Raw genomic sequence first — 69,846 nt, 5'->3', positions numbered from 1 at the left:
ATAACAGAGGGCCAATAGGGACATAGAAGGAGCTTCAACCTCACTAGTTATCAGGAACAAGCCAATTAAAACACCAGAGATGCCATGTTTCATTCATCAGAAAGGTAAAAATAAAAAACCTATAATACAAACTCTCAGCTGACGGAACTGTAACTGGGACAGCCACTTAGAAGAGTGAGGAGTTCTGCCTAATAGAAATGAAAACGCACATAAGCTATCATTTAGCAGTTTCCCCTCCAGATATGTAGGCAAGACAAAACACTGCCCAATGGGAGCCTAATAGCTGTATTAGGATGTTTCTTATAACATTGTTCCAAAGACTCAGAAACTAAAACCAACTTAAAGGGCCCTCGTTGGTGAAATGGTTCAATTTTCATACCTTGATATGCTATAGAAAAATTAAAATAAATGTATATCAATCAACATGATGACATTTCACACACAAAAATAATTTGTTGGGAAAAGCAGATTGCTGATATAAATATGTAATATGTAGTATTCATCTATGTTTAAAAATCACATAAAACAGCAAGCTGTTTATGGGCGTACACCAAAGGACACGCACCAGAGGCAGGATGATGGTTTCAATACCTCTGAAGAAGAGGCGTTGAAACTAGGACTAGAGGACTGATGGTTTATCTCCAAGATTCATTACTGGAAAATCAAACAAATATATATAATACCCTCATTAGGCACTTCTAGTATCAATCGTCAGGGTAAGACAAGTCTTTCTGGTCTTCTCTTCTTCCTAAAGCTGCGCACGGAGAGCAAGAAGCAGAAACTCAAAGCCCATCTTGATGAAACTAGAAATCAGCCGTACCCACTGGCTACAGTAGAGACCTGGAAATCGAATCTTCAAGTAGAAGAAATGCTAAAGCTCATGGTTTGCAGCCGGGGATATTTATGCTAGAAAATCAGTTCAGTTCCGGAAAACTCTGGGAACAAGGAATGTGGCTAAGAAAGCATAGATCTGGCCTGTAGAGAAAAATAATAAAGTGGGTCTGAAGCCGGGAGGGGAGACCCTGCAGTGAGAGAGGGAGGGACCTGATGGTAATTAAGGTGACCAACTTTTTTACAATGACAAGGAGGACAAAAATAAATTGAAGAAAACAATATCATAAATAAAAGAAACATTTTCTTCATTGCAACAATAATACACTATAATATGATAAATGCAGAATAAAAACATTGGTAATGTTTTATATTGTAATGATGCTTACCTGTCTATTAATTTTTAATAATAATTGTAAGAAAAATAATATTATCCAAATGAGTACTTTTCCATTGAATGAATATTTTTTGTCAATGTATCATCTTGTAACAATATATTGGAAATATCTGAACAAGAAATATCCTTCATATTGAATTTTACGTGAATTGTGCTTACCTGTCTATGATTGAATATTCACTGAGAAAGAAATAATCGTGAGTCTACAATGTTGGATGTGCCTTGTAGTGTTTCAGTAAAAAGTATACAAAGCCATTTGCATGCTCGGTATATCACGCGCTCTCTCAAGGTCTCCTGTGCAGAGCGCATGCATCTCATAATCGCTTCTCTCGGTTGCCTGACCTGTGGTGGTGCAGTGGATAGAGCGTCGACCTGGAAATGCTGAGGTCGCCGGTTCAAAACCCTGGGCTTGCCTGGTCAAGGCACATATGGGAGTGATGCTTCCAGCTCCTCCCCCCTTCTCTCTCACTGTCTCTCTCTCCTCTCTCTCCCTCTCTGTCTCTCTCTCCTCTCTAAAAATGAATAAATAAAATTTAAAAAAAATTTAATAATCGCTTCTCTCGGCACTGCACTGATCCTTGACAAATTGTCATGTCAAATACAAATACGTCACATCACACGCAGTGGATCGACTCTGCATTGATCGAATATGGACATTTACAGATTAGTCTTCCAATATCAAAAAGGAGGACACTTTTCGAGGGAGGACGGAACTTACAAAAGAAGGACTGTCCTTCCTAAAGGAGGACAATTGGTCACCTTATGATAATGAGCCCTGGCGTTCCCCAGTAGCCACGCCCTCGGCATTTTGCTGGGCACGCAGCTAGACTGAGTTTCCCAGGGCAGTTGCGCCTTGCTTAAGCCTGGGCTCTGGCCAATGACGTGTGAGTGGGAGGGACGTGTGTCAGTTCTGAACCTTGGCCATAAAACTTCTCTCTCACTACCTGCCTTGTATGGAGAAGACTTGGAGGACCCAGAGGAAGGTGCAAACAGAATGAGCCCGGGATCCCGAGTCTCTGTGTGGACCGCAGCTTCTCCTCCCCACTTGCGTAGGACTCTTGACAGGAGCAAGACATAAATTGTTATTGTGTTCGTAGGAATAAACCTACTGAGACTTGGAGTTTGTTTATTACACGACTAACACAGCCCTGACCACCGTTTGGGGTCCACTGTCCAGCCTGGCTTTGGTTCCTGCCCTTGAATTCTATGCGATGTCTCTTTCATCATGGAGCCCACACGGACGCGTTTGTCTCTAGTCCATTTTAAGGTGGGGTTGGGGGGATGGGAAACAAAAGTAGAAGAATCAGAAACCTCACTACAGGGGCCTGACCAGACGGTGGCTCAGTGGATAGAGCATTGGACTGGGATGCAGAGGACCCAGGTTCGAGACCCCGAGGTCGCCAGTTTGAGCGCAGGCTCATCTGGTTTGAGCAAAGCTCACCAGCTTGGACCCAAGGTCGCTGGCTCAAGCAAGGGGTTACTCGGTCTGCTGAAGGCCCGCGGTCAAGGCACATATGAGAAGCAATCAATGAACAACTAAGGTGTTGCAACGCGCAATGAAAAACTAATGATTGATGCTTCTCATCTCTCTCCGTTCCTGTCTGTCTGTCCCTGTCTATCCCTCTCTCTCTCTGAAAACACACACACACACACACACACACACACACACACACACAAAACAAAAAAGAAACCTCACTACAAGGGTGCCGTGTGTATAGAAATTATCGCCACTCTCCAGGGCCACTGAGTATCAAGCGATTTTCTCTTACATGCGCTTCTGGTGTTGGTGGGGACGGGCGAACTCAACCTTCAGCGTGTGTGGATTCTGTGCGGTGGATTGGCTGGGGGGCGGGGGAGAAGTCCGTCTTTTTTGGCGGAGCAAATGGAAAAAAACTGCCGCCTTCCACTCTGGCTCCAGCACCCCGCTAGCATATCTAAAATCAAATATTTGAACCACAAGATTATTTTTCCCTGAAAGCCTCCCACAGGCTAGGTGAAGGAATCTGATCTTATCGCAGCGATCCCTTCATTCTAACCTTGCTGTGCTGAGCGAGCATCTGCCCTTCCAATACTCCGGATACATTTTAAACGGGGCCTGGGCTGACTGCCGAGTTCGGTGCTCAAACCACTTCTTTCTGGTCTCTTGTTTTTAAAAAGAGGGTGAGGGAAATGTTCCTTCCTCCTGACCCTTTGCAAATAGGTCTCCTATCATGGAAGTTAGCTTGAGGCGGGGTCTCTTTATTCCAACCAGAACAAACCCTGATTCACCACTGACTTATTGTATGACCTGGAGCACATCTCTCTGGGCCTCAGTTTCCCCATCTATACACTAAGACGGTGTCACTAGACAGCCTATCTTTGACTTCCTAGTTGTAGCTAACTGGGGCACCCATAAGTCACATCGCCAGGTAGGCAGGTGCCCCGGGAGATACAGGCGACGTGGGGGGTATTGAGAAATCACTTGGCCAGGCTTCAAGGAGGAGGCTGATTCCTCGAGTCTGCTGTTGACTCAGCCTATGACACTGGCCATGCTCCTTGACTCCTCGTTTGTCTAATGAAGAGATGATTCAGGTCCCACTTTGTTCTGCTGTTTTACAAACTGATGATTTGTAGAAACACCTTGTGGGAAAGTCCCAGAAGGATGGGCCACCCCATTTAGTTCTATGAATTCCCAGGGATGATAGCTTCCCTCCAATCTTCTGGACTCCCTCTGCCTCATCTTCCCTGGTTGCTGTGGTCAGCTTCCAGGCATCTGCTTACCTGGTGATTGTGACTTATAGGTGTCCCAATTAACTACAACTAGGAAATCAAAGATAGGCTGTCTAGTAACACCTTCTTACTGTACAGATAGATAAACTGAGGCTCAAAGAGAAGTCCAAGCTCATCCAGTAAGTCAGTGGTGAAGCGGAAGACCTTCCAACTCTAAGCCACGTTCTTCTTCATTTTCAAGTTTACTTATTATCAATGCTATGGTATGCTGTGCAGATTCCCCTTTAAGATGGAGGCTCTCGGCCTGACCTGTGGTAGCGCAGTGGATAAAGTGTCGACCTGGAAATGCTGAGGTCGCCGGTTCGAAACCCTGGGCTTGCCTGGTCAAGGCACATATGGGAGTTGATGCTTCCTGCTCCTCCCCCTTCTCTCTCTCTCTCTCCCTCTCTCTCTCCTTTCTAAAATGAATAAATAAATTTTAAAAAGAAGTTAAATATTAAAAAAAAAAAGATGGAGGCTCTCGTGCCCTCAGTTGCTGAGTGTGTTGGCTGCTGACACTCACAGCTCAGTCTCAGTCCGTCCCTGGGATTTTCCCTGGGCCAAAGGGAGCTGCTTCGTCCAAGGTGACACCCCATTCCTAGGGCAACCTACATCCACTGACTGGTTGATGTCAGGTGCAAAGGCTTAGCTCCCTTGTTTGATTTGGGACATCTCTGAAGGGCCCCGGAGCACAAAGGGGAACCCATGACAATGGTGAGACTGTTGCAACTGCATGGCTGTCCCACTTCTCCCTCCCTCCAGCCCACTTCTTTTACTTCTCAATGGTGTCACTCCTCAGAACAGCCCCCAGGAAACCTCCTGCCTATAAATATCTGCCCCGAGACCGTTTCCCAGAGAACCTGACCTAAGGACAATGATAAAGGTGACCATTACCCAAAAATATACTAAAATGAAAAAGCGCTCTATGAAAGGCAGTATCAAGGGAATAAGAAGACAAGCCCCAGGTTGGGAGGAAATTTTTGCAGAAAAGACATCTGATGAAGGACCATTATCCAAAATTTGCACAGGACTCTTGCAACACAACAATGAGAAAACAAGCAACCAGATTTTAAAATGGACTTTCCCATCCACCTCACCAGAGAAGACGTGCAGGTGGTGAATAAGCGTAGGAAGAGATGTTTCACGTCCTAGGTCATCAGGAACATGCGAATAAAAACAATGAGATACCACTACACACCTATCGGCATGGCCGAAGTCGAGAGCACTGACAATGGGAATGCTGACCAGGATGCAGAGCAACAGGGACTCTCATTCATTGCTGGTGGGAACGTAAAATGGTGCGGCCACTTTGGAAAACAATATGGCAGTTTCTTACAAAGCTAAACATACCCTTACTATTCAATTCAGCAATCACACTCCTTGTGTGTAATTACCTAAAGGAATTGAAAACTTATGCACACACACACACAACTGCACACAGATGTTTATAGCAACTTTATTCATAATTGCTAAAATTTGGAAGGGAAGCAACCAAGATAGATGTCCTGCAATAGGTGAATGAATAATAAATGGTAGTACATCCGGACAATGCAATATTCAGCACTAAAAACAAATGAGCTGTCAAGTCGTGGAAGGACACGGAGGAATCTTAAATGCACATTGCCAAGTGAAAGAAGCCAATCTGAAAAGGCTACATATTGTAAGACTTCAACTCTAGGACACTCTGGAAAAGGCAAAATTACGCAGACAGTAAAAAGTTCAGTTGTTTCCAGGAACTGGGGAAGGAGGGATGAACTGGTGGAGGACAGAGGATCTTTAGGGCAGTGAGCCCACTCTCTGTGGTGCTACTGTTGATAAGGAAGAGGCTACGCCTGTGTAGGAGTGGGGAGTATGTGGGAAATCTCTGTACTTTCTTCTTAATTTTGCTGTGAACCTAAAACTGCCCAGGGCTTCGAACTGGAGACCTCAGCGTTCCAGGTGAGCACTCTACCCTCTGCGCCACCACAGGTCAGGCATAGATATCTTGATCGTGAGAGGAGGGGCCGTGTTCATCGCGTGCATTGGGCTCATCAGTCTTCTGCACAGAATGAACTTGGCGTGGAGGGGCCACCCAGGAAATAATGTTTAGCTGAACTCAGCTAATAGCCATATTGTCATTCACATCAAAGCTACATCGTCATTTCTGTAACTCAACTGGACAAACCAGTTGTCACCAGTTCTTGGTTTCTGTTGGAAAATCTGTGTATGTGTGAATCCTGTGCATGAATCACTTTTTCTTTATTTCCAATTTTTCTACCGGAACTGATGCCTAGAAGAAAAATGTACCGGGTCACAGGGTTTGGATATTTTTAAAGCTTTCAACAAAATCAACTGCATTCTTTGCTCTTCCCAAGGCCTTTATGAAAATCAACTGAGGCAAGATGACGTCAGAGTAATGGCGGGGTAGGAAGCGATACCGATAAATCTCCCCCAAAACTCAACAAGATCTTCAACCAGAAACAGAAAAACCTATACTTGGAGCTTCCAGATGCTTCGCAATACACCCAAAGGTATGATTGAGTGAAAAATTGGCTAAATATATAACCAAACCCCGAAGGAAATAGGGAGTAAGAAATGCTCCGCCTTCCTCACTAACCTAAACAGGGCGGCTTTCTCTGGTAACTGTGAATATAGAAACTGAGGCGGGCAAAGGGGGTGAATACATCCAGGCCGCGAAACAAACGGCCGAACCAGGCTGTGGCACGGAGATCCAAGCCGAGGAAAATCTGATCCTGTGGCAACCCGGGCAATACAAGCTAACACTCGCGCCAAACCCAAACAAAGAAAGACAAGCGGCGCGGCCATTTTACCCGGTCTCCTGGCTGGTGCGCAGTTAGTGGGCGAGAGATTTCTTCCTAGGCCCCGGGAGTCAGTGCCCGTGTTGCCCCACGGAGAGGCAGGGTCAGAGGCCTTTCTGTGGGCCGAGGGCAGAGTCTCTGGGCAGCCCCAGTGCCCTGGGAAAGCCACGCATGGGAGGGAGTGAGAACTAATTCCAACGGTGGAGATTTTCCTTGCCGAGGGTGTTTCACTCAGAGGGAAAGCGGCCGGCCTCATATCCTGGTTTGCGCGCGCAGATAAGGAGTGAGCGATTCCTCCGAGTGCCTCGGCAGTGCGCACCCGTGTTATCGCACAGAGGAGCAGAGTCAGGGGCCTTTGTGTGGGCCAAAGCGGAATCTCGGGCCGCCCCAGCGCCTTGCAAAAGCCGCGCACGGGGACGGAGCGAGACTCAATTCCAGCGCTGCAACTTTTCCCTGCGGTTGGGGGTTTCACTCAGAGCGTGAGACTGCTGGCCGGATATCCTGGTCTGCGCGCGCAGCCAGTGAGTGAGAGTTTCATCCAAGCGCCCCAGAAGTGGGCACCCGCTTGTGTTACCGGACAGAGTGGCAGAGCCAGAGGTCTTTGAATGGCCGGAAAGCCCGCCTGATTATGCTAGCAGCTCTGACTGACTGAGCCTTACCCAGAGCCCTGTGCTGAGTGGAAATAGAGTGGGGAGTTGCCAGCTCTTTGAGCCTCTTACTATCCAGGCAGAGGCAGCAGCAACCCCACAGCTGGATTATCAGGCTACTAATTGAGGAAGGAAAGACTAGGAGAAAGGCTCTAGGAACACGGACTCTCTCACTGTCGGAGCCTATAAATGCTAATAGCCTAGACTGCCAACGAGACTAAAGCACAATACATGACATTGCCATAGAGACTTATCAACTGCAAACCTCCACCTGAGCGTGGCAAAGGGGCAAAACCCGGGGTACAGAGTCACCGACCAGGAAGAGGGAGAGAAAAGAAAAAGCAAGAAGATAACCTCTCAAAATCAAGAATAATCTGCAGACTTTATAACCTATCCCATTTTATTATATTTGTTCGTTTGTTTCTCTTATCTTCATTCTTGATACTTTTTTTTTCCTCCTCCAATTTGGCCGATTAACTCTCTACCGGTCTTACTCTCTCCTCTCCTTGAACTACACTACCCATAAGTGTTACATCTCCCATTATCTTTTCTCTTCTCTTCCTTTCTCTCTATGAGGGTTGCACTCCAAAACCCTTAACTCTCTCTCTCTCTCTCCCCTTTCTTTTTTCTTCTTTTAGTGGTTCCCTCTTTTTTTTCTCTCTCTCTCTCTTTCTTTTCTCCCTCTATATTAGTTTCTTCCTTTCTCCTTTACATCTCCTCTCACTCAAACCTCAATAACAAACAAATTATCTTATCTGGGACTCAAACTTATGTTTGTGGCATTCTGGGGTTTTTTTACTTCACCTTTTTAACTCACGAGCAGTGCTCCCATCCCTGGCTCTCCATATTATCTAGTTCTTGTTCCACTAAATACAATAGTAATTTTTTAATTTGTCCCCCCATTTTTCCGTTTTCCTCTTAATCCTCTCATCATAACTCTTAGACAACCAACACCTAAAAGCAAATCATTTTATTCTTGACCCAAATTTTTTCCTTATTTGCTTTTTGTGGGTCCATACGCTCTTTTTTGTTTTGTTTTTTTTGTTTTTTTTGTTTTGTTTTGTTTGCCCCTTTATTACTTTTCCCCAATTCAGGCCCTCCATCACAGGCATTGTTTGTTATAATTCACAGTCAACCACAAGATTTTAACAAGAAAGAGGGGAGAGGAGAGGAGAGGAAAAAAGGAGGGGGGGAATAATTTCCTTTTTTTTTTTTTTTTTAATTTTAATTTTATTTTATTTTTCTTTATTTCATTCTTAATTTTTTTTTAAAAAAAACAATTTTTTTCGATTTTTTTTATTATTTTTTTTAAACTTTTTATTCTTTATTAAATCTCATTAATACTATCAACAAAACTACCCTCAGATGCCATTAAGGAAGAGAAAATCGAATATCATGGATACAAAAGAAAGAGAGGTAACACAGCTAGATGAGGAAAAATCTATGGAGAAAAAATTTAATATATTGGAAACCTTGGAGCTAAATGACAGAGAATTCAAGATAGAAATCCTAAAAATCCTCCGAGATATACAAGAAAACACAGAAAGGCAATTTAGGGAGCTCAGAAAACAACTCAATGAACACAAAGAATATATGTCCAAGGAAATTGAAACTATAAAAACAAATCAAACAGAGATGAAAAACTCAATTCACGAGCTGAAAAACGAAGTAACAAGCTTAGCTAATAGAACAGGTCAGATAGAAGAGAGGATTAGTGAAATAGAAGACAAGCAACTTGAGGCACAACAGAGAGAAGAAGAAAGAGACTCAAAAATTAAAAAAAATGAGATAGCCCTACAAGAATTATCTGACTCCATCAAAAAGAATAACATAAGAATAATAGGTATATCAGAGGGAGAAGAGAGAGAAAATGGAATGGAGAACATACTCAAACAAATAATAGATGAGAACTTCCCAAGCCTGTGGAAAGAACTAAAGCCTCAAGTTCAAGAAGCAAACAGAACTCCAAGTTTTCTTAACCCCAACAAACCTACTCCAAGGCATATCATAATGAAATTGACACAAACCAACAGCAAAGAAAAAATTCTCAAGGCAGCCAGGGAAAAGAAGAATACAACATATAAAGGAAGGCCCATTAGATTATCATCAGATTTCTCAGCAGAAACTCTACAAGCTAGAAGAGAATGGACCCCAATATTTAAAGTCCTGAAAGAGAGGAACTTTCAGCCACGAATACTATACCCATCAAAGCTATCCTTCAAATATGAAGGAGAAATAAAAACATTCACAGATACAGAAAAGATGAGGGAATTTATCATCAGAAAACCCCCACTCCAGGAATTACTAAAGGGGGTTCTCCAATCAGATACAAAGAACAAAAAAAAAACAGAGCCACAAGTAAAAGCTCCAAGAAGAACACAATAAAACCAAATTTAAACTGTGACAACAACAAAAAGAAAGAGGGGGAGAAGATGGAGATTAACAGTAGCAAAGGACGATGGAGTGCAAAAGTACTCACAAAATAGTTCGCTACAATGAACAGGGTAGGGACCCTTTTCATTATTCAAAGGTAACCACCATTGAAAAAACCACCACAGAAGCACATGAGATAAAAAAGATAGCAACAGTGGAAAGATGTATGGAATACAACCAAATAAAAACAAAAGATAGAAAAACAAAAGAGAAGGATCAAACAAGACACAAAACTAACAGAAAGCAAGATATAAAATGGCAATAGGGAACCCACAAGTATCAATAATTACACTAAATGTAAACGGATTAAACTCACCAATAAAAAGGCACAGAGTAGCAGAATGGATTAAAAAAGAAAATCCAACTGTATGCTGCCTACAGGAAACTCATCTAAGTAACAAGGATAAAAACAAATTCAAAGTGAAAGGCTGGAAAACAATACTCCAAGCAAATAACATCCAAAAAAAAGCAGGTGTAGCAATACTCATATCGGATAATGCTGACTACAAGGCAGGAAAAGTACTCAGAGACAAAAATGGCCATTTCATAATGGCTAAGGGGACACTGAATCAAGAAGACATAACAATTCTTAATATATATGCACCAAACCAAGGAGCACCAAAATATATAAGACAGCTACTTATTGATCTTAAAACAAAAACTGACAAAAACACAATCATACTTGGAGACCTCAATACACCGCTGACGGCTCTAGATCGGTCATCCAAACAGAGAATCAACAAAGACATAGTGGCCTTAAACAAAACACTAGAGCACCTGGATATGATAGACATCTACAGGACATTTCATCCCAAAGTGACTGAGTATACATTTTTCTCCAGTGTACATGGATCATTCTCAAGAATTGACCATATGTTGGGCCACAAAAACAACATCAGCAAATTCAGAAAAATTGAAGTTGTACCAAGCATATTTTCTGATCATAAAGCCTTGAAACTAGAATTCAACTGCAAAAAAGAGGAAAAAAATCCCACAAAAATGTGGAAACTAAACAACATACTTTTAAAAAATGAATGGGTCAAAGAAGAAATAAGTACAGAGATCAAAAGATATATACAGACTAATGAAAATGACAATACGACATATCAGAATCTATGGGATGCAGCAAAAGCAGTGATAAGAGGGAAGTTCATATCACTTCAGGCATATATGAACAAACAAGAGAGAGCCCAAGTGAACCACTTAACTTCCCACCTTAAGGAACTAGAAAAAGAAGAACAAAGACAACCCAAAACCAGCCGAAGAAAGGAGATAATAAAAATCAGAGCAGAAATAAATGAATTAGAGAACAGAAAAACTATAGAAAAAATTAATAGAACAAGGAGCTGGTTCTTTGAAAAGATAAACAAAATTGACAAACCCTTGGCAAGACTTACCAAGGAAAAAAGAGAAAGAACTCATATAAACAAAATCCAAAATGAAAGAGGAGAAATCACCACGGACACCGTAGATATACAAAGAATTATTGTAGAATACTATGAAAAACTTTATGCCACTAAATTCAACAACCTAGAAGAAATGGATATATTCCTAGAAAAATACAACCTTCCTAGACTGAGTCAAGAAGAAGCAGAAAGCCTAAACAGACCTATCAGTAGAGAAGAAATAGAAAAAACCATTAAAAACCTCCCCAAAAATAAAAGTCCAGGCCCAGACGGCTATACCAGCGAATTTTATCAAACATTCAAAGAAGACTTGGTTCCTATTCTACTCAAAGTCTTCCAAAAAATTGAAGAAGAAGCAATACTTCCAAACACATTTTACGAAGCCAACATAACCCTCATACCAAAACCAGGCAAGGATGGCACAAAAAATGAAAACTACAGACCAATATCTCTAATGAATACAGATGCTAAAATACTAAACAAAATACTAGCAAATCGAATACAACAACATATTAAAAAAATAATACATCATGATCAAGTGGGATTCATCCCAGAATCTCAAGGATGGTTCAACATACGTAAAACGGTTAATGTAATACACCATATCAACAAAACAAAGAACAAAAACCACATGATCTTATCAATAGACGCAGAAAAGGCTTTTGATAAAATACAACACAATTTTATGTTTAAGACTCTCAACAAAATGGGTATAGAAGGAAAATATCTCAACATGATAAAGGCCATATATGATAAACCATCAGCTAACATCATATTAAATGGCACTAAACTGAAGGCTTTCCCCCTTAAATCAGGAACAAGACAGGGTTGTCCACTCTCTCCACTCTTATTTAATGTGGTACTAGAGGTTCTAGCCAGAGCAATCAGACAAGACAAAGAAATAAAAGGCATCCATATCGGAAAAGAAGAAGTAAAGGTATCACTTTTTGCAGATGATATGATACTATACATCGAAAACCCCAAAGAATCCACAAAAAGACTACTAGAAACAATAAGCCAATACAGTAAGGTCGCAGGATACAAAATTAACATACAGAAGTCAATAGCCTTTCTATATGCCAACAATGAAACAACTGAGAAGGAACTCAAAAGAACAATCCCCTTCACGATTGCAACAAAAAAAATAAAATACTTAGGAATAAACATAACAAAGAATGTAAAGGACTTATATAATGAAAACTATAAACCATTGTTAAGGGAAATCGAAAAAGATATAATGAGATGGAAGAATATACCTTGTTCTTGGCTAGGAAGAATAAATATAATCAAGATGGCTATATTACCCAAAGCAATATACAAATTTAATGCAATTCCCATCAAACTTCCAATGACATTTTTTAAAGAAATAGAGCAAAAAATCATCAGATTTATATGGAACTATAAAAAACCCCGAATAGCCAAAGCAATCCTAAAGAAAAAGAATGAAGCTGGGGGCATTTCAATACCTGACTTCAAACTCTATTATAGGGTCACGACAATCAAAACAGCATGGTATTGGCAGAAAAATAGACACTCAGACCAATGGAACAGAATAGAAAGTCCAGAAATAAAACCACATATATATAGTCAAATAATTTTTGATAAAGGGGCCAACAACACACAATGGAGAAAAGAAAGCCTCTTCAATAAATGGTGCTGGGAAAACTGGAAAGCCACATGCAAAAGAATGAAACTGGACTACAGTCTCTCCCCCTGTACAAAAATTAACTCAAAATGGATCAAAGATCTAAACATAAGACCTGAAACAATTAAGTACATAGAAGAAGACATAGGTACTCAACTCAGGGACCTGGGTTTTAAAGAGCATTTTATGAATTTGACTCCAATGGCAAGAGAAGTGAAGGCAAAAATTAATGAATGGGACTACATCAGACTAAGAAGTTTTTGCTCAGCAAGAGAAACTGATAACAAAATAAACAGAAAGCCAACTAAATGGGAAATGATTTTTTCAAACGACAGCTCAGATAAGGGCCTAATATCCAAAATATACAAAGAACTCATAAAACTCAACAACAAACAAACAAACAATCCAATAAAAAAATGGGAAGAGGATATGAATAGACACTTCTCCCAGGAAGAAATACAAATGGCCAACAGATATATGAAAAGATGCTCATCTTCTTTAGCTATTAGAGAAATGCAAATCAAAACGGCAATGAGATACCACCTCACACCTGTTCGATTAGCTGTTATTAGCAAGTCAGGTAACAGCAAATGTTGGAGAGGCTGTGGAGAAAAAGGAACCCTCATACACTGTTGGTGGGAATGTAAAGTAGTACAACCATTATGGAAGAAAGTATGGTGGTTCCTCAAAAAACTGAAAATAGAACTACCTTATGACCCAGCAATCCCTCTACTGGGTATATATCCCAAAAACTCAGAAACATTGATACGTAAAGACACATGCAGCCCCATGTTTATTGCAGCATTGTTCACAGTGGCCAGGACATGGAAACAACCAAAAAGCCCATCAATAGATGACTGGATAAAGAAGATGTGGCACATATACACTATGGAATACTACTCAGCCATAAGAAATGATGACATCGGAACATTTACAGCAAAATGGTGGGATCTTGATAACATGATACGAAGCGAAATAAGTAAATCAGAAAAAAACAGGAACTGTATTATTCCATACGTAGGTGAGACATAATAGTGAAACTAAGAGACATTTATAAGAGTGTGGTGGTTACGGGGGGGGGGAGGGGGGAATGGGAGAGGGATAGGGGGTGGGGAGGGGCACAAAGAAAACAAGATAGAAGGTGACAGAGGACAATCTGACCTTGGGTGGTGGGTATGCAACATAATTGAACGACAAGATAACCTGGACTTGTTATCTTTGAATATATGTATCCTGATTTATTGATGTCACCCCATTAAAAAAATAAAATTATATAAAAAAAAAAAAAAATCAACTGAGGCAGAGGATATACCATATTTTTCGTTCCATAAGATGCACTTTCCCCCCAAAGAGTGGAGGGGAAAATGCCCATATGTCTTATGGAGTGAAAAATATGGTATTTTATTAAATATTTTAACACACCATTTGGTTCAGAATATTTTTTTTCTTATTTGCCTCCTTAAAACCCTAGGTGTGTCTTATGGTCAGGTGCATCTTATGGAGCGAAAAATACGGTAAATGATTGTGTTAAGAACTTTCAGGGTGTCTGGCATATAGTCAGCTCCTGGGACATGCTCTCCTCTTTGAACAAGTGACGCATCACACTTGCATACAGAGTCACGGACAGGTGTGCCTTTAAATGTCCAGATATGCCAGGCTTGTCAAACTTCCATGGGCATGAGAACCATGAAGTGCAGCTTCTAAGTCAGTATGTCTGGGGTGGGGCCAGAGTCTCTGCATTTCTCAAGCTCTTGGGTCTGCCCATCCTGCTGGTGGACTCCAGTCCACACCGTGAGTAGCAAACAGGTAGGTAGAAACCCACTTGCAGGCGTAAGTAAAAACCCACACACGCACACGAATTTACAAGTTATTAGGAATATACTGTACTAAGAAATAGCAGTGAATTATCCTCACTGAATTTACAAGTTATTAGGAATATACTGTACTAAGAAATAGCAGTGAATTATCCTCACTGAATTTACAAGTTATTAGGAATATACTGTACTAAGAAATAGCAGTGAATTATCCTCACTCAAGTTCCTCTAATAATACCACTGTTAGTTAAGACGCTTAGACTATTTCAATATTTGCAGTATCTTTGGATGTGCATGTGTGCCTACTTTATTTATTTATTTATTTATTTTTACAGAGACAGAGAGAGAGAGTGTCAGAGAGAGGGATAGACAGGGACAGACAGACAGGAACGAAGAGATGAGAAGCATCAATCATTAGTTTTTCGTTGCGCATTGCAACACCTTAGTTGTTCATTGATTGCTTTCTCATATGTGCCTTGACCGCGGGCCTTCAGCAGACCGAATAACCCCTTGCTGGAGCCAGCGACCTTGGGTCCAAGCTGGTGAGCTTTGCTCAAACCAGATGAGCCCACGCTCAAGCTGGTGACCTTGGGGTCTCGAAACTGGGTCCTCGGCATCCCAGTCCGACGCTCTATCCACTGCGCCACCGCCTGGTCAGGCATGTGTGCCTACTTTAAACTAGAGTATTTAAGATTTACTTCTGGTCAGTTTTTTATTATCTGATGTAACTTCATATGAATATTTTTGTTTCCAATGTACAGACCTTGATATATAATTTGCCAGTATGTTCATTGAGATATATTTTAGAATTGTTTTGTTGTTTTTTTTTTATTTTTTTACAGGGACAGAGAGAGCCAGATAGAGAGATAGACAGGGACAGACAGACAGGAACGGAGAGAGATGAGAAGCATCAATCATCAGTTTTTCGTTGTGACACCGAAGTTGTTCATTGATTGCATTCTCATATGTGCCATGACCGCGGGCCTTCAGCAGACTGAGTAACCCTTTGCTCGAGCCAATGACCCTGGGTCCATGCTAGTGAGCTTTTTTCCTCAAGCCAGATGAGCCCGCACTCAAGCTGGCAACCCCAGGGTCTTGAACCTGGGTCCTTCTGCATCCCAGTCCGACACTCTATCCACCGCGCCACCGCCTGGTCAGGCGAGGTATATTTTAATTAATCTATTCACAAATATAACATGGTGAGAAAAGTGCCTAAAACCTAAATGTGCAATGTAATAAATTATTATGAAGCAAATCCCACACAACTATCACTCAGAATGAGATTTTTTCTTTTTATTATTATTTTTTATTTAGAAATTAAATTTAATGGGGTGACATTGGTCCAATAAGAACGCATGGGTTTCAGGTAAACATCTCTATAGCATTTGAACTGTTCATTGCATTGTGTGCCCATCACCTAAAGTCAAATCATTCTTTGTTACCATATATTTGACCCTCTTTACTCTTCTTACCCCCTCCACCCCTCCTTCTGGTAACCACTTAAAAAAATGTTTTTATGCGCTGGCCAGTGGCTCAGTGGTAGAGTGTTGTCCCACAGCACCTAACAAGTGTCAGTGCCTTGCGTGACTCAAAATGTGCCAGTGATCTGAATTGTGCTGCTATGAACATTCGTGGACAAGAATTTTTTTTTTTTTTTTTTTTTTTTTTCTTTTTCATTTTTCTGAAGCTGGAAACAGGGAGAGACAGTCAGACAGACTCCCGCATGCGCCCGACCGGGATCCACCCGGCACACCCACCAGGGGCGGTGCTCTGCCCCCCAGGGGGCGATGCTCTGCCGATCCTGGGCATCGCCATATTGCGACCAGAGCCACTCTAGCGCCTGAGGCAGAGGCCACAGAGCCATGCCCAGCGCCCGGGCCATCTTTGCTCCAATGGAGCCTTGGCTGCGGGAGGGGAAGAGAGAGACAGAGAGGAAAGTGCGGCGGAGGGGTGGAGAAGCAAATGGGCGCTTCTCCTATGTGCCCTGGCCGGGAATCGAACCCGGGTCCTCCGCACGCTAGGCCGACGCTCTACCGCTGAGCCAACCGGCCAGGGCGTGGACAAGAATTTGACTGAAGACATGTTTTCAATTCTTTGGGGTGTATACCTCACAGCAGAATTGCAGAGTCACACGGTAATTCTATGCTTAACTTTTTCAGGCAGCACAGAACCGTTTTTCCACAGCTGTGATCTATCCACATGATGGAGCATTACTGAACCATAGAAAGGTGCATGTGACAGTGTGGATGAGCCTCAAACACAGCACGCTCAGCGAAAGAACCAGACACAAAATGTCATCTATTGTATGGACCCACTTAGATGAAACATCCAGAGTAGGTAAGTCTATAGGGACCAAAGGCAAACTGGTAGCTCCCAGAAGCTTCGAAAGAAGGGGAATGAGGGTGGCTCTAAAAGGGTAAAGGTTTTCTCTTAACCAGCGGTGGCACAGTGGATAGAGCATCGACCTGGGATTCTGAGGTCCCAGGTTTGAAACCCCGGGGTTGCCAGCTTGAGTGTGTGATCATCGACATGACTTCATGGTCGCTGGCTTGAAGTCCAATGGTTGCTGGCTTGAATCCAGGGTCGCTAGTTTGAGGAAGGAGTTACTGGCTCAATTGGAGCTCCCTGGTCAAGGCACGTATCAGAAGCAATCAGTGAACAACCAAAGTGATACAACTACAAGTTGATGCTTCTCATCTCTCTCCCTCCCCCCTCTCTCTTTCTCTAAAAATAAAAAGGGTAAAGGTTTCCATTTGTGGGGATGACAATGTCTTGAAACTAGATAGAGATGATGATTGCACCTCACTGGGGATGTACTATGTGCCACTGAATTGTATACCTCAAAGTCGTTAATAGTTAAGTTTATGTTATATGGATTTCACTTTAATTTTTAAATAGTTTTAAATGTCTTGTTAGACATTTTGAAAATGAAACCTGTTTATCTGAACCTTGCACAAAACTCATTTTGTATATACAGAAAGTACTGTTTTCCCAGTTATAATACCCACTGGGATTTCTTTTTTTTCAGGAATGCAACTATGATGTAAATTCAGGGAACATTTCTTTTTTTGTTCAAAACTTTATCAAGAGCTATTGACTACTTTACAACACGATACCCGTAATAGGGACGTTTTCATGATTTGCATTTGTATATGTCACACTCACATGGAATATGATGAGCTCTTGGCAGCTTCATGACATCGTTACAGACCTTATCAGCAGGAACAGAGTGGAGAGGGGAAGCTGAGGTCAGGACATTCCAGGACTCCCCTGATCTTACCCAATGTCCAGGCGACACATGATATGGAGTCTTTTTTTGAGATCTTGCATCACAGTTCTTTGCACAAAAGTGGAGATAGAAATTCCAGGCAGAGCCTCCCCCTGCAGAGCAAACAGGCTCTTATCCACAGCCCAGGGCACCAAAGGCTGGGGTCCTGAGTGGGTTACATGAGGTCAGCCTCCTCAGGATCTGCCACAGCGAGAACACGTGTCTTCCATACACACCCTTGCAGGACTAAAAGTCACCTTTCTTCTCACGGTTGTTTGGGGGTCGAGCATCTGGATTACTCCCAGGCCTTAATCACATTGGGAGACAGCACGGCCATGGACCAACCCCATCATTATGCCTCTTGCCCCACCACTCCTGATGATGCTTGTCTTTGGAATAAACAATCCCCCAGTTGGCCAATGTTGGACTTTCCCTGCCAGTACAACCCGTAACTTATTCAGCTTCTGGTCCATTCTCTTCCATTCAGGGCCATGAACTTTTAACCAAAGCCAAGCACGTTGTCAGATAGACGTTAACTTACTCATCCTGCTCCACGCATGATGTATGCTTTTGATCTGAACACTCATCGTCCTTTGATTCTGGGAAAGCCTCTCTTGTTACATCTTTGAATATTTCTTCTGACTTTCTCACCCACCCCTCCCATTCCTGAACTTGAGCTGTCTGTATGTCACACCCTCTTATTTTCTCCACGTCCATCTGCTCTTGTTTTATATCTACCTATTTTTTTTTATAACCTCCTCTTCTCTTTTTATGAATATTATTCTTTTTATCCTCTCAAGGGGCAAAAATTCTTCTTTCCGAGTTATTTTGGGAATTAGGCTGTTATTTGCATTTCTGGCTTTCATGAATGCATCTCCTAATTAACTTTGTTGGCTATCCTTTCAAGAGATCCTTAATCAAAATGCTTTTATAAGTCTGTGACTCTTTTACACTCTCAATAATATTATTTTTCTCTCTGTTGGTTTAAAAACAAATTTATAGGCTATAATGATATAGCAATTATACCAAGACTCATGGGCACTTCTCAGAAACATAAATGTTACATGTTGCAAGAAATAGAACATGAAATGATTACAAGGTATGCATGGCGAGTTTCTCTCTGTGCAAACATGGTACCAGCTGGCTGTTTGGCTTAATGTTATAGAGCAGGGAAGGGTATGCCCATGGGACCTGCCTTAAGGGTACTAGTGGAATTTAGACCGGTCTCATCACAGCCAGTCATTTATTCTCTGAGGCTGAGGGCAACTGACCCCTTAGAAACTTAGTTTTCCCTTCCATAGGTGGCGTTTAAACAGGACAATGCAGGTGCCAGGCATGGCACAGCTGGAGGTGTGTTGTAATGTAACTGATGGTTTGCTTCTGTCCTTTCTCACTATTCTGAGTCCAAAGAACCAGAAGAGTCAATAACCCTTGGAGACAGCCGCTGTGCCGGTTGGAGGAACTGAGACGGGCTACAATAGAAGGACAGAAAGGCCAAAAGTCAGGAAGAAACAGAGAGCCAGAGGAGACAGAGAGAGAGAGAGAGAGAGAGAGAAAGAGCTGAGATTCAGAAGGGGAGGCGGGTGACTGGCTGAGGCTGCAGACCCTCCCCGCTCTTGGTTTTCCCATCCGGGGCCTCCTCTAGTGCGCATTACCAGGTAGAAGAAACAGCTCCATGAGTGATATCTCGGCAACCACTGTGGAAGACACTGGCCTTTTAAATATTCAAATCTCCAGGCTACTGAGAGGGCTGAGGACGCTCCTTCCTTCCAGGAGACCTGGGCTCACGAGTCCCCAAAATGTAAGTGCTTCGTGCCCGGGTTATCATGAGGCCCAGACCCCATGTCTGTTAAGACTGTGTGCCTCCTTTTGACCTAAACTTTCTTGGTACTGTCACTTTCCTTCCCCCACCCCCACCCCCACTGTCACTTGCATTCTTTCTGTTTTGGGTTAGTGGATGTTTGTTTTACTGAACTGATGAGTCCTTTGTAAGTCTGAGATCCTTTGAAGTAGGAGGGGTGTAAACAAAAGAGCAAGGGCTGGCTACCCTGTGTGGGACATTCTTTCCCATCCAACAGGCAAAAGGGGGCAAGAGGAAAGGGAAATGCGAGAGAGGGAACTGGGAGATGAGAAAGGAAACCAGCATCTGTCAACACGACACAGCTGGTGAGCAGCAGGGCCAGTCTGCAAATCCAGGTATGTGCAATACCTATCGAACAGAAGCAGCTTCTAGCCTGGGGTGGTGGGGTCTGCCAGAGGGGCGGAGGGGTCTGAACAAGGAAGAGGGGCTGATGGAGAAGGGCCGGCCTGGTTCCTTACAGTGCCAGATGCCAAGTGCTTGATTTGGGATTCAACTTCAAATCAGAGCTTCAGGCGCCATCAAGTGGCTATTGAGGATATTGCAGGATAAAAGAGCCTGATGAGAAAAGAAACTCCCGAGAAGGCAGTATATGGAGTCCAGTCACTCTTAACCACACATGATCATGCTTCATTCACTTATAAAATCCCCTATGGCCATCTGCGGAAATTCTAGCCATGGGTTAAGGCTTTGCTGGAAGATCTTATAACATGGGGATGATAAAGGCAATACTTCCTACCTCACAAGTTTGTTGTAAAAATAAAATAAAAATACCTGCAAATCACTTAGAATAACGCTCGCGACTAAATATGTTAACTATTATTATAAGAGTAATTAATAGTTACCATTAATCAAGAGCCCAAGATGTGCCAGGCACAATGTCAGATGCCTTAGAATAACTTCCTCAATTCTCACCGTCACTCTTGGGGGTGACAGTTTCAATCCCCATTTTACAGATACAGAAACAAACTCGGAGTAATTGCCCACAATCCCTCTAGGTCTGGAAGCATTTTAATCTTTGCATTTTCTTACATGCACTTGAGGAATGGTACTGGCTTGTGTTCTTTACCACAGAGGCTGGTTTTAGAGGGTGTTTTGTTTTGTTTCGTTTTGGGGAGCGAAGGCACGGAGCGTGGGGCACAGGCTGTGCAGGCAGAGGCCTGCTTGCCAGAGGTCCTGGCTGATACCTCCTCCTCTTCCTACCTAGTGCAAGAGGGAGATAAAAGCCAGGCGAAACTCACCTATCTACCCCCCACCCGGTCCATCTCGGGGCTCAATTACTGCCTCCCGCTTCCTCACCAACTTCCTCGCCCAGTTCTAGCAGCTTTTCAGCCAGGTGGGGGGCATGATGAGATAAGCATGGCCAGAGAGCGAAGTATTCCATCTGCGGGGATGAAGGGGCGCAGACTTCGCAGACCCCAAGGGTTCCCGTGGACCCTCCTCCCTCCTCGCAGCCTGCAGAAGGAGCCGTCTGTTCTCGGCTGAATAAACAAGGAGGGGGAAGCAGTGCCCGGTCTCCTGCCCCCCAGCCCGACCCCCGCACAATGCGCCTTTCTCCGAGGAGACGCCGCCCGGGCGCCGCCGGAGCGCGCTCCGTCTGGCCTCCCCTCCCCCTGGCGGCACAGCAAGACCCACAAACCGACCCCATGGAAACCAGATTTTTTTTTTTTTTTTAAAGAAAACAAAAAAAGAAATCTAACAAAGAACTGAGCACAAGAGCACGCGGCGAGGGCGTGCAGACAAGCACGTGCCCCCTTGTCCCCCGCAGTCAGTCACGATCCAGGCTGGGAGCCCACGAGCCCCTGATCCTCGACAGCCCGGGCCCGAGGGGCTCAGGTTCAGCCCGGCCCCGGCACCCCGAGGGTGCACGAGGGAGCACAGTCCTCCAGGTCACGCCCCTGCCCGGGTACTGGCCACCGCGGTCCTCACATTTGGGTGGCCAGCTGGTTCTCCAGATCCTCCAGGCGCGCCGTCAGCTGGGCGAGTGAGAGGTTAAGGAAGCCGTTGGGCGTCGCGGGGGTCCCGTCCCCTTCCCTCCAGCCGGGGATCCCATCCTCAAAGGATATGGTTCTGAGTAAGACTCTCGAGCGCCTCCAGCGTGCGGCCCTGGAACTCCACGAGGCTTTCGCATTCACAGGGACTCCGAAGCTCTGTTCCCGCGCTGATGCCCTCCTCTGCCAGGCGGGCACAGAGAGTCGGGAGTCGGGGGAATGAGAATCTGCAGGAGGACCAGCCAGCACTGGCCGAGGCCCTCTGATATACTTCCACCCAGCCTGTGGTTGAGTGTATGGGCTTTGGGTTCAAACAAAACTACATAACAGTTCACCCAAATTGTTTTGAACACCCACTAATTTAGGGGACAGGTAGCCTAGTTCAGTGCTTGAACATACATACGAACGTCCTGAAGGTCTTATGCAAAATCTGATTCATTAGGTCTGGAGAGAGCTGGAAATGCTGCAGTTCTAACAAGCTACAGCCCTGCTGCGGGTCTGCGGACCACGCTTTGAATAACAAGGCTCTGTCCTGTGAGCCCATGCTCTGCGATAGCGCCACGAAGTGGGTGGGGGGTGAACAGTACCGGGAGATACCAGAGGCTGGGCAGTGAGGGAGGGGAGGGGTCCCGAGCCCACTGTGCTCACCCGGACAGATGCTGCCTTTGAGGTTCTCCAGGAGGTGCGTCATGGTGTTGAAGTCAGGGGAGTAGGACACGTGCAGCTCGGCTGGCTCCGAAGCGATCTCGCGCAGCTCCTCCTCCACTGCCTTGCCCACGCCCACGGCATACATGACGATGCCTATAGGAGACCCAGGGGGAGCTCTAGACCGCAGGAAAGCTACGTCTCTGAGTCTAATCCGATCCCAGGCCAGTGCGTCCCGCAGGAAGCCCACCTTCCTCCTTGGCACGTGCTGCCCACACTGAGATATCATCCTGGGAACGGCCGTCGGTGAAGACCAGGCCCACGCGAGGCACATTTAGGACACGGGGCCGCGCGCCCTGAGCCTCAGAGAAGCTGTGCTCCACCATGTGGCGCAGCGCCAGCCCGGTCATAGTACCGCGCTCCATGTACTCCACGGCCAGGACAGCCTGCTTCACCTCGGCTGCAGTGCCGTAGCGGCCCAGTGGGAACTCCGTGCGCACGCGGCTGGAGAACTGCACCAGCCCCACGCGCGTGCCCTCGGGAGACACGTCCAGGAAGTCCACAATCTGGTTCACAAAGCGCTTCACCAGCTCGAAGTTCTGTGGGCGCACGCTCTTGGAGCCATCAACCAACAGAACCAGGTCCACGTGGCCTTCCCGGCACCCTAGGCAGTGAGGAGAAGGACTTGGAGGGAGGGACCGGAACCTTGGCTGGCAGCGGCCATCTACCCATCTGGTCATTCATTCACAAACACTTATTATATAACAGGTACCATGTGTGAAGGCTGTCCTGTGCCAGGCACTGCCACGACGTATTTTTTTTTTCATTGAATTTATTAGGGTGATATTGGTCAACAAAATTATACAGGTTTATGATGTATTTTTATTATTATTATCAGCATCATTTTAACCTTTGCCATTTATTGACTGCTGAACACAAGCCAGGCAATCTACTAAAAGCATCGTTTTAATAATAATAATAATAATATAATAATAATAATAATACCCACAACCACAATAGTTACCATTTATTGATCATCTACTATGTATCAGACAGAATTTTAAACACTTTACAAATATTAACAATACTAAATAAAAACAAAAACATTATCTGACAGTTTACCATGTGCCACGCACTGGGATAGATACTTTATGTATATATTTTTTCAATCCTCCCAATAACCTTGGGGATTATCCCCATTTTCTGTAACCCGAGGTTCTGAAGGATCAAGTGCTTTGCCCTGAATTCCGTAGCCAGTGGTGGATGAGTCAGGATTTGAAACCAGGTCTGTCTGGCTCCCAAAGCCATGCTCCTAACCGCTCTGCAATGTTGATGCCCCCGTGCTGAGCCAGTGACTTTGCTAGCCCTGACGGGGGTTCAACAATACGTGCAGCATAAGCCTGACCCATAAGGGAATCAGGGTGGAGCAGAACAGTCAGACATGCCATATCTTATAGTTAAGGCAAGTGCTAGAATAGAGGGTCACGCAGAGAGCTCAAGGCAAAAATAATTTGTTCTTCCTGGAGTTGGTGAGGAAGGCTATACAGTGTGAGGGTGGTGACATCTGACTTGATCTTCAAGGATGAGTAGGAGTTCTCCAAGGCAGGAAGGGATATTCTAGAATCTAGATGGTGGAAGCAGGATGTGCAGAGGCATGGGAGTTCTCAGCACATTCGGGAATGAGCAGGCCAGTATGGCTGAAACGTGCAAGTGTGGCGGGAGACAGGCTTGGGGTTGGCTAAAGCTAGACTGCGATGAGCTAAGGTGGTGGTTTCAAAAATCTGACCACGCCTGACCAGGCAGTGGCGCAGTGGATAGAGCGTCGAACTGGGATGCGGAAGACCCAGGTTCGAGACCCCGAGGTCGCCAGCTTGAGCGCGGGCTCATCTGGTTTGAGCAAAAACTCACCAGCTTGGACCCAAGGTCGCTGGCTCGAGCAAGGGGTTACTTGGTCTGCTGAAGGCCCATGGTCAAGGCACATATGAGAAAGCAATCAATGAACAACTAAGGTGTCACAATGAAAAACTAATGATTGATGCTTCTCATCTCTCTCTCTGTTCCTGTCTGTCCCTATCTATCCCTCTCTCTCTCTGTCTCTGAAAAAAAAAAAAATCTGACCACAATCCACAGTAAAAACAAAAACAAAAAAACCCCCAAAGCAGAAAAAACAAAACATCATGATGTAGTATCACATACGCTCACATATAATTAAAATTAAGTTTCATGAAACAATACTTAGTCTTTCTACATGTTGTAAACACTGTTTCTCTCTCTCTTTCATTTTAATGCTGGTTGTAACCCCCTAATTTTATTTCATTACCCACCATTTGAAAAACTCAGGCGCAAGGTGTTTGATCTTTATTCTGTAAGCACTGGTGAGCCACAGACGGCTTTTGAGCAAGAGAGGAATGTGATCAAATATGTATCATGGAAATTAACGTTGGAAACAGTAGAGAATTGAAGGGAAAGAGATGGAGACAGGACATGGCACACCCTCCAGCCACCCACCACCACCCACACCCACACATGCACACCACACCCACACATGCACACCACACCCACACATTCATACCACACCCACATATTCACACCATACCCACATATTCACACCAGACCACAGCAAGGGCAGAGTCAAGGATGCTCAAAATGTGGGCGGTGGGACAGACAGAATCCCCTCCCACACATAACTCACGGTTGCAGCTCTTGCCATCTGCCTGGAGTTGGCGCCCTTCAGGGCACAGGCAGCGGTAGGTGAGGCCCTCACTCACGCAGTGGAACTCACACCCATGGTCTACACCGTTGCAAAGGTCCCGGGCTTAAAGGAGAGACAGGTCAGGATAAGTCAGGGTGCATTCAACCAGCTAAGACCCTCACCCCTCTGCACAATGCAGGAGACCCCTCCTCACCTTGACAGCTCCTCCCATCAGGCAGCAGGTCGTGGCCATCTCTGCAGTGGCACCGTGGCCCACCAAGGGTGCTAACACACTCGTGCTGGCAGCTGTGGTTCCCAAAGCTGCAGTGGTCAATGACTGGTGGGAAGGAAGAGGCAGCAAGATGTCACTTCTGATTGGAGCCATCAGAGACCTCAGTCCAGGGTGCTAGTGGAGGGCTCACTGACCCCTGCAGCTCCTCCGGTCCTGCTGCAGTACAAAGCCAGCTCAGCAGTGACAGAAATAGGAACGTGGGAAGCTGACACAGTGGTGCTGACAGCCACGAGTCCCTTCAGTGCACAGGTCAATGACTAAGGATGAGGGAGACCAGCACAAACCTTGGGGCTGCACCTCTCAGGCCTGACAGCACAGTTTTAAAATATATATCTATGCCTGAACCTCAATTCCCACAGATCCTGACTTAATTAGCCTGGAGTGGTACCCAGGCATCTGTTATTTCTTTCTTTTTTTTTTAACATTTGTACTTTATATCAGGTAGTAGGACTGGTTTTTTTTTGTTTGTTTGTTTTTTTGTTTTTACAGAGACAGAGAGAGTGATACATAGGGACAGACAGACAGGAACGAAGAGAGATAAGAAGCATCAATCATCAATTTTTCGTTAGGACACCTTAGTTGTTCATTGATTGCCTTCTCATATGTGTCTTGACCACGGGCCTTCAGCAGACCGAGTAACCCCTTGCTCCAGCCAGTGACCTTGGGTCAAGCTGGTGAGCTTTTGCTCAAACCAGATGAGCCTATGTTCAAGCTGGAGACCTCGGGTCTCAAACCTGGGTCCTCCGCATCCCAGTCCGACGCTCTATCCACTGAGCCACTGCCTGGTCAGGCACATCTGTGATTTCTGTATGCATAAGGCCTCCTTCCTCTGGGCCAGCTGGCCCTCCCAACTCAAGCCCCAGATGCATCTCAGAGTACCCCTTACGAAACCAGGAACGAGATCAAGAATCCAAAGTTGTAGAAGATGGGACCCAATCCAAAGTTGTTGAAGATGCTCACTGACTAATAGAGGAGGACCAGACTCTGCCACGTCACCTGTCTGAGCCTCCACTTTCCCATCTGCAAAATGGGCATATAATGGAAGGGGGCAATTGCTATTTACAAATTTCTTCTGAGGAGCGTGGGCTGTTGCCCTGTTGAGTATCTTGATGGTTTAGATGCACAAAGACGGCTTAGTGCTGCACAGGGATATATGGGCTGGAGAGAGGTGAATTAAACTGCATTAAAAAAAGCAGCATTTTAGGGTTTTTAGAAAACAGATGGGAGTTGAGAGAAAAAGAAAGGGAATAAGACAAGTGGCATGAAGATAAGTGACTGGATTGAGATGCCAGGAAACAATCCCTTGCAGGAGGGTAACGGAGGGCTTTCAGGGTCACGGGTGCCTAATATTCGATTATTTAAAAATGGATGTTTCCTTTTTGTGTGTGTATATTTGACTCTATGTAGCTGTAATTCTGTCCACCCCATCTTTAGTTAAATGAACATATGCCCACACATACATATACACGCACATGCCCTTGAAGGCACAAGTGGAGGAGGCTGATTTATACACATGAAACAAGGACAGTATGTGTGGGGTTGTAAAACTGAGAGAGGAGCCTTAAGTTGATTGAATTTAGGAGTTCAGAGAGGAGACCACCGGGTGCAAGCACTTGGGAAATTCCCAGCGATCTTGGGGAAGGGATTGGGATGTTCATGGGTCAACACATGGAGCTTCAAGCCAGTTTTGTCTAAGTTCTAGAAACAGGAAGACCCCAGGTACACCTGGGTAATGGAGATCACACGACCTTATTTTCCAGGCTCTTGTGAGGTTGAGAGATGACGTATTCAATGCTCCAAGCACAGTGTCTGATACCACTTAGTACAGGGTAGTTGCTGTTAAGATCAAAGGAGTGGACACACATACACATAAGAAAGAAAGTCCAGCCTGACCAGGTGGTGGTCCAGTGGATAGAGCATCAGACTGGGACACAGAGGACCCAGGTTCGAAACCCCGAGGTCACCGGCTTGAGCGCAGGCTCATATGGTTTGAGCAAAGCTCACCAGCTTGAGCCCAAGGTCACTGGCTTGAGCAAGGGGTCACTCGGTCTGCTGTAGCCTCCTGGTCAAGACACATATGAGAAAGCAATCAATGAGCAACTAAGGTGCTGCAACGAAGAATTGATGCTTCTCATCTCTCTCCCTTCCTGTCTGTACCTATCTGTCCCTCTCTCTGTCTCTCTCTGTCTCTGTCACACACACATGCACAAAAAGAAAGTCCAGTCATGATCGTATAAGTAAGGTCTTGTGTGCCATGGATTTCCAGAAGGCAAAAATGAAGAACAAGGCCTTGAAAGATTTGCAGGTACAGAGAGGAGCATCAAGAGAGCCCAGGTGAGCAGCCGAGAATGAGCTGAGATATAAATAACAGCACATACGACAAGGTGGGGTGGTTGTGTATGAAGACCCTAGGAGACCCCAACAATGTCTAAGTTACAGAAACTGTAAAGATGTAAGGACACAAACAAGTTTGGGAGGTGTATTGGAGCCAGGTAGGAGACGAGCCTGGAGGAGTGGATAAAAAACTTTGGAAAGAACACGTGTGGGGTCAAGGTTTCTAGCCCTGGTCCTGTCAAGAACTTGTGTGACTCCAGGCATACCTTCCCTTTCTTAGACCGGTAAAGTGAGGGAGCTGGACTTTAGTTCCAAAGGCTTTTCCAGACCCTTTGGGCTGATGCTGGGGCAATGGGGAGCCACAGAAGGCTCGGGAGCAGTGGGATTGCAGGGCAGGAGTAGCTCTCACCCAAACAGCTCTTGTTATCTGCCGCTAGCTGGTAGCCAGGATTGCAGGCGCAGTGGAACATGCCAGGGGAGCTGACACATTGGTGCTGGCAGCCGTGTCTCCCATCAGCACACAGGTCCTTTCCTGAGGACACACAACAGGAGAATCAGCAAGGGACAGATGGGCAGAACCTTCTAACAAGAGACAGCTGGATAGAGTCAAAGGCAGGAACCATGATCAAGTATGGCTTCTGGTGGGATGAGTCGTTTGAAAAGGGCCAATCCAGCTGGGAAGGCTTCGGGAAAGAACAGCGCCTGAACACTCCTGTGAATAGGCTCAGAAGACGGGGGTGGCAGGGAGCATTGGAGGGGCGGACTAGACGTGTCAATGGGATAGGGCAGGGGTAAGTAGAGAGGTGGAGAGGTGCTGATTTAAGGTGGCAGAGTAACTCCAGATGGACTAAAACAGATCATGTAGCTTTGTGGGAGGAGCTAAAATGCAAGCGAGCGTGGCCTTGCCCGTGTGGGCGGGACGTGACTCTGGAGTGGGTGGTTGCTCGGCTTTGAGGGACGGTGCTTCTTGTGTTGAGGGGCGGTGTTGGAGTGACATTAAACGTGGGGCGTGTGGTAAACCAGAGCTCATTCTAGTAGGAGGTTACGCCAAATGTTGCTCCTGGTGGGCGAAGCCTAAACAAAAATTGGCAAAGCTGGCATGTGACACGGCATGCATTAGGCCTGAGCTACAAATCTATCTGGTGGGCGGGGCTAAAGCCGGAGTGGGCGGGACCACTTGGGATTGGGGTGGGAGTTACTGAGATGGAAATAAGAATCTAGGCCAGCGGTTCTCAAACACAGGGAACCATCCGAAATACATATTTATTATACAATAGATTTTTAAATAAAATATGTATTTCCGATGGTTTTAGGCGACCCCTGTGTTTTGGTCGTTCGACCCCCGCCGGGGTCGAGACCCACAGGTTGAGAACCTCTGAGAGGCAGTTCGAGCCTTGCTCCCCTAACTCACCACACAGCCGGCCCTGGAACTGCAGGCCAAACTCCTGGATAAGGTCGAAAGATTCAACCAGGAAGACGTGCTCGTCCAGTGGGGGCGACGCCATGGCGCGCAGGGAGCCCACGTCGGCGCGCTGCACCCCCACCGCATAGATCTCGATGCCGCGGGCGCGCGCCTGCGCCGCCACCTCTGCCACCCTATCCTGGGGCCGCCCGTCGGTCACGATGACAGCGACTCGCGGCACGCGCGCCTCCAGCGGGCGCGCCCCTTCGGCCACGCTGAAGGCCACGTTCATGGCGTACTGGATCGCCAGCCCGGTCATGGTGCCCTGCGCCAGCGGCACCAAAGCGCGGATGGCGCGCTCCATATCCTCGCGGCGGGAGAAGGCGCCAAGCCGGAAAACACTCTGCACTTGACTCGAATACTGGATCACGCCGACGCGCGTGGCGTTGGGCCCCACGTCCAGGCTGCGGAGGAGGCCCACCAGGAACTGCCGCATGGTCTCGAACTCGAAGGGGCGCACGCTGCGCGAGCTGTCAATCACAAACACCAAATCCAGGGGCCCAGTTCGGCACCTGGGACCTGCAAGGAGATTAGGAAATACTTTCCTAGGTCAGCAAAGCGTCGTCGCCGTCACCGTCGCTGTCGCTGAGGAGTTCCCCAGGGAAACCCAGGGCGGAATGGTACTATCTCTGCATAAAAACGCCCACACAAAATTAGCGTAGCAAATGCAAATTAGATACATTCACTCGCCCAGCATTTTTGGAGGCTTGGGCTAGGAGGTTTCACCAATTCTCTATCCTACAGCTCTGGGGGCTATTCTGAGGAGGTATTAACCATTTGGAAGAGGGAGAGAAAATGTCACAAGCTTAAAGGCCTACAGGGGCCAGACAGGCAACATAGATGAGTGAACTGGTGGGGTAGGATGGTGGACACCCAGGGAGCCCGTATTCCTCCTAAACTGGGCGGTTCCAGCCAAATATTGCCGCGCAGACATGTGAACCTTGTGTTAGCAAATCCTAGGATTTTTCCAGAGAAATCCCCAGTCAGAATTTTATGTGAAATCTCCCGATTTTTCAGTTAATTTTCAAAACTTTAACACCAAATGGGCATTCTGCATGAGCCCAGTTTTGTTACCTCTAAGCCACGCCCTGCAGGTGAGGAGACTGAGGTGAAACAGTGAATTCGAACCCAGCCCCGAGGGTTCCAAAGCTCATGTTCTTCTCTCCCCAGCAGGCCTAGCTGGCTGCAGAAAGAAAACCTGCTTTTGTTCCTCTCCCCTCGCTAGCTAGCGAGAGCTGGGCCCGAGCTCACCTTCGAACTGGAGCTGGGTTTCCCAGGACTGGAGAAGGAGCAGCAACATGGGCAGTGGTGAGCATGGAAGGCGCCTCATGGCACTTGGGGGACAGAGAACAGAGGTGACAGAGCCTGCAAGGAGGAAGGGAAATTGCAACATAATAGCATTTGCAGAACTCCCATTCTGGGTGATAGGCACTTGGAGGCACAGGAAGGTTGTGGATTTATTTTACTACCGTAATTTCTCTACTTTTATGGATATTTTCATAATAATTTTTATGACAGCTAGATTGCTGGGAAACATAAGGAATTCTGCTTTGTAAATAAATAGAAGTCGATAAAAATATACAAAAAAAATTTGTTAAGCCTTTCCTAAATGCCAGGCACAATGTTAAACGCTTCTCATGCATTGTGGCATTTAATCCTCTCAACAGTTATGAGACCCAGCCTGCTATTGTTTTCATTGTACAGATTAGGGAACAGGCACAAAAAACCCCGTAATCTCTGGTACCCAAATTCTCGCGACAAGAAGTGACTACGCCAGGGTACAATCCTATGCCTCGCGGATTCCGAGGACAAGCCTACGTGTTCCACGCCCTCGTCTCCCGCGGAAGAAAACCTCTGCAAAAGGAAGCCATTCCCCACCTCGGGGCCTCTTCCCCTCCCCATACAAGGCGTCTCTGTGTGGCTGTCCTTCACACACACACACACACACGCATACACACGTATCCAGACACGCACCGCGCAACCTCACGTTTCAGGGGAAGGCCGCGCGCCCTTTCGCTGGGTTGAAAGGGTAGAAGGCGGGCACTGCGTTGGCCAAAATCCACCATGCCCTTGAACTCGAGGTTTGGCGCCTCCACTTCCTGCCAGCTCTTAAGAGAAGCCTCCAGGGGGCGCCTTTCCGGGTCTGGCTACGTTGGCTAGGTGGCCGTGGGAAGTCCACATCTGCCCAGCAGGTGCCCTGCCCAGAGCAAACAGCGGCCGGGAACCCCGGGGCCTTGAGATAAGGCCCTGGCAGGATATATCCGGCATGAGAGCCCAGGAGCAAGAGTGCGCAGGGTTCGGAGGACAACAGCGCTAAATACACCCAGAGGGCTGTGAGTGAGCGGCAGGGGGCCTCGGAACGCGGCCATGGACCCTGTGGGGGCAGCAGGTGAGCGCTCACCTTCCTGAGGCCCTTGACGACGCCCCTTGAGTATCATAAAAGACTCCCATTGTACGGATGGGAAAAGTGAGGCCCAAGAAGGCGGCCTGCTGAGCTGCAAAGAAATCTGGGACTCCTTGCTCCTCTTCTCTGCCTTCTGAGTTGCCGGCAACCTGGCGCCTAGGAGACACTGAACCTCTTTTCCTTTCATTCACTCGCTCTGCTCTCTATCCCCCGCCTCCGTTCCCCCTGCTGAAGCTCCGTTAGCCATTTTTCTATTGCTGTCTCTTAATAGAGGGAGCCAGCCGCCCCTAACCCAACCGCAGCCCTTTCCCCTCCCCCCAGTTCCGTGAATGGGCCTATTCTGAGCCAGGTCGGGAGCCTGCCCCTCACTCTAGGAGGCCTTCCCGATCCGGATCCTCTCTGCCTTCGCCTTTCAGGCCTGCTAGAGGAACAAAAATCCTTCTGGCAGAGTCTGTCATGGGAGGGTGACTGAGCCAGATGTGCCAGCTGCTGGAGGTGGGAGGGTGTGGAATGCTTCCCTAGCTTGGGCCATAGCTGAGGCCAGCACCCCCTCCGGGGAGCATGGGGGTCAAGGCACAAGGGGCCTTTGCCACCTCTCATCCTTTCCTACTTTCAAAAGCTTCCAGGACCCCAAATCTTGATTGTCCTGAGCAAACATCTTGCCTGGCACCCCCACCTGTACCCAGGAAACCCCTAGAAAGTCAAAATAGCGTCTGCCTCAAAGTTCATCACCGTTCCAACCCCCTCTTTCTACAGAGGAAAGAACTGGGTCCAGAGAGGGTAGTGTCCCACTCCAAGTCACACAGCAACTCTGGGTGACAGGCTGAGGCTAGGACCCAGAGCTTCTTGGAGGGGTTAACCAATCCTGTGTTAAAATGAAAGATTTGGACATGCCTTTTGGGTGGGGAAAGAGGGAGGACAGTTCTGTGAATGATTCCTCAAGAGTTGCTTGAAGAGAGAACACCTTGAGAGTGTTCCTGGGGGTTCCTAGAGGGAGGAGATTAGGGAAAACGTCCCCTCCCCTTGTCGGTGGGCTTGCTAGTGAGGAGGACTCAGCTTGGAAAGGAGCACACAGAAGTGGGAAAAGGCCCTGCAGTTTAAATGCGGGCACCACAGGCTGGCTGCCTGCTCCCCTCGCAGGCCCCTCGGTGCCCCCAGGCCCTTTGACTCACCTGAACCTGCTGGACAACTCGGAGGCGCGGCCGCAGAGCGGAGCCGACGGGCGGAGCCTCCCGGGCAGCTGGAGCAGGTAACGGCACGGGCAGCGTGCCCGAGGTGGGGACTGCCAGGCAGCTGGAGCTAGCGGCGGCGGCGGCCGCATTTAACCCGGACCGGCGGGTGGGGAGGGGGAGCGCGGGCTGCGACCCCTCCCACTGGCAGAGCGATCCCGGGTCCGCCGAGGGCCGGGGCGGGGCCAGAGCGGTGCCCCCGCTCCAGCCGCCCACGGAGCCGCCGCGGCGGGCTGCGGAGCCGGAATTCGGTACCGCGGGAGGCTGGGCGGCTACCTTCCCGCAGCCGGAATGCGTTGGAGGCCTCCGAGACACTCTCCCCGAGGAGAGCCCCAAGGGGCGGAGCGGGGCCTCGCTGGGCCGCCGTCGGCCTGGCCCGCTTCCGAGGGCGCGGCCCGGCTTTTGCCCTCCGTTGCCCACTCCAGAAGTGGGGAGAAGCCCCCGACACTGGTCCTGCGAAGAGGGTAAAGGGTTCAGAAGGGCAGCCTCAGGGTTCATGGCTCTCCCGGATCCCACCTGGTGGCCCTTCAGATCTCTGCCACCACGGACTCCTTTACCTGTCCTCGGCAACTGCTTTAGTCTTGGACCCACCCACCTTCACCCATCCAAACTCCCAGGCTGAGAAGCCATCAGGCCCCTAGGCTCTGCCTGGACCACTTTACAAGGCTGAGGGAGGCCCTATGATTAAGGGAAGTAAAGCGGAGACAGTAAGAGGCCCCTGTTCTTGGGAGGAAGAGGGTTGGGAGTGTTCCTTTGACCACGGGAAAAACTGGAATCCCCCCGCCCCCGCGTGCCCCAGCATTCTGGGGACTCGGTTTCAGGGCCCTTCCATGTTTGCAGGCATCTGCCGCCAGGCAAGAGAGCACCCTGCCCGTGGGTCCAGTAAAGACTCTTCCCTCCTGGCATCAAGACTTCCCTGGGTGGGTCCTCTGCGGGTGCAGGGAAAGCCATGTGTGCTCACGTACTGTGCCTCCATCCCAAGGCCAACACAAGCGAGGCCTTTGTGCCGCTGGGGCCTCGCCCCAATGTTCCAGGCTACAACGGGCGTGGAGCCAGACCCGCAGAGTGGCGCCTGGGTGGTCTCGGTGGGCTCGGTGCAAGCCTCACTCCGGGCAAGCCTCATTGAAACACCGCGCAGCCTAAATATTTTAGCCCACGACTGCACGCTTCTACTCCCTTACCTAACACTTCCTCGCTATGACCGCGAGGGGGCACCACTAGAACTTCATTTCATTCAATCTACCCGCTTCGAGTTCCATGCTACCTCACCCTTTGACGCTTCCTGCTGCGGGCCTCCAGGTCATCCCCAGAGCGCACCACAGTGCTGAGGGAAGGCGTGCGCAGATGCCTGCAGCAGCAGTGCGAGCAGACGGTGCGGATCCTGCATGCCAAGGTGGCCCAGAAATCATATGGAAATGAGAAGAGGTAGGTGCCTCAGCCACCCTGCCCAAGTCACTAAGCATTCAGCCCTATGCACTCCTAGGAGGTTAGTGTCTTTTGGAACCTGGAGAGGACTCGGGGCTCAGCTATTGGCTGATCATGGGCCTTTTCCCTCAGACCGTAGTCTCCACTTTGGTCTTAGCAGAACCTCCTTGGGAATCTACAGTCCCCATTCATTCACTCATTCACCCATTAATTCAGTTTCATTCAGCAACTAATGACTGAGTGCTTGTCATGTGCCAGGCTTTGGGGGCATCGCTGAGCACTGAGCACACAGCTGAACAAGACAAGTACAGTTCCTGTCTCGTGGCATTTTCATTCTAGTGTAGAAGAGACAGAAATAAAGTTCTCTGCAATCAGTGAACAAGACCCTGATGAAAGCTAGAAGGAACTAGACTGTCGCACTGTGATAGAAGTGGAAGAGGGGCTACTTTAGCTAGAAAGGTCAAGGAAACAGCTGAACTGAGACTTGAATGTGAAAATAGAGCCAGAGAGGAGAAAATCTTGGGGAGACATGTTCCATTTAGGAGAAACAGAACATGTACAGACCCTGAGACTGTACCAACTCGGCCCATCAAAGTACAAAAGAAATTAGAGTGACTGCAGTTTGAGAAGGGGGGAGGGGTGGTAGAAAATGAAGTTGGAGGGTAAGCAAAGGCCAGATCACGCGATGACTTTGAATTTAAACCACTGGAAGAGGTAGTAAGAAGCCAGTGGGTATCTGGATATGTTTTAAAGGTGGAGTGGACAGGACGTACTGATGGTTGAATGAGGGGTGTGATCAAAGGTTTGGATGTTAATGGGGTTCACAGTCATGGAGAAGACTGGGGAGGGTGGTGGAAATGGTGGAGGAGAATTCTTTACGGTCCCTGTTAACTTTGAGATACCTACATCCAGTTGAGCTGGTACATATACATGAGTCCAGCGCTCACATTTCTCCGCAGGTTCTTCTGTCCCCCGCCGTGTGTCTACCTTGCAGGTCCCGGCTGGAGGATGAAGCCAGTGCAGGGTCAAGGTGAGGAGGCTCCAGGTCTGGTCGCCCTCTTTGGTAAGGGGACCACGCTGTAGGGACTAGGAGCGGGCAGTCTGTCTGCGCCCTCTGGCGGTAAAAACTAGGCTTGCCTGGCCCCTGAGTCTTCCGGAGTCCTTCCGGAGCCCACTGGCGTCCCTTTCCAGCCCACCAGGCAGGGGAGACGGGGCCCACTGTCTGCGGTTACATGGGACTGGATGGCGCGTCCGGTAGCGCCTCCGAGACACAGAAATTGAATTTCGAGGAGCAGCCAGACTCCAGGGTGAGAATGCATGGGAGGGGGTCCTGAGTCCTGCTCCCACTTTTGCCTCTTTGGTGGGAGGAAGGCTCATTTACTCCCCTGCAGAAACCAAGCCGGAGACCGAGGTTCTGCATGGAGGGTGCGCCCACGGGCTTGGGCCATGCCTCTTCGTGTCGTGTCCGACAGGGCGGACGTCAGATAACTGGGGGAGGTCGGTTCATCCCGAGGCAGACGGCTGAGATGAGCCGACCCCATCCCGGTGAACCCCGTAGGAATTCGGTTGCGCCAAGACCCTGTATATCTCAGACGCAGACAAGAGGAAGCACTTTCGGCTGGTGCTGCGGCTAGTGCTCCGAGGGGGCCGGGAGCTGGGCACCTTCCACAGCCGCCTCATCAAGGTCATCTCAAAGCCCTCGCAGAAGAAGCAGTCACTGAAAAACACCGACCGTGAGCGGGGCGGGGCGGGGCGGGGCTGGATCACAGAGCAGGGCGGGGAGGTGCCGTCTAGTCTGGGGACGCGATTTCTGGGAGAGGGAGAGACCTGGCTTGCAGGGGTGGGGTCAGAGTGGAAGAGGTGGAGTCTGAGCCGAGAGGGGCGGGGTCTGGATGAGCGGATGCAGCTTAGGTCTGGGAATGAGAAGTGAGAAACAAGGGCAGAGTGGGGAGGGGACAGATAACAAACGAGTGTGTGTGTGTGTGGGGGGGTGTAGTTCGGGGTTCCTCAAACAGCCAGCAGGTGCTGAACTAGAGATTGAAAATGACAATAAAAAGAGGAAATTCAGTTAAAAATATCTATTCAGGGCCTGCTCTATGCCTGGCTCTGTGCTGTGCTGCATTCCATAAATAAGGGCAAGTGTCTATTCTGGAAGAACACACAGTCTAGCGGTAAAGAGAGACATGCATAGGAGATCAAAGAGACAGTTTGAGATAAGTACTGTCCGGGGTGCCAAGTGACAAATCCCAGGGCTGGAGGACTTGAGAATATAAAGGGGAAAAGGCCTGAATAACAGTGACACCACCACTACTGCCCTCGCTGGGAGGTGGGAGGGAGGAGGAGAAGGGAGGGTTGGCTTTCCTGGAACACGTTACATGCATTGTCCTATGTGATGCTCATGGTGTCCTTGTGAGGTAGGTACTGTCACTGTTCCCATGTTGTAGATTTGGAATCTACATTTATTGTACATTCATCCATTCATGTGAGAAACACTGGGCCGATTATATTCTAGGTAACTTGCCTAAGATTGTCCAGTTAGGAAGTGGCCCAGCCAGGATTTGGATTTGGGTCAATGTGACTCCGGAGCCCAGTTCTAAGCCCTGCCCCATACATACTAACTTTCTGTCTGTTGAAAACCCTGAAGACTGTCTCAGATCCAGGCAGTGCTCTGGCTGACCTTTGGTGTCGGCAAAGGGCCAGGGAGGAGTGAGTGGTGTAGTGTAGACCCTGCAGCAGGTGGCCTGGCTTTGAATCCTGGCTCTACCCTTCGCTAGCCGAGTGATCTCCAGCAAATTGCTTTCCTAAGTAGAGATAATATTATCTAGCTCAGAGGGTTTTTGAGAGGCTCAAATGAACTACTATTTATAAAGCATTTAAAACAGTACCTGATATACAATGGCTGGGAACTTGGGCTAAGTATGAATTGAGCACCTACAGTGTGCCTAGCACTGTGAGGAGAGAGAAGAAAATGACCCAATGCTTCATCCCCAAGTGCTCAAAATCCAATCAGAAAACAAAACCAGCTCTGCCTGTGTAATAGGCTGGAAGACATCAAGTTCGAGCCCCAGAAGCATGTACTGCTGTTTCACACCGGATGGTCTGCTTATGCAGCTCCCCCCACCCCCAAGCAATCCTACCTACTTCATGCTCCCCAGCTGAGTATAACCTCCTCCAGGAAGCCCTCCATAAATCGGTTCTTACCACATCAGACTGAAGTTTTATATTTATGCCCCTGTCTCCTCTCTGAGACTCTGAACTCCCCCAGCAAGGCTGGGTCTAATTCCCCCTTTGATGCCCAGCATCCAGCACAGTGCCTGTCACAACGTAGACAACTAGTGAATACCTGATAATTCTGTTTATTGAACTGGAGGGTGCCCAGGCAGCAAAGGGGAAAGGCGCAAGTGCAGAAGCAGGACTAGGACAGGTATGTGATAAGTAACTGTGAACTATGAGTGCCCAGTGTGCCCAGGCCACTGGGTGTCTGGTTCAGACTGGCTTGGGGGACAGAGACTCAGATGTGTCTGGCAGGTCTAAGGGACCAAGCCAGGCCAGGGCCCTGATTCCACCCCCCCTCACAGTGTGCATATCCTCGGGCTCCAAGGTCTCCCTCTTCAACCGCCTACGCTCCCAGACGGTCTCCACGCGCTACCTCTCCGTGGAGGACGGGGCCTTTGTGGCCAGCGCACGCCAGTGGGCTGCCTTCACGCTCCACCTGGGTAATCAGCAGTATCCCAGGGTTGGGCACTTCACAATCATGAGTTTATTTAATCCTCAACAAAACGCCTCAAGGCAGGTAAACTCCACCCTTGGAATTGAGCCTTTGAAATGCAAAGAGTTGCCAAAGGTCCCAGTGAGTGGGTGACTGACTGATCTAAGCTCTGCTGACTCCAGCATCCAGCTGGTCCCTCATCTAAGCCCCTGGCGGGTGGGTGGGGGGAACATTTGCGAAGATGGCCCCAAGTGACCCGTCCCAGATGAGAACCTCTAGCCTTAGCTGTCCCGCCACATGACAGCTCTATTCCCAAGACCCATGTATGAATGGGGTAGAATCAGAAACAAGGGCAGGGTTTGGGGCAGAAGCTTGGAGCCCCCTGAAACCCTTCTTTCTTCCTTCCTTCCTTTTACCCCAGCTGATGACCACTCTTCCCAGGGGGACTTCCCACCTCGAGAGGGCTACGTCCGCTATGGCTCCCTGGTGCAGCTCATCTGCACTGTTACGGGCATCACACTACCTCCGATGGTATGGGGAGGGGGGACCCCAGATCCATGCACAAGGTCTGACCCACATGGGCAGGGCTGAGGCTGTGGGCCCAAGGCATGAAGATACTCATTCAGTTCTCCCCCCAGGATACTCAGTGCTCTGTGGGGCTGGATGGGGGGCAAGGGCTGGCATGGGGGTATCTGCCAGTGCTCACATGGCTGTTGGAGTAGCAGAAAGCTGTCTGGGAGGACAGCCTTTGGGCACCCAGTCACCTTGCCACCACAGTTCCTGCCACCCTTCTGTTGTAGATCATCCGCAAAGTAGCCAAACAGTGTGCACTCCTTGATGTGGATGAGCCCATCTCCCAGCTGCACAAGTGTGCGTTCCAGTTTCCCGGTGGCCCTCCTGGAGGAGGTGGCACCTACTTATGTCTTGCCACAGAGAAGGTGGTGCAGTTCCAGGTGAGAAATAGAGATGATCAGCATTGAGCATCTTAGAAACCCAGAATGCAGAGAACCACAGAATGCAAGACCATCCTAGTCCGAATGAGCTATACTGCCTCCCAGGGAATGTTAGAATCTCAGACTACAGGGACTGAATCAGAGACTGTAGAGAAAAATAGAAATAATATTACTGAGCAATTCTCCTTTCCAAAGAATATTAGAGTCATAGACTGTTGGGATATAAAATTGTAGTACGTAAACAAAAATAATAATAAGTGCCCGACCTGTGGTGGTGCAATAGATAAAGTCAGCCTGGAACGCTGAGGTCTCCTGTTTGAAACCCTGGGCTTGCCCGGTCAAGGCACATACAAGAAGCAACTACTATGAGTTGATGCTTCCTGTTCCTCTCCCCTTTCCCCCTATTCTCTCTCTCTGAAAATCAATAAATAAAATCTTTTTATTTTATTTATTTATTTTTTAATTTTAATATCTGAAGCTGGAAACGGGGAGAGACAGTCAGACAGACTCCCGCATGCGCCCGACCGGGATCCACCCGGCACGCCCACCAGGGGCCACGCTCTGCCCACCAGGGGGCGATGCTCTGCCCCTCCGGGGCGTCGCTCTGCCGCGATCAGAGCCACTCTAGCGCCTGGGGCAGAGGCCGAGGAGCCATCCCCAGGGCCTGGGCCATCTTTGCTCCAATGGAGCCTTGGCTGCGGGAGGGGAAGAGAGAGACAGAGAGGAAGGAGGGGGGGTGGTGGAGAAGCAGATGGGCGCTTCTCCTATGTGCCCTGGCCGGGAATCAAACCCGGGTCCCCCGCACGCCAGGCCGACGCTCTACCGCTGAGCCAACCGGCCAGGGCCAATAAAATCTTTTTAAAAATAATAAAAAGTAATAGTATTGAGTATTATTAAGCAAAGACTATCTGAATCATAGACTCTTAAGTCATAGAATTGTAGACTGTGAGAAATTATTATTATTATTATTATTAAGTAATACTCCTCCCCCCAAAAAGATGATCACAGAATGTTAAGGGATAAAATTATAATGTGTGGAAAATAACATTATTGAGCAATATTCTCTCCCAAAGAATTTTAGAATTGTAGAATGTTAGGGCACAGAATTGCAGTGTTAAAAATAGAATTGTAGAGTCCTAACAAAACAGACCTTTAGAAGCCAGCTGGTCCAGCGAACTTATTTAACTCTGAGAGAACTGAAGGGTCCTGTCCAAGCTTATGGGGCAGGTGAACAGCAGAACCTGAGGCTGCAACCGGAGCCTCCTGGGCTCCGCCGCCCTGGGCCACCGTCCGAAGCTTCCGCCCCTCCCCTCGGGTGTCCTCGCAGGCCTCTCCCTGCCCCAAGGAGGCGAACAGGGTGTTGCTCAACGACAACTCTTGTTGGACCATCATCGGCACCGAATCGGTGGAATTCTCCTTCAGCGCCAGCCTGGCGTGCACGCGAGAGCCCGTCACCCCGGTGCCCCTGATCAGCACCCTCGAGGTGAACCCCAGCGCTGGGGGACCCGCGGCCTGACCGCACTGGGTGGGGGGAGGCGCCAGGGAGGGAGGGCGGCAGGCCGTGGGCCACCCCTTCTCCCGCACCACGTGGTTCCCGCCCTTTCCCAGCTGAGTGGCGGGGGTGACGTGGCCACGCTGGAACTCCACGGTGAGAACTTCCACGCGGGGCTCAAGGTGTGGTTCGGGGACGTGGAGGCTGAAACCATGTACAGGTATAGGCGGGAGAGTCTTCCTGGAGTCCTCGGGAACAGGGAGGAGGTGGTCGTCATCAGCGCTGATGTCACTGCAGCCCTAACCGCCGTGCCCCACTGGTCAGGAGCCCGCGGTCCCTGGTGTGCGTGGTGCCCGACGTAGCCGCCTTCGGCAGCGACTGGCGCTGGCTGCGCACCCCCATCACAGTGGCGGTGAGCCTGGTGCGCCCCGACGGCCTCTTCTACCCCAGCGCCTTCTCCTTCACCTACACCCCCGAGTACAGCGCGCGGCCAGGCCCCCCCGGGCCGCTTCAGCCCGCCGCCGCCGCCGCCGCCGCCGCCGCAGACTCCGACGCCGACGCGCTCCTAGAGAGCATCCACCACGAGTTCACGCGCACCAACTTCCACCTGTTCATCCAGACGTAGGCGCGCCCGGGGCCTCCCAGGTCCTAGGCCCTGCCCTTCCCTTGGCTGCGGACGGAAGGCAAGGCCCGATCAGAGCAGCAGCAGCAGGCTCTCGCTATCGAAACCTGGCCCTGCGGGTCTCATGTGAGTCACTGGCTCCTCCTTTGACGTCTAGGAAGACGCGGTCTGAATGATGCTGTCTTTGCGTCCAGTCACCAGTGCGGGCTCTCCCTGCCTTTGTCTCTGTTCCACTCTCTAAATCAAAGTATCTCAGTCTGTCTCCCCAGGTACTTTGTAGATTGCTGTTTGGGTGGCCATCGCTCCATTTTTGTCCCTCTCTGACTCTGTCTCACATAGTTTCACACCCCGGGCATGGACTCCAGGCCCTGGAGCACGGGGTCCTGGTCAGAGTACTAGATCTGTCCTGGAGTGCCTGCCAAGTGCCACGTGGAGCACTGGGTGCCACCTGGAGCACAGAATTCTACCCCGGAACACAAAGACCTGCCCTTCCTTGTACTCCTTGTGGCTGAAGCCAGGCACCTTGCCTGTGTTTGCTCCGTGGGTCACACCTTTAGTGGCTGGGCAGGCGCCTGGGACAGTGAGAAGGTTTGCCATTCTAACTGTCCACGCCGGCACTTCTCTCGAAGGCCCAGTAGGATGCAGTGCTGAGGGCCAGGCATTCCCCCAGCAACACCCTCAATCCAAGGCGGAGTCTAATCTGTACGAGTCCCCTGCGCACGGCGAGAGATGCCCGTGTACTTCCCCCACCCTCCCACACACAGAGGAAGGTGTGTGGGAGTGGAGCGCCTACCCTTTGGGCTCTTTCTAGAGAAGAAGCTAGCATCCCTGACCCCTGTCCCTGCTGTGGGGGCCACCTGTGGGCTCTGTTGAAGTGTTACCTTACTAGCTGTTCCCCGACCCCAAAGATGTACCCCAGGTCCACAGGCAAACACGGGACACAGAATAAAAATTTCCCAGGACAATTCTGGGCACAACTCCTGGAATCAATGGGGCAGTAACCCAGCCGAGAGAGAAGCTTCTCTGTCTGGATCCTGGGGACCAAGTTACAATCCATTTCTACTCAAACTGCACACCCTGCAGAAGAAGCAGGCAGGGTCCTGGCTCAGGCTGCTGGATCCAGGGACACAAATCCCGTGGTGCCAGCTACCTGTACCAGCCCCTGGTGAGGCCAAATAGGGAGAACCGGTTTGAAATGTTGGTTCAGGGCTCTCACCACTCCCACCTTCCTTGAACTCTGAGAGGGGGCTTATTTTCTACAAACTCCTCCCCCAGAACATGGAAAGTCCCGTGAGAAAGAAGATGCTGGCGTTTCCCAAGAGGTTTGTTTTTCAGACTCCCCCAAGTTCCCATCAGCAGGCTGAACCCACTGTGACAGGGAAGAAGCAGCTTGTTCAAAGCCCCTCATGGCCCTTGAGACCAAGTCCTGGCCAAGGGCACAAGTTGACTGGGAAATGCCCCCGACATGAGTGCACACCTCAGGAGAGCCTGATCTCATCGCTGTGATGACGTCGAAGCAGGAAGCCACTCATAAGGAGGCTAAGAGGACTTTCACAGCACACCACACAGGAAGTTGGGGCTCAAGGGCCCATCCAGCTCTGCCCTCAAGGACTTCCTCTGCCATTCCACCTGGCAGGAGTGTCAGAAGCCGAGAACCTAAGTGAAATCCTGGGCCCAGCCATGCAGCTGTCTTCTGCACTCCCCTCGGGGCACCCTCGGACCCCGGGCCCACTAACCTGCCCACCTGGAAGCCTGTGTCCTCAAAGCTCCAGCCCTGGCCTTTCTTCCGTGTTCCAGCTCCTGGACTATCTTTGGAGATCCTCCCAGCCCCGGCCCTGAGTTCCTGGACCATCAAACTCCCCTCCCTGCCCCACTCCTGCCAGCGGGCCCTGTTCTTCTCTCTCCTTCCCCACAGCACCCAGTCTCTGAGGCCTAAGACCTGACCACCTCTCCTTCCACACTAAAATAAGCTTCCTCCTTCCTTCTCCCTCCACTGCTGCTCTGTTCTCCAAATGCAGCTCAGATGTCATTCCTCTAAGATTTCCCCAAGGTCGGACTGGCGACATAATTTGTGGGGCCTCGGGCAAAAATAAAATGCATGGCCCCTTGTGCCAAAATTATTTAGACTTCCAAGACCGCAACAGCGTGAAATCAAGACAGGGCCCTGCTAAGCACCAGGCTGACTGTGCGCACCCTGGCTTCAGGCTGTGCACACCGTGGGAAACCTCACTGGGACCGTGTCACTTCCCAAAGCGCTTTACGTATATTTCAAGTGTCCTCTCTGGACTGTGAGCTTCAAGTGAAAAGGAGCTCATTGGGGCATATCCCTGAGGGTGTGTTACAATGCTTGAACATTGTGCTGGGGCTCAATAAAGACCAAATTGCATTGCACTGCATTGGCATATTTGGAGATTTGCAAGTGCAGAGTGAAACCAGCAGGTGGCACTGTTTCCTTCCTAAGAATTGAATTTTCCCTATAGTTAAACTGTTAGGGTCCTTCAAGATAATCTCCACTTTTTCAAGATCTCAGAATCAGAACCTTCCAGGGTTGAAAAATCATTCCTCTCATCCACATTTCCTCCTCATTTTTACAGATGGGGAAACTGAGGCTCTGAGAGCAAAGGCTCATGAAGCCCTGAGAGCAGGTTGAGCGCGGAGTCTGATTTGAATCCTATACTCCTGATGCTAAAGTCTCGGTCTCTGAGGTTCTTTTAATTCCCTACCTAATAGCAGTGGTGGGATTCAGCCAGTTTGCACCGGTTCAGTACAACCGGTACCTAATTTTTTGTTGAGTTCAGCGAACTGGTTATTAAAATGGCACTTGTAAGCAGAGTTCTCTCTAAGGTGGGCGCCTGGGCAGCCACCCAATGTGGAAATCACCAAGTTACATTCCTTACTCTTTTTTAACATTCATCTGTGCAACAGCGTATTCTAAGCACCTGTAGTCATATTGATTCTGTTTATAGGTGAAAATTGCAAGTGAGGACCCCAATCAAGAAGCAATATGGAAATAAATAAGTTTTATTGATTTTTGTCAAGTATTATTTAATATTTTTTCATTAATATTTTAAAACTCTTATAATCTAGTTTTGTGTACCTCTTTTATTGTTCTTAGTTAAATATTAAATGCATTAAATAATAAATCACCTTTTGGTATATCTTTTTTTATACTTAACTCATTAGGACAGAGAACCGGTTGTTAAATTATTTGACTCCCTACCTGACCAGGCAGTGGTGCAGTAGATAGAACATTGGATGGGATGCAGAGGACCCAGGTTCAAAACCTCAAGCTCAGCCCTGGCCAGTTGGCTCAGTGGTAAAGCGTCGGCCTGGCGTGCAAGGGGTCCCGGGCACACAGGAGAAGCGCCCATCTGCTTCTCCACCCCTCCCCCTCTCCATTGGAGCAAAGATGGCCCGGGCGCTGGGGATGGCTCCTTGGCCTCTGCCCCAGGCGCTAGAGTGGCTCTGGTTGCAACAGAGCAAAGCCCCGGAGGGGCAGAGCATTGCCCCCTGGTGGGCAGAGCGTCGCCCCCTGGTGGGCGTGCTGGGTGGATCCCGGTCGGGTGCATGCGGGAGTCTGTCTGACTGTCTCTCCCCGTTTCCAGCTTCGGAAAAATTAAAAAACAAAAAACAAAAAAAACACCTCAAGCTCACATGCTTGAGCACGGGCTCACTAGCTTAAGCGCGGGGTCACTGGCTTGAGCATGGGATCAAAGATGTGACCCCATGGTCACTGGCTTGAGCCCAAGGTCGCTGGCTTGAGACCAAGGTCGCTGACTTGAGCAAGGGGTCTCTTGCTCTCCTGGAGCCCTTCTTACCCCCACATCAAGGCACATATGAGAAAACAATCAACAAACAACTAAGGAGCTGCAACAAAGAATTGATTGCAGCTCCCTTCCAGTCTGTCTATCTGTCCCTATTTGTCCCTCTCTCTCACTCTCTCTGTCTCTATTTTTTTTTAAATTATTTGAATCTCACCACTGCCTAATAGTATTTAATACTTGTCTTTTTGTTGCTATGTGTAGGTAGAGTGTCATGTTATAAGGGACGGGGAGCAGGCAACGGGACACATAGTGGGCACAAGGTCCGAATCTCTGTTCTAAAATGTCCCACTCGACCAGCTCTCATGCTGCCTGAAACTCCACCATGAACAAGCTAGTTTTCTGGTTTAAGCATGTACCTTTGGGTCTCTCTCTCCCTCCCCTGTTCAAGTTGGGTTTCCTCAGAGAGGAACTCATAACACAGTGTAGGTGAAACTCTCAGATACCTTCCTCCCTGGGGAGGATGTGGACTGCTCAGGGCATAGACCATGAAGATGGCAAAGGAAAGAGGAAGTGGCTTTAGGGGGCTTGAAACCAATAGCACAATATCTAATACATTGTGCACGGATAAGCCAATAAAGGCCTCGCAGTCAGGCTTGGCTCCATTCCGACCCAAGAGACAAAGGCAGGCGGGGCAGGGGCAGCACAGCAATCGTTCAGTGGGGAAGCAGTAAACACCTGCCAGAGCTGGCCACTTGCCACCAGGGGCAGGGGCGGGGACAGGAGGATCAGGCAAAGTCCTGGGGAAAGGCACAACCTTGTGACCAAGTTCTCTTTTTCTGTTTAACAGTATCCCGTTATTATTTAACTTGTGTTACATTTATTCAGACGAGATCGGGTGCGTTCAGGGTGGTATGGCTGTAGACCGTGTTATATTTATTCGAAGTTAAATGTTATGTCAATGACTGAGTTCTATGGACTCACTTTGGTTATAAAGTGTTGAAGTGGGGACCACTTTGCCAAGCTCATCCCCAAGTCTGTACTGATTCAAAACCTCGTCCCCAACCCCGGCTGGGGTCTGAAAGTGCATCTTTAGCACCTTACCCTGGTAACCTGGGTTTGGCTGGTTTTGTCCCGGTGCATATATACTCTTCTCACACTAATTACTCATGCATATTTTCAGAGGGGTCACCTTAAAAAAGGACTGCAGATCTGGTGACTGTTGGAGTCAAAGTGATATGTACTAACTGGGTGAGCTTGGCAAGTTCAAGTCACTTAACCTCTCTGTGCCTCAGTTTCCCCATCTGTCAATGGGGATAATAGTATTTGTATCATTAGATGTCATGAGGAATAAAATTATTAATATATGTAAAGCACTTTCAACAGGGCCAGGCCCGCAGTTACCACTAGATATGGGCTAGCTGCTGTCATTGTTACTCCAGAAGCACTTTTGGAGATAATCCAAATATTGTGCACCCTCTCCATTTAACAGATGGGGACATTGATGGTCCAGAGGCAGTAAGTGACCTTCTGTGTTAGCTTTCTATGTTGCTTAACAAATTACAACAAACGGAGCAGGTTAAAACAACATACATTTAGTGTCCCACAGTTTCTGTGGGTCAGGTGTCCCAACACAGCTTAGCTGAGTCTTCTGCTCAGAGTCGCCCAAGGCTGTAATTAAGGGTTGCAGTCAGGGGTGCAATCTCTGAGACACAGACAGGGCTCCCTTCTGAGCTCCCACAGGTGTTGGTGAAACTTATTTCCTTATAGCTGTAGAACTCATGGCAACCCACTTCCTCAAAGTCAACAGGAGAGCACTGCTCTTATCAGGAAGGTTCCAGACCCTCTTTGAAGGGCTTTCAACTGATTAAGTCTGGCCCACCCAGGATAATCTCCCTCTTTGCTAACTCAGAAATCAACTAGTTGGGAACCTTCATTACATCTGAAAAATACGTTCCCCTCTGCTATCTAGTGGAGCCTAATCATGGGAGTGACATCCATCACATTGGCAGGTCCTGCCCACACCCAGGGGCAGGAACATACAGACTGTAGACACCAGGGGGCAGAAATCTTGGGGGCCATCTCATCTTAGAATTATCCTTATTCCACTCTGTTGACAACTCCTCAAACTATTGGCAAGGGAACATCTATTTGGCCTGCAGGCCACATGAAGGCATTGCCCCATGAAGGGGTTAGTGCTTCTGTAGCCTCGGAAAATTGGTAGGATTATGAAATAAAATGGCCTGATATTGTCCAAAATCCACTTTGCATTCCCTGCCCAAGTTCTCAGAAACAGTATCATACCAAGTTCCACTCGGAGAGCGCTCCAGATAAATGAACCTCTGTTGAGAGTTGACCAGCAGTGGGGCTACAGTCACCAGCCCTTCACATGGCTTCTAATGACCCTTACCCCCTACCCTTCTGCTGTCCCCTCTCACAATGAGGACCAACCTGTATGACCTATAGGACATTGTGGAAGGGACAGAGTGTGACTGCTGAGGCTTGGTCATTAAAGGCATGTGGCTTCCACCTGGCTCTCTTGGATCATTCTATGGGAAAAGCCATCCCTGTGTCATGAGGACACTTAATCTCTCTGTGCCTCAGTGTGGGGGTCCACAGAGGGTAGAACTGTGGCATTCTGCCAACTGCCAGAACCAACTTGCCAGACATTCAAGGTCCATCTTGGAAGTGGCCCCTCCAGCCAGGTCAAACTTTCAGCTGGCCACAGCCCTGGTCAACATTTCAAATACAACTTCGTGAGACCCCAGAACCACCTAGCTAAGCTGCTCCCAAATTCCTGGCCCACGGAAACTATGTAAGATATTTATACCATCATAAGCCCCTGAGTTCAGGGGTAATTCTACACAGCCGGGACCTTCTGGAGCTAACACCTTAGCTGAAAGGTGGCCTCTACGATGACAATAGATGATTACAATAGAGGCCACTTGACAAGCACTAACTGCATGGCACCTATTATTCCCCATCGGCTGTTGGAGCACAAGGTAAACAGCTAGTGAGAGCTGCTATCCAAACCCAGAGGTCTGATACCGCCTCACAGCCGTACCAGAATTCCTACGACCCGGAAGTGTTTTCCGTTTGCACTGTCCAATGGAATAGCCCCCAGCCACGTGTGGCTATAGAGCCCTTGGAAAATGTGGCTAGAGCATCTGAGGAACCGAATTTTAGTTTTTTAAATTTTTGGACAGCACAGATTGAACACATGCAAGGGCTTTCACAAGACCCAAGTTACAAGGAGCAGGGGCCCACTCAAGCATCCGAGGGCTCAGGAAACACAGTGTGGCAGGGGTCCCAGGAGGGATTTGGGAACAGACTCATAGCTTCAGAGGGGGTTTGTGGGGCCTGAGCAGCCCCTCAGTGAAGGGGCCCTGGGTGACTTTCTGATAGGCAGTGTGGTTATGAACAGACTCCAGAGCCCGCCTGCCTGGGTTCGAATCCCACCTCTGCCATTGGTAGCTGTCAATTTAGACAAGTTATTTCATCTCTTTGCTAGTTTCCCATCTGTAAAATAGGGGTGCTAACAGCACCTACTTTGTGAAATTGTGATAATTAAGTGAGTCCCGGTATAAAGCATAGAATGGGTTTGGGTGGTCCGCTTGGTAAAGGGGATCTTACCCACCTCACAGGGTAACTATGCGGATCAGAAGTGTAGAGCCTGCCAATTATATTGCCAGCGGAGGCCAAGCAGCTGATGTGAGTGAAGCTGAAGGAGGCCTGGGAGGCGGGGAACCCACGTGCAGACGGGTCCCTGCCTGTCGCAACTCCTACTGCCTGAGAATTGGCAAATCTTCCCAAGAGAAGTGAGGAATCTGCATTTTAATGGGAAATGGCCTCATTTCTAGCTGGCAACTGATCTAAGGACTTCTGCCTATTTGTTTTTTAAACACGGTGCTGCCTAAACACAACACGGAGCAGGCGCGCCGTGCCCACGGGCGGCGGGCAGCGGCGTGTTCTGCGGGTCTTACCCCCGCTCCAGGCCCTTCCCGGCTTCTTCAGTCCCTGCCTCTGCCCTCTGCCTCCCCAAAGGGCACTTGGGCAGGGCCACTGTCCCGGGACCCACTGAGGCCAAGGGTTACGGAGCCTAGAAAGGATGACTCCTTACGAACTTTAAAATCACAGAGGCAAGTGATCTAGAAAGTACAGGTTTTATTATCTCTTTACAAAAAATCAGTAACAGTCAACAGTTGTGACGGGGAGCTACCAGAGGCGCTCACTTCCAACATAGCCAGAGCAGAGTATGCGGGGGGTGGGGGTGGGGAGGGGTCCCAGCCAGCTGGGACCCCTGGGCTATGGGAATGAACCGTGCAGGAAGCGAGGCTAATTCCCCCCACCCCAGCCAGTGGGGTCAGAAGACGCAGCCCCGGGCTAAGCCACCAAGCCTCTCTGTGGAAGGGAAGGTCACAGATAACAGGCTCCAGAGCTAGGGCCTAATCAGCCCTCCCCAACCGCCCCTTTGCCCAGGGAGACAAAGGTCATCACCCGGGCAAAGCTGGGGCCGCGACTCGCTGAGCCAGCCGGGTTCCCTAGCACTGTGCTCCCCTAGACGGAAGTGGTCTCTACCCGCCCGCTCACGCTGCGGCCACTAGCCACATGTGGCAACCCAGCACTTGAAATGTGGTTAGTGTGACTGAGGAATGGATTTTTAACTTTAGGTAATTTTAATCGACTTAAATAGCCACATGTAGCTGGCGGTCGCTGTTTCAGTCAGCACGGCTCTTCCATCTTCTTAAATTTGGAGAAACTGAGGAACACCCAGCTGGCTCAAAGCAGAAGCCAAAACAAGACAGAACTACCTACCCTCATTACTCCAGCCCAGTGAAAAGGCACCAGGAACAGGGCAAGAGAAAGAGGCAGGGAAAAAAACAAAACAAAACAAAACAAAGCCAAAAAAAGAAGAAAAAAAAAAGAGAGAGAAAGAGAAAGAGGCAAAACCCTCCTCAGTCACATAAAAATTCACTCATTCAACCACCCAGCCAACTTCAAGTGGGAAATACCACGCTATTTCCTGAAAAAATATATGTATCTATTTTTCTAGAAACAAGAAAGAATAATAATTATATTACAAGAAAAGAGAGACAAATATCCCACCATCCCTTACACTATTATTTTGGGATCTGCTAGAAAACTATGTCTCGGCAAAAAGCTACTTCTTCGAGGGAGCAGCTTCAGAAAGGGTCAATGTCAGGAACAGGACTTTAAAGTATGTTTTATAAAATGGGGAGAGGATTTAAAGAAAAAGGAAAGAGAGACCCTGTCTGAAGCTATAAATAGTAAAAAAAAAAAACCTTAATAAAAATCATTATCTCCAGCTCTTCACTTATTTTAGAGAAACAAAAACAAAACAAAAACAAAAACCCCATTAAATACACACGTAGCTGGTACGGTGGAAATGTGCAAGAGGGCAGAGAACGCCACGGCGCCTGCGCACTCTCACTGGACAGAGAGGCTCTACGCAAAGGAATGAACTGTTTAAAAAAAAAAAAGAAACTAAACCCCACTAAAAATAGATTTACAAATATTCTATAAATCTATTTCAGTATGGTCTTTCAGCTCTTCTCTCCACCTTCCCAGCTTCCCTTCCCTTCCCTCCCCAAATAAAAAAGGTTATTTCCAAAAGTCACCTGAAAGAGCCCAATGGCCCAAGGTCTACCACAGAGACTCCTGCAGTGAGGACACAGGGCCCTTTGATGGGCGCCGCTCAAGGTGCGGATGGTTCTAGTTCCTTCTCCCAGTTCCCCGCAGGGGGGCCGGCTGGGAAAGGGAGGGGCAGGAAGAAAGGCACTGGGGGCAGGCTTCTGGAGGGACTCACGATAGTAGCTTGCCGGCTTCTGAGGGGCTCCGCAAGGCACGGTCAGTACAGGCTCTAAGCCGGGCCTAGATTCTAAACTGGAAGGTGAAGAAATAACCCAACCCTACGCTGCCTTCGGAAAGGCCAAGGTTAGCCTCATTATCCTGCTGGGACCACCGAGGCCCAGAGAATCAAGAAGAGGCAGGCAGGAACGGAAGATGATGTCTCTGCTGTCCCTTGAAACGTCATCAGAGCTGAAGATGCTGACAGGTCAGTAATAGGTTGCCCTCCCTCTACCCTAATGTCCACCCTGCTCAATTCTTCGGCCTCCCACCCCACTCCAGTCCAGGCGGAAGCCGGTGCCGGTGAGGAAGCTTCAGGCGTAGAACTCGTTGGTGGGGGCTTTTTTGTAGATGGGTTTCTTGCCCAGGTCGTAGCTGCCTTCGTCCTTTTTCTTCATGCGGTACATGAGCAGTAGGACCAGGAAGACGGCGAAGAGGATGCCCACGGCGCCGCCCACGATCAGAGCTGGGGGGAGGAGGGGACGGCAAGGTGAGCGTGGGTCCTTGAGACTTGGGGACCCTCCCCCACCCAGTCATGGTATCACTTATGAGAAGGGGGGAATCATGGGGAGTCACTGAAGACCATAGCGACAGAGTGGCAGAGCCACCATTCCAAGCCACATCTGTCTGATCCAAAACCAGGCCCTTTGCAAACACCAGGCCAACCCACCAGCAGCAGCTTGTCGCTAACTGAGCCAGAAAGAAGGAGCGTCACAGCCTGTTAGAATGGCCATAGACAGCCTGACCAGGCGGTGGCGCAGTGGATAGAGCGTCGGACTGGGATGCGGAGGACCCAGGTTCGAGACCATGAGGTCGCCGGCTTGAGCATGGGCTTATCTGGTTTGAGCAAAGCTCACCAGCTTGGACCCAAGGTCGCTGGCTCGAGCAAGGGGTTACTCAGTCTGCTGTAGCCCATGGTCAAGGCACATATGAGTAAGCAATTAATGAACAACTAAGGTGTCGCAATAAAAAACTGATGATTGATGCTTCTCATCTCTCTCTGTTCCTGTCTGTCTGTCCCTGTCTATCCCTCTCTCTGACTCTCTCTCTGTCTCTGTAAAATAAAATAAAAAAGGAATGGCCATAGACATACTCTCACTGCACAGTCCCTGTGTGCACCTGTATGCATGCATACTGGCCTACACTTCTATAGACAGGTAGACGCATCTGTGTACACACAGGTATACACTACCATACAGGTGTACCAGACTGTTGTGTCCACAGAACATTGTTCTAGATAATTGTAGGTGGTTTATGATCGGTGGTTAAAGCCTAGTGTCCACTGACGTCCTGCCACTTACTGGCTGTGTGATCGTAAGTGCCTTCATCTCACTCATTGCAAAATGGAAGTAATAGTACCTTTCTCATATGAGTGTCCCCAGAATTAAATACATTAATCCACTTATACAGTACTTAGAAGTGCATAGCAGATGCTCAATACTCCTGAATTGCAAACCTATCTGTGTCCCTAGCACCGTGAATCAGGCCTGGCATAACAATAAATGACACTCATGGTTGGGCTCAGAGGAGCACAGCCCAAGGGCACCTGGCCAGGGTCAGGCAGATGTGAGTTTCTAACCTCGGGTGGATGTTCTCGGTGCCCCGCCAGCAGGCCTGAATAGCTCATTCCCTGTTTGTCGAGGGGGCAGGGATGTCTCACAGAATCCTTTCTGTGGCAGATTGAGTCCCCTAATTCGGTCTTACTCAGGCTAAGAAGATTAATTTTCCATCCCTGCCCACACTCCTAAGCCATGTAGAGAATGGGGGCACAGGAGCCAAGTAAGGTTCTGTCTTAGCTAAAACTCTGAAAAAGCAGCAACAAAGTGCCCCCAGGAAATGCCAGGAAAAACACAGGGAATATCAGGTACCAACCCCATTCTTGCTGTCCTCACCTTCCCCTCTGACAACCCCAGCTCCTCTAGTAGTTCTGCGCTGGGACTCCCCACAGGGTCAAGGTTCAAGTACAGTCTCAGAAGTGAGTGTGGTCCTAGGTTCAAATGCCAGATCTACCACTTCCTGGATTTACGACTTTGGACAAGTGATTTGGCTTCTCTGAGCCTCAGTTTCCTTCTCTGTAACATTATCAGTAACTACACCAATCCAACAGGGTTGTCGTAGGGACTCAAATGAAGAGGGCACATGAATCACGTGGCACATAGCGAGCACTTGATAAACTCCCAGGTGCTGTTTAGGAAGGTGGGACTGGGTGTAGCTCAACAACCTAGCTTCACATGAAGATCGTATACTTGTCTAATTCTCTACTGGAAGGTTTAGGAGAGGACCTGACTTCAGGTCTGTCTCTTGCTGTGTGACTCAAGGCAAGTAGTTTGCCTTCTCTGGGTGGCAGCTTCCCTGCGGGAAAGGAATAGTTGCTTGGATTAGATCGGTGGTTTTTAAAACCACTTTTATGGTTTTCATAAAAGGAATCTTTTTCTTTTAGAGGAAAAGAACCCTTAGTTGGTAAAAGGCAAAACATTATGTAAATCCCACAGATGCCAGCTGAAAGTGAAACTGTGGTTGAAGAAAGATGGGGGAGGTTTTAAATACCGCAGCCAAATCGTCCGAAACTGGAATGACTGAATGGTCTCTGAAGGTCCCTCTGGTTTCGACAGCACCCCCACTGCACCCACCTCACACAGAAAGTAGTGAAATAGAAGGGCTCAGGTATGGGGGCCAGGGTGAGGGATAAGAGGGCCCTAAAGTCACCTGGTGTTATACTCCCAGGGGGCCTCATCTGCAGGAAGCAGGCAAGGCCCCTTATCTGCTCTGGATGGAGGCAGGACACAGGGCTCTGTCCCTGTGCCTTGAGCACAGTATACACAAGAACCCTATGGCTCTCGCCTGAGGCCAACCACTGAAGTACCCTAGGCCTCAGTTTCAACCTGTCACATGGAGGCTCCCTGCCTGTGTGCCACCTACTGGGAAGGGTCGGTGAAGATTCAATGGTAGATTTGTGAAAAAGAATATGAACAAAGCCACTTAAAAATGGAGTCAGAAAGCCTGACTAGGCGGTGGTGGAGTGGATAGAGCGTCAGACTGGGATGTGGAGGACCCAGGTTCGAGATCCCGAGGTCGCCAGCTTGAGTGCAGGCTCACCTGGTTTGAGCAAAGCTCACCAGCTTGGACCCAAGGTCGCTGGCTCGAGCAAGGGGTTACTCGGTCTGCTGAAGGCCCATGGTCAAGGCACATATGAGAAAGCAATCAATGAACAACTAAGGTGTTGCAACGAAAAACTGATGATTGATGCTTCTCATCTCTCTCCGTTCCTGTCTGTCTGTCCCTAGCTATCCCTCTCTCTGACTCTCTCTCTGTCTCTGTAAAAAAAAAGGAGTCAGAGCTGCCAACCTAGAGGAACTGCCTTGCAGGGCTTATTTCTCAAACCTTTGGAATATCAAAACTGGGCAAAGAAACCTTTGGAGGGATGGGGCCTAAAGTGGCATTGTATTCCAAACAACTGATGACAAAGATAACAGAAAAGCAGATATCATGACTGGAAAGTAAAGATATTCTTTAGAATCAGCATCACTATCTTAGCTTATCTGCTACTTTAAGCATATATAAGACCCATTGTTATTTCTACTAACCCGAACACTATTTGGGTTGCTGCCTGAATCAGTGCTTCCCAAATAGCTCTTGTTTTCAATCTCAAACTCTTGTTGCCTCTCACCTTGACCTTATATTTAACATATCACACTAACAAATGAGAACAGCCCCTTACAGTTTGCCTAGTTATTTCAGATCCTATTTTTCATGGAATCATTATACCAAGCCCAGGAGGTATCACTGTCCCCATTTACAGAGGAGGAAACTGACGCTCATCTCCGCTGAGGTTCAGAAGCTTCTCAGCCAAGGTTAGAAGGCTGTCAAGTGATGGAGCGGGGGTAGGGGAAGCCAGCCTAATGCTAAAGAGCATCTGGGCTTTCAAGGGAGGTCTTCAAAGAAGTTAACCCTTAATAATTAACTCCCCAGGTAGCAAACCCAGTAGGCAAAAATGCTTTGAAAGGAGGAGAAAGGACTAAACTGAATGATTCAGCTTGTCCTTGTCTATTCTTTAGAAGACTTTGATGTGCAATTCTTCTAGCCCTCACCAGGCTGCAGAGTCAGAGCCCTGCCCCACCCCACCCTACCCCACCCCACCTTAGGGTGGGACATCCAGAGTATGGCCCTAAAAAAGGGCCACCAAGTAGCCCCATGGGCTCCGGAGTTCCTGACTGCTGCACTAGCTCCCACTGAGCCTCCCCTTCTGCCAGGAGTCATGTGAGGGGCAGGGGCCTTACCTGCCAGGACCTCTGTCCTCTCAAAGATGTTGCTGCTCTTGGCAGTGCTGGACATGGACACTCTGTTGGACACATCCTCGTTCCCTTCAAGAGATGGCGAGATCCTCTTGGGGATGACCTCGTTCTCCTCCAGGTCCTCGGGTTCGGTGGGGGCCTGGCTCCCAGGCCCTGCTCTCTCAGGAATGTGGTTCTCTATGGGCACCTGGATTGGGGAAGGAGAAGAGGAAGGCTCATTAAAGTTGGGGAGGGAGGCTCTGGCCAGTTGGCTCAGTGGTAGAGTGTCGGCCCAGCATATGGAAGTCCTGGGTTTGATTCTCGGCCAGGGCACACAGGAGAAGCGCCCATCTGCTTCTCCACCCTTCCCCCTCTCCTTTCTGTCTGTCTGTCTCTTCCCCTCCTGTAGCCAAGGCTCCAATGGAGCAAAGCTGGCCCGGGCACTGAGGATGGCTCCATGGCTTTGGCCTCAGGCGCTAGAATAGCTGTGATTGCAGCAGAGCAATGCCCCAGAGGGGCCGAGCATTGCTCCCTGGTGGGCATGCTGGGTGGATCCCGGTTGGGCACATGCGGGAGCCTGTCTCTCTGCCTCCCTGCTTCTCACTTCAGGAAAAAAAAAAAAAAAAAAAAAGAGTTGGGGAAGGACCCAGGGCAGGGGACAGGGACATTTGGCCAGGTGGGGAATCTGGTCCTGCCCTCTCGCTGACTGAACCACGGCACCCTGGAGCAGAGATCAGCCTCAACCTCAACAATTACGCTGCCAAGTCCTTCCCCTCAACTTTTCTAGTAGATCTGTCTCAAAATGGGGATGAATAATGTGACCAAGGGTACAGGGAAGCAGGGGTCCCCACTCACTGCTGCTTGATGGCTATTCTAGAATAACCACTCTGAAGGGAACGTTTGGCAAAACGGCAGAAATTGGTTGTCCTTTAAGGCAGTGACTTTGCCTTTGGGACTCTGTCTTAAGATGCTAATCAGAGATTTGTATAAAAGATGCTTGCTGGAGTGTTATAATTTCAGGCTATCAAAAAATTATAAACAACTTTTCTATCAGTAAGGGGAATTAGGAGAACTATAATTATACAGCCTCTAAAAATAGGAAGAACATTTAACTCTGGAAAAATACTCATGACTGCTTTAAGTGAAAAATACAATACACAGCCTGACCAGGCGGTGGCGCAGTGGATAGAGCATCGGACTGGGAAGCGGAAGACCCAGGTTCGAGACCCCGAGGTCGCCAGTTTGAGCGCGGGCTCATCTGGCTTGAGCAAAAAGCTCACCAGTTTGGACCCAAGGTCGCTGGCTCGAGCAGGGGGTTACTCGGTCTGCTGAAGGCCTGCGATCAAGGCACATATGAGAAAGCAATCAATGAACAACTTCGGTGTCACAATGAAAAACTAATGATTGATGCTTCTCATCTCTCTCCATTCCTGTCTGTCTGTCCCTATCTATCTCTCTCTCTGACGCTCTGTCTTTGAAAATAAATAAATAAATAAAAATACAATACACAGAACTGTGTATACAATTTGATATTTATGTTGGGAAATACCTATAAAAGCACAAAAAGGGGGCTGGAAACACATCTAAATGTTGACAGTGATTATCCTTGCAGGGAGGATGGCCTCCCCGTGACCCACAGAAGCACCCACCCCTAAGTTGCCCAGGTCACAAATAAAAGCCTTCCTGCAGAGTGAGGTCAGATTCTCACTTATCTGCCTCTCTCAACAGGTGTTACAGAGGAGCGGGGAGAGGCACGGCATGCAGTTACTTACCAAGGGTTGGGTTGCTGCGGGGGAGGCGCTGGGGTCCTCTGAGTCATCTGTGAGGTCAGAAGGACTGTGTGAGTGTGACGTCAGATACCCCCCAGATAAACGGCCCCCTTCTAGCCACGGCTGTGGGGAGCCCTGACTTAGCACTGCCAAATGCTCAATGTCCAGCAAGTGACGTTCCTACCCCAGCCTCAGTCACCTCATCTGTAAAATGGGGCTCTTAGCACCTGCCCCCTGGCTCTTTCCCAGGAATGCTGACCTGGTCTCTGGGCAGATGCTTTGTCAGCCCCAAACCCTTGCTCTCAGTAAAGGACCAAAAGCACACCTTGGGGCCAGTTAGAAATGCAGAATGTCAGGGCTCACAGAACCAGAATCTGCGTTTTTAACAAGGTCCCCAGGGGACTCATTTGAGAAGGCAAGACTTTAGATTACCATATTAAATATTAAAAATCACAATATTAAAAAATATACTTAGTGCTTGGTATGTGCAGAGTCCAGTGCCCCAAACACTGGTGTAATGTCATTTCTATTCCCATTTCACAGACTTGGAAACCAAGGCTCAGAGGTCCTAGCCCGGCAGTTTGAACTCAGGACTATGTAACACCAAAGCCAGACTTTGAATTGTTACACCACCCTGCACAGTAGCTTTGTCTGGTCCAGCATTCATGACCAGAAAGTCACAGAAGACCATGCAAGACATCATCAGCGCCAGGTGCAGCCCCCAGAAGCCCGGGTGCCTTCACCTGCTCCCACCCCCTCTGAAGCTGGGGTTTGTTCTTGGTTTCCCACCCACACCTCTGCCCGTGTAGGACCCCAGGTCTTTCTGCCCACGCCAGCCCACTCTCACTGTGCGCTAGGTGGAGAGGTCCAGGCTGGTGCTCGGAAAACCTAGAGCTACAGCCAGCCCTGGGAGGAGGGTCTCAGGGATGGAAATGGCCAGCCCCGTCACTTTGAGTCCTTTTATTTGGGGAGGAAGGATCACTCTAGGAAAATCCCCACAAAGGCCAAGTCTCAAGGTGTAATCACCCTCCCAGGGGTCCCGGCCCCCTCCCCTCCAGCCCCACACCCCAGGCCCGTCTGCTGCACCCTCCGTACCCAGATCTCCCGAGCCGGACAGCTCAAAGTCATCAGAATCCTGCCCGGGCTCCCCAATATCCTCATCGTCCGGCAGGGGTCCAGAAAAGTAGCGGGCTTCTAGGAGGGCTTGGGGGTCGATGACCTCGGTCTCTCGGATCTAGGGCGAAATAGGAGACAGATCAGCCTCTAGCCCCCAAATTAGTCTACAACAGTTCCTGAGCCCCGAAAGGCAGTGAAATGGTCATTTTAGAAGCTAAATAAGGTGCCGGAAGGGGACCAGGCCAGAGCCTGGAGTCCTTGGTTCTAGACCCCTCCTGCCCCCTAACTTGCTGTGTGACCTTAGGCAAGTCCCTTTCCCATTCTGGGCTAATAAAAATAATGAAGGTGGTAATAATCAGAATGTAAATATAATACTAGGTATCATTTACTAAGCGATTACTATGTGCCAGGCCCTGTTCTTAATTCTAAAGACCAGACTTGAACCAACCCCATTTTACAAGCGAGGAAAGTGGGCATCAAAGACAGGAAATCATTTTCTTTTGGTGACACAGTAGCAGATGGAGGAGTGAGGATTCCACAGTGAGCCACCTGACTTCAGAGCCAAGCGTTCTCACTCACACAGGCTGACCGGAGAATACGCTACTCCAGGGTTCCGGGAGCCAGGGTTCTATGATGCCGCTGCAGCTGATTCACCCGCAGCAGAGAGGGCTACTGGCTCCAGGACACGTTCCCATCTGAGTCAGACTCGTCTGGGACAGGCAGGACCGCCTCAGGTCAGGGCGTTGTGCAGACCTGGTGACTCAAGACACATAAGCGTCGTCTTGTATCCAGCCTTCCAAACAGCTCCGACAGATCTATTCTGCCACCAACACTGTGCAGGACTCAGGGAGGCACAGTTCCTGCCCTCACGGACCATCTACTCCAGCACCAACAAGTGTCACTCAGCCCCGCCCCCACGGGGACCCACCTGGTCAGAGCAGAATCTTACCGTCCATCCCCACTGAGAAGTTTTTAAAAGGCAAGTAACAAAGGTCCAGAGAGGCAAAGAACCTCAAGGTCCTACAGCACAGCCCAACCCCGAAGGCTCAGGAGCGCAGGAAGCACGGACTGCCCAGCACCCGTCCTTAGTTCCAGGCTGAGGCTCTCTCTGCCCACAGAACAGCAGCCCTGGGCCAAGTTCATGATTTCACTAATTAATTCAAATATTAAAAGGTCTACTATTTGCCAGAAAGGTTAGGGTTTGATTACTTCAACACCTCCCCCCAACTGATTCTCCTCTTCTTTCCTAGAGGCCCGAAGAGCAGGAAGTCGGGGCTCTGCTCAGAACCACTGAATACCAGCTGGAGAAGCCAGGGACGTCCTGTTCTCTCATTTCACAGAATTCGAGAGAATATTAGACCCGGACAGGCCAATGACTTGCCCAAGTTCACACGGTGAGTTAGCTACCCAGCTCCCAGGGGAATGAGGCCAGGTCTCTGTTTCTAATGCCCCCGGCTGTCCTTCCAACATGGGGGAGCACACGAGAAGGAATACTGGTTCCTAAGACAAGGCGACCACCGCAGGAGGGGCCCAGGCTCCTGCACTCCCTCCACCGGCTTCCAGGAAGAGAGGCAGGCGGCGGAATCCACCTGTCAAGCTCTGTTCTACGCCCACGAGGGCTTCTGCTAGGTTCCGGGAAGGGAGCGGGGCCAGGCTGGGAGGAAGGCAGTGGGCAGGCACCCCACCTCCTCAGGAAGGATTGCTGAGCGCTTGGCACACAGGGGGTGAGCAGCCAGAAGGGGTTAAGCCCTGGTTAGGGATGACTTCATGACTTGGGAATCGGGAGCCGCTGAGCTGCTGGCGCTGGAATCCCAGCCCCCGCACACAGCCCTGTGCCTGTGGCTTTGGTCTGGCAGCTCGGCGGTAAGGCTCCGAGGTGGTTGCACAAGCTGCCAGTATCTAGGGCGGGGTCCCTGTGTCCTGACCTATCCCTTCTCCTGTTGCAAATTCCTCTGGGGCCCAGAACCTGACAGCAGGCCCTCCATGGCTAACCAGCATTGAGCATGAAGTAGCTCTCTTCATAGATTATTTTATCTTGTTTATTTTATTTAATTTTATTTATTTTTTGGCAGAAGTGGGTGTGGGAGGCTCAGAAAGGTAAAATCAAAGGCAGAAAATGACCACACTGGACCAGAACCGAAGCATGGGTCACCTGAGCCTTGATCCACGTGCATAAATCCACGTGCACACAGAGTGCCCGCCTACCCAGGTAGGAAGGGAGCCCTGGTCAGTGCAGGTCAGACCAGTCCAGGAGGCAAAGACGGTACTAGGGCCACTTGTTGACCTGGCCTGGAGACCAGCCTGGCCGGGGGAGTCAGAGCTCGGTCTTCAAGACAGGAGCTGTTTCAGGCCGAGACCCTCCCACCTCGTCCCCAGGAGCCATGTGACGTCACTTCCTCACCTGCCTTTCGGTATGTGAGTGTTTCAAAGCAGCCCATGGGTTAGCAGGCTGATCGGCGACAGTAATGCTGGTGAAATGACGTCTAAGAGGAGGCGGGCGTGGCAAGCTTGCAGCCAGATCTGCAAAACTGAGGCTGAACCAGATTTATTCCCAGTCCAGCCCTCTCTGTGGTCACCTGGTCATCCCTGACCTTTCACATTTAACCGGGTTCCTGGAGAGGAGAAAGGACTTGTCTAAGGACACACGGGGTCAGCAGCATGATCAGGATTAGACCCCATCAGATACCTGTTCAGGCTCTGAAAGGATGGGGTCCCTAAAGGCTGTATTAGGTGAGACCAGGTGGCCTCCTACATCAAGTCAAAGTAACTTGGGAGAATTGTGAAGTATGTTGATTAGAGGAAACAGGAAATTAAATTCTCATTCAACTCTAAAAGCAACCTCTCTGGCTCCTTCTCTCCCCACGACCCTTGACAACAGGGAAACTCCCAAGTGAGCAGGAGCCCTTTAAGATTAGGCCAGCAAGACCAGACTGTGCTGCGGAGGCCTGTGGGTAATCATCACTTGTTTGTGTGTGGGCCCTCTTATCAGCAAGGCCCACTGGGTCTGGACCAGGCCCAGCCCTGACCAGAGGAGGACCCCACCCTGCTGCTGGCTTAGGATGTGTTTTTCCTCAGCTCGCCCCATCCCTGCCCAGGGAACATGCACCCACATGCGTGCGCAAGCACAGGCACCTCTCTCTGGGCCCTCAGGTCTCCCCGTGTCTCTGCCCTTCTCACAGACACACACCAGAAATCAGCAGGTGAATGAGGCCGTGGGCCTGGGTCGCCCAGACCTGCTGACCCCAGGGCTGGTGGGTACCTGGAGCAGTGCCTGGAGGGTTAGCGGCGTTGGGACCCCACACTATCCATAGAAGGAAGAGGGGCAGGTGCTGTTTTGTTCTAAAGGCATTAACACCTGCCAACAGAAGGTATCTGAGGCCACAGAGCCCAAGCGTCTCATTTTATAACCCAGGGAACAGATTAAAAGACAAGGGGCTTTGCCAAGGTCACCCAAGCAGCTGGTGACAGAGCTGGACTTTGAACTTAGGTCTCCTGGCTCCCGAGCTGAAGTTGTCCTCCCTCTCCTCTGCCAGGGCTTTGGCTGCTCCTGAGGTCTCAGCAAGTACACAGGAGCAGCTGTCAATCCAGATATACCCCCATCCAGTCCTTAGGCTACGGGCATGAAGCTTGGGAAAGGTCAGCAACCCTGCTCCAAAGACTTCCAGCTTTTGTCACCCAGGACAAGCATGGGGGCTGGGGCAGCTAGCACAAGTACCACTGTGTGTCGGGCACCGAGCCGGGTTCTTCTCTACATGGCACAAACTGAGAGGGTGTTCGTTCTACCCATTCCACAGGAAACTGAGGTGCAGGTGAGTTATTCATCCAAAGTTACAGAGCTAGAAAGTGAAAGAGCTGGGATTCAATCCCAGATCTTTCTCAAGACTTGTGTTTTAGCCACAGTCAGACTTCTCACTGCCACCCACACGTCTCCTCTCCACCCCAGCCCCACAGCCCACACTGCCAGCCAGGACTCCAGGGCACCCCTTCCCCTGGCCAGGGAATAAACAAAGGTGAAAGTGATATTGCTTAAACAAAAGAACAGAAACTTGGCTGGGGCACCAGGGAGAAGTTCAGGGTCAGGGCTTGGCTAATGTGAACTGTGCGGGGAAGAGGGAGAGCTTTCTCCCACCTGGCTCTTCCCCAGGGCAGGTAGGGTCAAGGACACACTTGACCTTTCTTCCCAGAGGTGAGGCCAGAAGGACGCTGGTCATGCCAAATTTTGTGAAGGGGAGGTTGGTGAGCACCCTGGACTCCATGACTAAGCCCCCCAGAGAGATCCTAGCAGGAGATCTCCAGAAGGGGCCATTGATACAGTCACTGTTTCCCCCACCCCCCTTTGGAAGGGTCAGATGACGCTCAGAATGAGCAAAACCCGGGGGCCACGATCAGGATTTTCTCCATCTTGCCTGAAAGGAAGGCTCCACTAGAGCGGTTAGCTGGAAAGGCAGGTCTGCAAGCAAAACTGTGAGTCTAGGGGCTTATTTTACACCTGGAATCCTAAGTTTCCTCTTTTGGTAACCAGGGCTAGTAGCACCTTGCAAGGTGATGAGGATTAAGGGAAATGCATTAGTGTGTGCAAAGGGCCTGGGGTACAGAGCAGGTGCTCAATGAGTAGCTAGCGGCTGTTAGTAATCCCCACTTGTCTTCCTTCTGGATAAGGAGATTAGTAGTCAAAGGGTCCAAAAAGATTGAACAAGAATAAGCCACAGATGCCTGAAATTCTATGCCAGAATATTTCCTGCCCTGCCCTGGGTTGCAAAAAAATACCTACTAGGCAAAAACAAGCACCCAGCAATCCACAACCTGGTGCTCTGGTACCTGAAGGGTTAAGCCAGGTCTGGGGTGGGGTAGGGGTTCGAATGTCGGCTCTGCCCAGGCTCTACCCACTCTGAGGTCGGGTTACTCTGAACACAATCGCTCAGGAGAGTAGCCAGGCCTGGCACTGCCAGCAGCCAGCTTTCCACCAACCCCCCAGGGCAGTCCATTCCCACAGCAAGGGCTTCAGGATCCTGAGGTGCCAGCTAGGAATGGGGGCAGGGGTGGGGTGGGGGGCTTCTGGAGCCTCCTGAGGTCCCCCTGCCGGGAGCTGATGTCGTACCCCGTCACTAACTCTCAGGGCGATCTCAGGAGATTGTCTCTCTGGGCCTTGGTTTCCCCACCTGTAAAGACAGTTCTCAGAGAGACAAGCCTCCCTCTGTCTTGAGGCCTGGTAACCAAGCTGGGCACTGCTCCGATTACCGGTGGAGACAGCCGGGAGGGGCTGGCTCCCGCAGGGCCGCACAGACAGAGGTGCATTGAAGCCCGGGTTCCTAATCTAGGCAGCGGATCCTGCATCTGAGGTCCCTGCTGGATGGCGGGCGGGACATAAACAAGCCTCCCTGTTCTCAAGAGCAGAGTCGATAGCCTTGTCTGAGCTGATTAGATCAGCTCTGGGTGCTGGCTTCCTGCCCCTTCGAAGCCTCTCCTGCCACTCGGGGAAGCCACCAGTCCCGATCAAGTCAGTTTGTCCCACAGACAGTTCTCAGCCTGGCTTCCCCAGGGCAAGGAGCGGCCCTACTCCTGGTGGCTCGCACAGCCATTGGTCACCCTGCTCCCATGCCCCGAGGTTGGAGCGGCAGAGCCAGTCCCTGCAGGCCTGGCCATGACCGGCAGGCCCCATCAAGTCACTGTTTCCACACATACCAGCCTCTCCCTGCCTCCCTTTCCATTACCCCAGGTGTCACCTGACTAACAGCCCTTTGACTGTGCCAGAGAAAACTAGGGCAGCTGAGCTGGGGCTGGAGGACGGGTTAGGGGGCAGGCCGAGTGAAGGCGGGTGGGCTGAGTTTGAGGGCCTGGGTGGAGGGCGGGAGTGGGGGGGAACAGGGGACACAGAGGGAGGTGGAAAGCAGAGGGGTCCGTAGAGGGGCTGCAGAAGGCCAAGGCTGGAAAGAACTGCTCAGACCAGAGTGATCTTCGGGGGACTCCTGGAGCCCTACGAAGAGGATAAAATGTTTTGAACCCCAAGAACTGGATCCAATCGGTTTACATTTTCAACCTGTGTACAGACACCACCTTCTAGAAGCCAAATTCTGGCCAGGTTAAGAGCCCTGGTCTAGCCGAAAATAATAATAAACTAAACTTAAGCCAGCACTTTACAAGTTTGCCAAACACCGATTATGACCCTCAAGTGACACGTGTTTTATAGAGTGCCATCTGCGAAGTGACTTATTAGTTGTGTATCACTGAGGGGTGAGAGGCAGAGCTGGGATGGGACTCGGGGTTTTCTGGCTGTGAAAGGTACCACTCACTCTCCGGTCGCCCGGCCTCCGGCAGACAGGGCCGGAGGCCCCTCGGACACGTAGGACTGCACCCAAAGCTCACCAGCAAGTTAATAACAAACCGGCCCGAGAAGCCAGGCGTCTTGTACTCCTAGGGGCAAATAAGGCCCCGACTGCTGACAGATGCCTGCTCCTCTGCCCTCTCCAGGCACCAGGCAATGAAAACAGAGGAGAAAGGGCTTTTCAGAACAGCACCTCTTCTGTCCACCATCACCCTCCTCAAAGCCCATCGCCCGATCTGCAATTCGCTCGGCCTCTCACACCCCTCCTCCAACTTGGGAGGGTGACCCCTGAGTCATGGACAGCGTCCTAGTGGTTGTAGCCTTTGGAGATCCCCCTAACCCCTCTCCCTCAGGGTTGTTAGCTGCTCAGCTGGGGGTTCCTATGGACCCAGGCAGGTGGGGTGGGGCTGCTGGGAACTGGTTCTTGATTAAATATAGATCCATCTGATAATGAGCAAACAGCCCACTTCTAGGACAAATAAATAGCAGATTCATTCGGGGTTCCGTCAGCCCCACCCTGGACTCTTCCCTTCCCATCTTGCAGCTATAGGTTAGGAATGGGGGAGGGGAGGAAGCTTTCCCGAGGCCAAGGGCATGGGTTCCTCAAAGGTACCAGGTAGCATCCAAGGGGCCTGGACAAAGCAAGGGACTGTCACTAAGAACACCTTCTCCCTACCAGGCACAAACTGGGAGCTGTATTTGCAGTTTTGTTATCTCCTACAAGCCAGATTTTCCTACAGACCAAGACGCTGAGGGTGGAGTGGTCCACCCTGAGCCAGGTAGGACTTCACATCTCTGGAGTTCACATCTCTGGAGTTCGGCCTTCCTAACCCCAAACCAATGTGCCAATGCCCTCTAGGCAGGGCCCAGAGAGCTAGGAGGGGGCGTCCAAAAAACCAGAGACTCCTGGGGTCAAATCCAGCCTAGACTGTCCCAGTTTTGCTTTATAAACTCAGACTAGTTGCAGCCTTAGTTTTGTTTTAAGGGGGGAAAAAAGAAGAAGTACCTGCTCAGCAGAGGCCCAGGGGCCAGTTTTGAGGACTGGCTGAACTCTACGCTTTCCAAGTCTACACACAGGGCAAGGCACTGTGAAGGCCTGGGCCCTGGACACTGAGACGCTCACTGTCTTTATTAGGCTCTCAGAGGACAAGGTAAAACTCGGGAGCCCCCCACAACACCCCTACCACAGAGCCATCCTGTGGCCGAGAGGTGGGATGGGTAGAGAGACCCGGCAGGCCGGCTCCTGCTCTCCTGCAGCCGCTCAGAGCTCGGTCCAGCCCCTCCTCCCAATGTGCAACGTCATTTGGAAATCACAGCAGCAGTCCAGGAGGCTGAGGACAGCTAGGAGTCAATCCTCCTGGGAGGTGGCTGGGGGTGGGCGGCCCCAGCCTGGCTCTCCCAACCCCGCATTCAGGCCGCGCAGCACTCCAAGTCCTTGGAAAAGCCCTCTGTTTCCAGGAGCGGGAGATGGCAGGAGCTGAATGTCCCTCCCCACCCCCAGCTTCTCTCCTGTTCAGGCTCTTTCCCAAGAAAGCCCAGAAAGGCTCTAGTCCAACCTCCTCATTTTAGAGTTGGGGACAATGAGATCCAGAGATAGGGCATATTGCTCAAGGTCATCCAGCTTCAGAAGTAAGACCTAAGGTATCTACCTTCAACCGGGCCAATTTCCTGATCTGGAATGTTCTCTGAGGACACTCAAAGCAGATACATTGTGTTATCAGACAGACCTTGTTTTGACCTTGGCAAACCACTACATTCTTCTGGGCCTCAGTTTCGTGTGTAAAAACGGAGATAATCATACCTACTTCCCAGTGCAGCAGGAGGCATTCATACCAGTACCAAATAACCCAGTGCACCTTTTAGAATGAAGTTACAGGCCTGAACATTACTTACTCATTCATAAAAACATTTCCTGAGTACTAACTACAAGACAGGTACTTCACTAAAAAGGAATAGACTTCCTGTCTTGGGTGTGTGTGGGTGGAAGTGGTGTGTGTGTGTGTGTGTGCGTGTGTGGAGGGGGTGCACAACTCAGAACTTCATGGGCATATCATTCCCCATATATAACTTTCTTTAAGGGAGAGAAAACCTTAGACGTCTTTATAATTTCCAAAGCCCTTTTCAAAGTGTAAGTAATTAATCACTAATAGAATATCCGAGTTGGAAAGGCCTCTGGGGGGTGTCAACCCAGAGAGGGAAAGGGGCCAAACCAAATGGAACCCCGTCCCCTCTCCACAAACCATGGCCCAAATATTCTCCTGGCTGCTTGGTAGCCTCAGGGCTTCTAAGAATTCCAAAGAGCTCTCACTGGTCACTCAAGGGTCCTAGACCCCTGGGCTTCTTCCCCAATCCCACTTCAACGCAATCAAGGAGAAAATTCTCAAGGAGATCAGAAATATCTCTAAGCTAAAGTACACTGGGAGGTGGGGGACAATTCCCCCAAACCAACTGGGCCTTATGCCACACGGGTGGGTTGTGCACTAGGGGGTGGTTGTCAGACTCCCAAAACAAGGCAGCTTTCAATTGGCCAGCGAGGGAGTGGCCGGAAGGCAGTTGAGGAGAATGCTCCCAGCTGGACAGGAAGAACTGGTTTAGGATGGCAAGCCCAAGCCAAATGGAGAAGACGCTGGGTGCTTGGCCTGGCTTCCCTTCCCAAAACTTGTGGCACCTGGGGGAGGGCACCACCCCAGGGGAGGGCAGGCCTTGGGCATAAACCCACAGTTTGAGGAGGGGCCCCAACAACACTATTGGAAGGTGGTAGTGGTAGTGGACAGATTCTGATGACCTGGATGCTCTCTGCTTCCCCAGAGTGGTACCCATTTTACTGCTCTCAGTTCCCTCGTCTGTAAAGCAGGCACAGTACAGTCCCCACCGGCTCTTTGTGGAGTGCTTTCCACATACTCAGCCTGGCATAGGGCAAGCCCTCAATAAGTCATAGCTGCTATCAGCAAAACCCTCCTCCCTCGGCCTCGTTTTCTCCACCTGCAAAAAAAAAAAAAAAAAGGCTGACTAGGTCATCTCTGCGGTCTAATCCCACTGTGACAGCCTGATTTTTCCGGCCACATCCTTGGGAGGAAAGGGGGCAGCGGGGCCAAAAGGGGAAACCCTGTGACCTGATTAGAGGCGGAAGGTCTGTGACATTAGCCAGGAAGGGGAGCACTAAGGTCAGGTTGAAACAGAAGAACACCTTTCTCAGGAAGCAGCTGCTCAGGGCTGACTTGTCCCCAGCTGATGGGTCACCACACACAAGGGACTGACAGCCCTCCCCCAAACCACATCCTTCTGACTGCCTCCAGGACATAGCTGTCTGCTCCTCACTCAAGGACTTGCCACCTCGGCAGTCCCTGAGCCTAGACTATTGCCCAAGCATTGACCTCATGACCTCTGGGGTCTTCCTTCTCACATCGCCCAGGCCAGCGGGTACCAACATGGCCTTCCTTTGGATGCCTCCCTGACTGCTGGACTTCAACACATCCTTCAGGGCCTAGGAAGGACCACTGCACCAAGGAACAGGACGGCGTGCGTGCTTTCGAGTTCTGGCTCAGCCACTAACTTTTTGCAAGGTTGCTCTTAGTTTGGGGAAGTCATCACTTTCTACCTCAGAATGCCTTGAGGCCGGCCAGCCCCAAATCATTAGAATCTAAATTGGTCTTGAGTTATGGGAGGAAGGGACATAGCAGCAGCTACTCAGAGTAGCATCAGAGGACAAGTTAAGATGAGAGCAGGGAGGAACCAGCCCCCTAATTAGCTGGGTGGCCTGGGGCAAGGTAGTTAGCCTCTCTACCCTCCAGACCAGTTAAAGAACAGTAAACCTGGCTGTTGTCAGAATTAAGCTAGTTGAGCGAGCCATTAGAAAGCTATTAGAAACTGCCAGGCACACCGTAAGCACTAACTGCTATCATCACTGCCTACCTGCAATTGTGCTGGAGGGTTATTGCTCAGGGTCTTACTCATGCCTCCACTGAAGCTTGCCAAGCAGAAAAGACTTTCCCCCAAGCCCAGAGAAATGAGAACCTTAGACAGGAACTGGCAAGAAGACTCACTGCTCCCTCCCCAAACCCCAGAGCTTAAGGGGCATGAAGAAGACACAAAACCCAGACCCTTGGGGGGCAGATGGCCTTTTCCAGCAATTCCGGCTCCCCCAACCTTCCAGAGGAGAGTGCCTCCCTACTCCCCCGATAGCTGCTGGGGTGGACGGAGCTGCAGGTGGCCCAGGGCTTTGTAAACTCCTACAGAGACCCGTGGGCAGCAAGAAGGAAAGGCTCTCCGGGCTCACGGAGGCCTTCTCTCCCCCCTTCACCTGACTCCCCTCAACGTGGGTGCTTCGATGTTCCAGTCTATACTGAGCAGAAACAGACATTCCCTTTCAGAAAAGGAAGGGGGTGGGGAGCGCTCAACTCGATGTGAAGTGCTGAACCTCAACCCTACCTCCCGTCTACCCTAGAAAGAGCAGAGTCTCAACTTTGTAGGAACGGACCCCAAAGACGCACTGGTCAGCTCTGCCCTACTCCCCCATACCCTTGGTGCAGGTGGGAAAATTGAGACTCAGGCAGGGGCAGGGCCAGTGGCACAAGCCAGTGGCAACGCGGCGGCCAGAAGTGAGGTCAGGACTCAGTTCTCCACTCCCCGGCGTGTGAAACAAGGCCCCGCAGAACCCTACACCCCTCCCCTCCCGAGCACTCACAGCCCCCCTCAACCCCAGGCATCTCGGATTCTGGAGCTGCCCGCTCCGGAGCCCCGGGAGCCCAGGAGACGACGTGAGGGTTCGGGGCTACGAGCCGGTCTCAGGATCACAAGGGAAGGTGCGGGGGGTGGGGGAAGATGACACCGGCTTAGTCACGTCCGAGCCAGGAGCCCGCGGCGGGGCGGAGGCCAAGAGGAGGCGGGAAGAGCAACAGGCTCTGGGCGCACGGCGAGCGGCGGAGCCACCCCACCACCACGCAGACACACCCGGGGCCTCCCTGTGACCTCGGAGCCAAGTTTGCAACAAAGTTTCCTCGGCCTCGGCAGCTCCTTGGGGGCGGCGCAGCCCCCGATCACCCTATATCCCAGGTTCCCAGGAACAAAGGAGGCACAGCTCTGCCCCCCCCCCCACGGGGATCTCCAAGCACCTACCGACTCCGCGGCGGCGGCGGGGGCGCCCACGAGGAATAGCAGCAGTGCGAAGAGGCGGGCGGGGGCCATGGTATCGCGGTTCGGAAAGGGCGCGCAGGCAAGTGGCCGCTGCCGGCGTGCAGCCCTCCTTATAGGCGGTGGCCAGCCCCGCCCCGCCCCGCCCCCGTGCCCGTGCCCGCACCCCTGCCCCCCCACCCCAGGAATTCCCCGGGAAAGCTGGGCCTCCGGGGCGCTGCGCCCGCCCGCGTAGATGGAAACCACAAGGGATCCGCCTTGTGTGCGCAAGCCCCGTCCGCGATCTACTCGGAGTCGCAATCTCCTCGAAGCCCCTTTATTGATTTGATCTCTTGCTAGGCAGGCCCCCAAAGATCACTGCGTCTAGCCTCATTTTTTTTAGTGGGGCAAACTGAGGTCCACGGACAGGAACGACTTGCCCAGGGTCCTCAGTTTAGACCAGCGGTCTTCAAACCAGGTACGCTCCCCTCGGAGGGTACGGAACACTTTCCAAATGGGACCGGAACACAGGTAG

The 69,846-nt window shown here is 49.8% G+C and overlaps 3 protein-coding genes across 9 annotated transcripts; 1 reads left to right on the top strand and 2 right to left on the bottom strand.

The window, feature by feature from the left end:
• Positions 1-21,199: 21,199 nt before the first annotated feature.
• On the bottom strand, positions 21,200-32,960 carry MATN4 (matrilin 4). 2 transcript variants are annotated; one of them, XM_066387686.1, is made up of 10 exons: positions 32,838-32,960; positions 30,513-30,626; positions 29,211-29,780; positions 28,209-28,331; positions 25,388-25,510; positions 25,174-25,296; positions 22,732-23,145; positions 22,485-22,637; positions 21,913-22,019; positions 21,200-21,830 (listed from the first exon to the last, which is right to left on the bottom strand). In XM_066387686.1, exons 2-10 carry the CDS (start codon positions 30,589-30,591, stop codon positions 21,771-21,773), a joined length of 1,752 nt encoding a protein of 583 aa, XP_066243783.1. In that variant the 5' UTR covers positions 30,592-30,626; positions 32,838-32,960; the 3' UTR covers positions 21,200-21,770. The 2 variants fall into 2 exon arrangements, with proteins under 2 accessions (XP_066243783.1, XP_066243784.1); XM_066387687.1 differs by lacking the exon at positions 32,838-32,960 and adding an exon at positions 31,236-31,377.
• Positions 31,532-44,299, top strand: RBPJL (recombination signal binding protein for immunoglobulin kappa J region like). Of its 6 annotated transcripts, none has more exons than XR_010751767.1 (14): positions 31,532-31,650; positions 32,806-32,914; positions 34,194-34,319; positions 35,279-35,349; positions 35,511-35,626; positions 35,878-36,052; positions 37,898-38,035; positions 38,450-38,559; positions 38,829-38,981; positions 40,309-40,464; positions 40,590-40,693; positions 40,798-40,885; positions 41,093-41,221; positions 42,371-44,299. XR_010751767.1 is itself a non-coding variant. In XM_066387691.1 (12 exons), the coding sequence occupies exons 1-12, from the start codon at positions 31,629-31,631 to the stop codon at positions 41,269-41,271; spliced, it is 1,764 nt and encodes a 587-aa protein (XP_066243788.1). In that variant the 5' UTR covers positions 31,532-31,628; the 3' UTR covers positions 41,272-44,299. The 6 variants fall into 6 exon arrangements, 3 of the variants coding, with proteins under 3 accessions (XP_066243788.1, XP_066243785.1, XP_066243787.1); XR_010751766.1 differs by having other exon boundaries at positions 41,019-41,221; XR_010751765.1 differs by having other exon boundaries at positions 40,798-41,221.
• A 4,688-nt stretch (positions 44,300-48,987) lies between these two features.
• Positions 48,988-69,426, bottom strand: SDC4 (syndecan 4). Its single transcript, XM_066387685.1, has 5 exons — positions 69,318-69,426; positions 57,860-57,998; positions 56,768-56,814; positions 55,002-55,203; positions 48,988-51,190 (listed from the first exon to the last, which is right to left on the bottom strand). The coding sequence occupies exons 1-5, from the start codon at positions 69,384-69,386 to the stop codon at positions 51,039-51,041; spliced, it is 609 nt and encodes a 202-aa protein (XP_066243782.1). The 5' UTR covers positions 69,387-69,426; the 3' UTR covers positions 48,988-51,038.
• Between the last annotated feature and the right edge of the window lie 420 nt (positions 69,427-69,846).

This window comes from Saccopteryx leptura, chromosome 5 (assembly GCF_036850995.1).
Source record: "Saccopteryx leptura isolate mSacLep1 chromosome 5, mSacLep1_pri_phased_curated, whole genome shotgun sequence".
In the NCBI taxonomy this organism is placed as follows: domain Eukaryota; kingdom Metazoa; phylum Chordata; class Mammalia; order Chiroptera; family Emballonuridae; genus Saccopteryx; species Saccopteryx leptura.
The sequence above is the reverse complement of the archived record's forward strand: the minus strand, read 5'-3'. Positions and strand labels throughout refer to the sequence as shown.

Excerpts from the sequence above, each read along its gene's own strand:
- RBPJL (XM_066387691.1), top strand. The coding sequence starts at position 31,629 with ATGGACCCTGTGGGGGCAGCAG. Across the intron at positions 31,651-32,805 it reads GGACCCTGTGGGGGCAGCAG|GCCCCTCGGTGCCCCCAGGC; the intron begins GTGAGCGCTCAC and ends CTCCCCTCGCAG. Across the intron at positions 35,627-35,877 it reads AGGAGCAGCCAGACTCCAGG|GAATTCGGTTGCGCCAAGAC; the intron begins GTGAGAATGCAT and ends TGAACCCCGTAG.
- MATN4 (XM_066387686.1), bottom strand. The coding sequence starts at position 30,591 with ATGAGGCGCCTTCCATGCTCACCACTGCCCATGTTGCTGCTCCTTCTC. Across the intron at positions 25,511-28,208 it reads AGATAACAAGAGCTGTTTGG|TCATTGACCACTGCAGCTTT; the intron begins GTGAGAGCTACT and ends CCTTCCCACCAG. Across the intron at positions 23,146-25,173 it reads AGATGGCAAGAGCTGCAACC|GGTGCCGGGAAGGCCACGTG; the intron begins GTGAGTTATGTG and ends CTCACTGCCTAG.
- SDC4 (XM_066387685.1), bottom strand. The coding sequence starts at position 69,386 with ATGGCCCCCGCCCGCCTCTTCGCACTGCTGCTATTCCTCGTGGGCGCC. Across the intron at positions 57,999-69,317 it reads CCGCCGCCGCCGCGGAGTCG|ATCCGAGAGACCGAGGTCAT; the intron begins GTAGGTGCTTGG and ends ATTTCGCCCTAG. Across the intron at positions 56,815-57,859 it reads GTCCGGCTCGGGAGATCTGG|ATGACTCAGAGGACCCCAGC; the intron begins GTACGGAGGGTG and ends CTGACCTCACAG.